General features: G+C 40.8%; 3 protein-coding genes, 1 long non-coding RNA gene and 1 pseudogene across 4 annotated transcripts in view; 3 read left to right on the forward strand and 2 right to left on the reverse strand.

Annotated features, from left to right (window-relative positions):
- The first annotated feature begins 449 nt into the window (after positions 1-449).
- On the forward strand, positions 450-6,994 carry LOC137595581 (RNA-binding protein 15 pseudogene; annotated as a pseudogene).
- A 5,621-nt stretch (positions 6,995-12,615) lies between these two features.
- On the reverse strand, positions 12,616-16,059 carry LOC137595862 (amphoterin-induced protein 1-like). The gene is made up of 2 exons (XM_068316216.1): positions 15,735-16,059; positions 12,616-14,663 (listed from the first exon to the last, which is right to left on the reverse strand). The coding sequence occupies exon 2, from the start codon at positions 14,608-14,610 to the stop codon at positions 13,087-13,089; it is 1,524 nt and encodes a 507-aa protein (XP_068172317.1). The 5' UTR covers positions 14,611-14,663; positions 15,735-16,059; the 3' UTR covers positions 12,616-13,086.
- Positions 16,060-33,835: 17,776 nt separating this feature from the next.
- On the forward strand, positions 33,836-38,058 carry LOC137595052 (G-protein coupled receptor 61-like). Its single transcript, XM_068314852.1, has 2 exons — positions 33,836-34,300; positions 36,442-38,058. Exon 2 carries the CDS (start codon positions 36,655-36,657, stop codon positions 38,056-38,058), a length of 1,404 nt encoding a protein of 467 aa, XP_068170953.1. The 5' UTR covers positions 33,836-34,300; positions 36,442-36,654.
- A 6,362-nt stretch (positions 38,059-44,420) lies between these two features.
- LOC137595051 (AMP deaminase 2-like) overlaps positions 44,421-72,089 on the forward strand; it is a 32,086-nt gene continuing 4,417 nt past the window's right edge. Inside the window, 18 exon segments of the mRNA XM_068314850.1 lie at positions 44,421-44,816; positions 45,172-45,232; positions 46,970-47,328; positions 47,330-47,514; positions 65,186-65,316; positions 65,829-65,959; positions 66,480-66,548; positions 68,224-68,335; positions 68,433-68,619; positions 69,521-69,662; positions 69,750-69,839; positions 69,941-70,070; positions 70,173-70,367; positions 70,454-70,585; positions 70,681-70,844; positions 71,027-71,153; positions 71,244-71,407; positions 71,504-71,624. Coding sequence (XP_068170951.1) covers positions 47,072-47,328; positions 47,330-47,514; positions 65,186-65,316; positions 65,829-65,959; positions 66,480-66,548; positions 68,224-68,335; positions 68,433-68,619; positions 69,521-69,662; positions 69,750-69,839; positions 69,941-70,070; positions 70,173-70,367; positions 70,454-70,585; positions 70,681-70,844; positions 71,027-71,153; positions 71,244-71,407; positions 71,504-71,624 — 2,337 coding nt within the window. The 5' untranslated portion in view covers positions 44,421-44,816; positions 45,172-45,232; positions 46,970-47,071.
- Positions 45,175-47,132, reverse strand: LOC137595053 (uncharacterized). Its single transcript, XR_011035382.1, has 3 exons — positions 47,001-47,132; positions 45,921-45,955; positions 45,175-45,799 (listed from the first exon to the last, which is right to left on the reverse strand). It is a non-coding gene; the product is annotated as an uncharacterized lncRNA (long non-coding RNA).

Here is a 72,089-nt window from a genome sequence, read left to right on the forward strand (position 1 = left end):
GGGTATGATGTTGAATTCAGGGGTGTCATGGGATGTTGCAGTCTGACTGCATTGTTTCATCTACGAAGAACCTCTCTGCCCCCTAGTGGAGAAACATGGTCAATCCTGAAAAATGACAGGTACAGTATTTCAACGCGACTTCATGTTGTGTTAAAAAAAAAAACAAGCAGAAAATATTTGTTACATTTGCTCATAAGAGCCTGTTGAATTTTTTAGTACAAATATTAACCAAAAATATTAAAGATTAAATTCACTTTACTGATGTCTCCTCATCGTGATGAGGAGGTGTCAAAATTTATTATGAAAGCTTTCGGCAGTTACACGGTGATCACGGCAAAAAGCAAGTGTATCAGTAAGTACAAAGAATAGGAATTTACTCTCTTCTTTTATACATGAGATTGAGGTGTTTTTCTGCAGAAAGCACATCAGAAAGAAGTGTGTTTTACCAATTCCCATAATTCTTTATCAAAGATATGTCTCAGCTGCATCCTTATCAAGCAGCTGGTGTGGCTCCTGTGTTCCTCCCCTCTTCCTGTGCTCAAGTGACTAATCAGGAGTTGTTTTGCTTAATACTATTCAAGCGGTGCCTCACTTTGTTAATACTTTTTCTACATCAAAGTCATCAAAAGGACACGATTAACACAATTCGGTCATAGAGGTTCTCATGAGTCTCAACGAGCTCTTATAGCTTCCGTAGTCAGTAACGCTCAGTAACGATCCTTGTCTTAGAAACAATTACGGAACATGCCTCCAGGAGTCTGACCCCAGAACAGAGTCGCAACCTTATTGCTGATAGGCTAATAGACTTCCGGTTTATATGAGTGACACGAGGAGAGGCCAATCAACTTCTTCTACAGAGAAGTAGGCGGGACATTCTTTAAAGTGTTGTAAATTCGTCTAGTAGTACAACATGGCGGCTGTGTAGCTTGAGTAAGAGTTGTGGAACAAGCCGATTAAACGTGTATATCTCGCTAGACTCCGGAAGACTGAAAGAGACGTATACAGATAGAACATCTCCGTTGGTTCGTGTCTGTGGACCGCAGTTACCGTTTATAGGAAATGAAGGGAAAAGACCGGTCGCCATTGAAGAAACGCTCTCGAGCGGCCGAAGACAGCAGAGACCGCGGCGGAAGCAACCCGAGTGTCAAGAAGACCGGAACCCTGTCCGTGGCTGGGAAAAACGTTGGCGACGGTTCCGCCCCGAGGAGAAGTATATACACCGAGAAAAGAGACATGAGGGATTCAGACGGACATTATACATCCAGTCGGGCCGGGAGCGGTTACGACTACGGAGCGAACAAGCCGTGTGTCAGCGCGGACATCACCGCCGAAGCGTCCCGGTCCGGTTCGCGCGGCGACGCGCGGCCTCCAGCGAACCCCGAAAGTGAGTACAGGACTCTGAAAATAAGTGACCTGGGCTCCCAGCTGAACGACGAGGAGATAGAAGATGGACTTTTTCACGAGTTTAAAAGATTTGGAGACGTCAGTGTGAAAATCGCCCGAGAGAGCGACGAGCGGGTGGCGTTCGTCAACTTCAGGAGGCCGGATGACGCCCGCGCGGCCAAGCACGCGCGCGGCAAGCTGGTGTTGTACGACCAGCCGCTGAAGATCGAGGCGGTCGCCTCCAACAGGCGCAGCAGCCGCTCCCCTGGTTCCAAGGACGGTTTCCCCGCGGGACAGAGGCACCTCCACGCACAGAGAGCTCTGTCTCCCACCGGTGGGGGATTCAGAGACTACCGGCTGCAGCAGATGACCACTGGCCGCCTGCCGCTCCATCCCCCACCACCACAACTAAGAGATCTGGAAAGAGAGTTTTCTATTTATGACACCAGAAATAGACCCCCATTTATACCTGAATGTGCTGTTTATCGTGACGAGGACCTGATAAGCCCCGAGAATGAACACAGGGCAAACAGGACGTTATTTCTTGGCAATCTGGACGTTGGTCTGACAGAAAGTGACCTGAGGAGGGCTTTTAATAGGTTTGGGTTGATAACAGAGGTGGACATAAAGCGGCCAGCGCGAGGCCAGACCAACACCTATGGTTTCATGAAGTTTGAGAATCTTGACATGGCTCATCGTGCCAAATTGGCGATGTCAGGGAAAATCATGGGTCACAGCCCAATTAAAATCGGCTATGGTAAACCCACACCTACGACCAGGCTGTGGGTGGGCGGCCTCGGACACTGGGTTTCCCTTGCTGCACTGGCCAAGGAGTTTGACCGCTTTGGCACCATCAGGACTATAGACTACAGGAAAGGTGAATCATGGGCTTATATACAGTATGAAAGTTTGGATGCTGCTCAAGCTGCATGTTCTCACATGAGAGGCTTTCCCCTTGGTGGTCCTGACAGGAGACTTAGGGTGGACTTTGCAGAAACAGAACACCGTTACCACCAGCAGCAGCCGTACATGCAGCTCCCTCTCCCTTTGCCACATTACGACTTGGTTCATGAACCCTTCGCCCATCGCCTTACTGATGCAGTGAGAGGGAGAGACAGGTCCCCACCTCTTCCTGCTCACTTCAGAGACAGGGACATGTACCCCGGTGTGGGATGGTCTGGTCTTGGTGTCCATGAGAGGATGCGAGGGGCAGCTTTCGATCCCATAGAGCGCCTGGAGAGGCCTTCTCGAGAGGCCTGGTCTGTCGAGCAGGAGTTACAAAGTCGGAATCTAAGTCGTAAAAGGAGACGTTTGGATGATGGCCACCCGCTCAATCACTCACCTGACATAAGTGACTATGGTCCACGGCGTCACGGCAACTCCTTAGAACGCAGCCCAGGGGGTTGCAGTCGGGATGGGGGACGCTACAGCGACCCTGAACGCATGCCTCGCTCTGATGGAAATTCTCCCATCAGAGCCACTGGCTTTGGAGACAAGAGAAGAAAAACACTCAGCCCGGCACGGCCGGAGTCCTCCTCTGAGAAAGACCACAAGCGCAAAGTCAGTGACTCCTCTAAAAGCCCAGTGAGAAAGGAGGAGCAGTTGGGGCGTGACTCCTCTGCTTCCTTGAAGTCTGGCCAGCCGTCTAAGGTGGTAGCTGGAGGTCAGAAGCTTAGTCAGGCCTGGCAGGGTGACCTCCTGCTGAAGAACTGCAGCTTTCCCACGTCACTGCACCTGCTGGAGGGGGACATGGCGGTGGCGACCAGCCTGTTGGTGAAGGGCAGCACAGGAGATCAGGTGACCCAGCTAAAGATCAACCAGCGCCTTCGTCTGGACAAGGCCATGCTGGATGAGGTGTCCCGGCGTATCAAGGCGGCTGGTTCCAGCGGATGCTCTATCCTCCTGGCTGTTCCTGGGAAGTCTGAAGCCGTCCAGGACACCAGCAACCCCAATGAAAGGCCACTGAAGAACCTGGTGTCCTATCTGAAGCAAAAGGAGGCGGCCGGCATCATCATCCTCCCAGTGGGGGGCAGCCGTGACAAGGACCACGGAGGAGTCCTTCACGCTTTCCCCCCATGTGAGTTCTCACAGCAGTTCTTGGATGCGTCTGCGAAAGCCTTTACCAAATCAGAGGATGACTACATGTTGATGGTCATCATTAGAGGAGCATCATGAAAAAAGAAAGAAAAAAAAAAAGAAAATTGTAAATGTCTGTTTTACACTCTTGAACTGTTCAAATGTGAGTTGTACAAACAAGAAGTAATGGTGACAAAGCAGAGTAGCAGCTAGCTTCATTCTCAAACTCTTGAAGGTTATTTAGTTATCAGATTAACATACATTGCTTGAAGAGTTCCCTTCCTTTATGTCCTTTTATTTGTTCCCTTTCTTCAAACAAAGTAGAATTTGAGAGCCCAAACAGCATTTATCAGGTCTGCATAGATTGAATTGTTCGATTTCAACATGTTTGCAGTTCTATGTTTATACAGTAAGTACAGTAAGAATTAGAGCCAGGTCATGTAAATAGAAATTTTCTCATGATAAAAGAAATGCGTCTATTTGCTCTAAGGCTCATTATTTGGCGCTTTTTAGACCTGCATCTGCATCACCAACGGCTGACCAGGTAACATTTTGAGTATTTCCCAATTCCGACTTTGCTTGTGACCACTTCTCTAACTTATCGGGTTTGGGAACTTAGAACTAACTGGCAAAATGGTTTCTTTTGTCCTATTATTTTTTGGAAATGTTAAGATACATGTAAGACGTAAGGGTACCATGAATTATATGTGTGTCAGTGCTGCCCTCTGAGCTGCATTTGAGTCTATGTCACATTACAATATGAAATGGATGCAGTTATTCCTTTTGTTTCACATCACTGGTACAGCATTTAGGAGTGGAGAGACCAGCGGCAAACTTTTATAATTTACTGGAATTATAATAGAGTTCAATGGTGAAACCTTCCAAAGCATTTATGTTGAAATGATGTGAGACTGAGAAGGTTTTCAAGTCCTTCTGTTTTCCAAGGTTAGGAATTGAACTGCTTCATCTTGTTTGCTAATTTTTATGTTTGATTATTTTCATCATTCATGATTCTACAATATTTTGTCAAATAATTTTTTGGTCTATAAAATTATAGAAAATAGTTAAACAGCATTTTTTTTCTATGTTAATGTTTTAATTTTCTTATGGTTCTTCAACAGTCACAAGCCAAAACATTTTCTGTCCTACATACGATACTAGACCCCTGAAAAGCAACAAATCTACGTATCTGAGAAGTTTTAACCATCAGTGTTATCTTTTCAGATGTAAATGTTGTTGCCAAGAGTTGAATAGTATCTGACAGGCTAAACCAGTGAAAAGTTAAATCCTCCGTTTTGAATGGTGTAATTTAATCCCGGTGTTCATCCTTTTTATGTGGTTTTTTTAATTGACATTGTGGTTGAGTGAGGGATTGTCACTTCTCTTCTGCTCCATTTCTTACCATAAGTACCTAAACAACTGGTCACATGTCAATAGGTTGAAAGTAACACTCTGCCATCAGTGGAATGTGACCGAATCCTCTAAATGTGTTGGAGGAGGGCCACTCCACTGTGGCCTTAGACACCTTTCAGGGACTGTTGTGTTTTTCATGCTTTGCTTTAAATTCTGTGTCAAATGGAGAAATTGACTTGAGACAGAAAGGGAAAACATCAGTGCTCATGGGCCTGAGACTTAGACCTGTCACAGAAGTGTGAAACACACTTGATTTTGTCTCAATAAAGATACTCTTTCGTGGGAAACACAAGTGCCTTGGAAGACAACTTTTGTGACCTTTTCTGTGCTTGGAATTGTCTATCAAACTCTAAAGGCTTTAGCGCTTTGACAGTAGGAGCATACCCAGCAGGAAGGAGAAGAGGAAGTGTGAATCAAGGGAAGCCATCCTCTCCTATCCGGTTTTGTTTTGCTGATCTTTTGTCAGATGATCTCTTTGAACTTCATTTAAATTGAAATTTGGCTTTACTAGAAAACTGCAGCTGGGACATGAGGCATACTCCTCGGTTGCCCCTGGTCTGTCAGGCTGGAGGCGTGGAGCATCAGCTGTGCTCGTCTATTTCATCACAAGTGGTCTTCTGAACTGCGGCAGGTTGTCAGCGGAGAAGCAGCGGCATTTGAAGGCTGCCCTGGTCATCTGTCTCATCTCACCCCAGCAGTACTGATTCAGCACCTGCAGCAGCTGGAGAAGGGGAGCAGCGTTTGCACACGTAGTCCCTTATTCTTCTTGCAATGGAGTCTTGATGGAGGTTTACTGTGCTAGGGTCAGACTTCTTTAGAACAGTTTCATCCTGTGTCGAAGAGATTGAGACAGCATCTGTTGGCTGTAAAATGGAAAGGAAACGCCAGAGGCAAGAAAAGCACCTGTGCCTAGAAGTTTTAGACTTGAAATCTGATTTATACACTTAAAGATGATTCTGTGAACCTGCCTATGATAGCAATCTGAAGAATTCCTGCTATCCAGTCAGAATCTGCTACACGATGTGTGTCATCAGGATGGTGTTGCTCTGAACCACGTGGACATTTGTGCCTTCCATTGACATCCAGAGGATACTGTCGGTGGGATTCAGGATTTCCCTTGAAGTGTAACGGCCTAACCCTGGATGCCCCTGGTCCTGGTCCACAGGTTAAGTATTGGGATGGTCAGGATGTAATGACTTTGAGATGTATTCAAATGTTTATGACCATACTGTACCAAATTTAAAATATGGTTAGAAAACTACACATACAGTATCCCAAAAGCATAAATTCAATTGTCTGGTCATCACTAGTTATTTAATAATGAAGTAGTAACACCTCTGGGAAAATGAAAGCAGCACAACAGATCAGTAACAGGATCAAATGTTGAATCAAGGCTGAGTGTTTTTGGATAGAACAAGAAAAGTTAGTGATGTGTGAGGAGGTTACTTGTGCTTTAGCCTTGGTTGAAGAAACTGCAGGTCTGTCGTGATCAGAGATAACAGGAAGTCAGGAAAATGTCACTTAAATGCTGATGCACCGGATTGTGTGACAGTGATGTGTAGATATGGTTCTCAAAAATACCTTTATTATCCTCCAGTATGGCATATTTTAAAAAACTACATTCATCCCTGACATAACTTGAAATCATCCGTTTATTACTGATAACACAGATGAGCATTAGACTGATAAGTTTTGGTTTTTCATAATTGTCAGTCAAGGACCAAAATTGGACAAAATGTGGAGACCATTTAAATATGGCAGCCTGATATGTGGGGCTAAACTAAGAACTGGTATGTAATGCTAACTGACCAATTTTCATTCCTAATTGTTTTTTTAAGTCTTACAGGGTCATAACTGTAATGTTGAGCTTTTCAGGTTTCCACACGAGGATCTCCGACCTGAGAGTGAGTACACTTCATCATCCTTTAGTATAATATTAGAGAGAACATGAGTTAAGTTAGGAGCGAGTTACCGAGGAGTTGGATTCAAGACGCTCACAGTCCAGAGAGGCTATGGCTTGGTGAGTACAACTTCACTTTTAACTTTTCATGTTTTTACTATTTTTTAGTGACGTAAATTGAATTTTATATGTTTTTAAATAAAGCTACTCTCCAAAAGTTTTGACATCGAGTCTTTTTTTTATTATTATATTCAGTCTGTTTCAGTGAATATGTGAGTACAGTACTTTGAAATGCTGGGCATGTGATGGCCCTGGATCTGATACTGTTAGTCCTGTAGGGGGCAGAGGTGGACAGAACCGTATTAACCTGCTCAGAGCAAAAGATGAGCTCAGGCAGAAACCATACAGTGTTTCTCGTGTGTGAGGAGATTATCTCATTGGAATATGATTTACAGGAGAAGAGTGAAAATAGAGCAAAGATAAATGAAATGTTGATTTTGAAACCTTGTCTCCTATTTTATATCAGTTTTGTGGATAAGCAACATGACACTGGAAAGATGATTAAATATTGTTTCATTGATGACCAACTGATCAGTGATGGAAAGTACCTAACTAACATTTCTGCGTGGAGTTTGCATGTTCCCCCCATGTCTACATGGATTCTCTCTGGGTTCTCTGGCTTCCTCCCACCACCAAAAACAGGCAGCTTGAGTTTAGGTAAATTGGTCATGTAGGTGTGGGTGTGATAATAATAATACAGCTTGTGCTTTGATCTATGGTCTTTGTTATGATTGCGTGAACTAACGGAGGGAGAAGCACAGTTACAATATAGAAGATAAAAACCCTAAAACTTGATGTTGCATCTTAACATGTGTGATCTCTTTGTGTAGCGACAGATCTTTGGCCTCATTAGAACAGAATATGTTTACCTGAGGTCAGCCCTGGGATCCTTGGAAAACTCCCATGAAACACACTATCCACAAAGACCACAATACAAACCAGGTCGAGCGCAGGCAAATATTGTATGTAGGTAACAGGGGCCGGCAGTGTAGGAGCCAACCCCCCCTCTGCAGGTCTAGTGCATGATAATCACAACCCCATGTTTTGTTTAATGCAAAAAGGGTGGTAGTTTAGTTTGAGAGAACCTGCAAATACATCAGGCCATCACACGACCTCAGGAATTAGGTGATCGATCCATGTCAACACAGAATTTTAGAGTTTGGAAGAAAACAGGAAGAATTTTGAGGTGTTTTCCGGGGATCAGATAATATAAGAATAACATTTTCAGATCATGAGTTTATAGTCTTTAAATGTTATATATCACACACAGACAGTTGAACTATGGACAAGTCCACTATTTATACCTGCCAAATTTGGCAAAGACGTTCAATGCTGACAGGAGGGAGACCCAAATGGGAGTTACTGTGTCAACAGCCTCCACATAGTTAGAATAAAACTCGATAGGCCTTTTTCAGACATTATGTAAGTAAGAAAAACAACACATTTTAGACCTTAGGGCCAAGTTATTGTTATTGTTTTAAAATGCCCTTGATTAGCCATTCCAGGTTGTAGCATCTACTGTATATAAGGGTTTCTCAGTATGGATCAGTGGTTCTGTCGCCACTAGATGGCGCAGGACCCGTTAAACTGCACATCCAGTCACTTTACCATTCATGTAATTCTACTGGTAGGGGCCTGAGGAGAGGATGAGTCATCGTACTTAGAATTCAGTCTCCAAACCACAGAAACAACTGCCAGTCATTCAGACAACAGGCGCCAGCTTACATTAGTGCCATCTGTGTGATGTTCAGTGATCTGAGATTTCCTTCAGGCTGCTACATTTGTTCTAAATATAATCTGTGATTTAATATCCAGTGGGGATGCATCATTCAGCTCTTCCATTTAAACATGTGCATCCACTCACAGATGAGCCATGAGAAACCCACCACACACTTCCTATGAACACACTGCACTGAACATTTTGATAAGGAGATTCTGTTTGACTCTGAATTCTACCCTGTTGTTGTATTTTCCAAATGGCGAATTTAGTCCCCTTCAATAGGTTGGTGTCGCATGTCATGTGGGTAAACATGGTAACATTATACAGTAGTTCGTGAAAAAGGGGGTATGAACATCCCTGCAGACCTCTTCAATCATTCATCCTGCAGCGGGGCTGCAGAGGGGCAGGTGAAGTTTCATACTGCAGTGTCTGTCACAAAAATAGACCGATTTCTGAACAAAAACCACCCCGTGAGATAATTTTGCACACATTTACCAAATTATCATATGAGAACGTGATGTAGCAGGTTCACGTAATGATTAATGTCATCGTTACTACTACACAACACGTGTAAGAACTCATCTTTAAAACCACTGTAGCACAAAAGTAGAGGGGAGTGAGTACAAACCAGAGTGCTCACTCTGCTGAGAGGTTGAGTAGTCAACAAGCCAAATAAGGGTGAAAGCAAAATCCTGCAACACCAAATGTTGGCAGAAGAAAGTAAGTGTGAGGAACAGGTGCAATAAATACAAATCGCTGGGTGAAAGATTGCTGCTCCACTCCAGTGACTGTGTGGTCCTTAATTTCACCCTCAAGTAAGCAAAGCTGTGTCATCAGTGTTCCACAGAAAATCCACCCAGCACAATTCCACAGTAGAGTTGGCTGAAGGCTGATTGCAGCATAAACAAATGTCAGGATCAGGTCATCATTACGTCAGCTAAGTCACAACTGCACCTCCGCAATCAAAAGTAAAATTTCAAGAAATGTCAGGAGTTTATCCTCTGTTCTTTCACATCTGTGTGTTAAATATCAATTCACTGATTGTGGTAGCTTAGCCTAAAGGTGGGATGGCTGTGCCAACAGATTCTGCCGGAAAACAGATGCGCTGTGGTTTTGCAGGAGTTTTCTGACTATATTTTATGAGCTGCTGTCATGTTGCCCAAAACAAACAAAGGAGATATAAACTTTTTGCGAGATTTAGAAGTGATGTATGGGAGTTTTCATGTGTTCTGACAGTCAGACTGTTTCCAGGCTTCATGCTACTATAAGCATATTGTAATCCTATAGTTATCATACAGACATTACAGTGGTATCAGGTAGCAACACAATATATTTCTAGAAAGTCAAATTGGTCATTTATCTTTATTTTTAAATGTAACTACAGATTCACTTTACAGGAATATAACAGACAACATTCAATCTGAGTCACCGTATTGGAAGGAGACGATAAGAAACAAGATGTGACACAGGGGCTAGGCAAACATAATAGGTCCTTATATAAGATTGCATATATTGAAAAGAAAGTTATAGCAGTTTTAAACACAAAAATATCAATGACAATATTATTTGTTCAATTAGCAGGTTATTTGTCATCATTTCATTCAGTATTTGTTATAATAAACCTCGACAAGACAAATGCGGAACGAGCTCAACATAAGTTTGCTCCTTTATTCACATGTAAGTCAACAACATTCAGAATGTGAGACATTTAATAAAGCTGTGCATCGCTACATCTGGAGCTGGCTTTTTCAGTTTAATTGTTCTTTGTGTTTTTTTTAAAAGAGAAACCTGAACAAAATGATTTTAAAGCTAAGAAAATTTAATTCATTACTATTATCTGTAATGGTGTCATCTCATGCCGTTCTGTGACAACCACTCCTTAAAGCCAAAACCTATGTGTGAATTTGTGAACACATCATCTGTATCTCCTGTTATGAATCTACATGTCTAGATCAGATACTGGTGACATAATTTGTGTTAAGATTTTGAGTCTCTAAAATAACTTTTGAAATATTTTAGCTAAATAACTAAAAAATTGGTTGTGTTTGAAAACTTCAACATTCACATGAACATTTCGGCTGTGCCAGACAACCTGTGTATCGGTTGCATTACAAGCTGCTATTTCTGACTGTGTTTACGCTGTTGGCCAGGCGGATGGCATTAGCTGCTCTGTTCAGGACCAGGCAGTGACATCAGTGGATGATGACTCTCAGTGTCCACTGGGTAATATTTCCCATATGATTTAAGTGACAGAATCATCTTCATGTTACTGGTTAGAATCATACATTTCACATCCTTATAGCTGTAAAAATAAATTAGGTCTATGGTTGGTTTAAAACTGTCATGCATTCTGTCTTAACTAGAAATGTTATTATAATGTACTTTCTGAACAATTGTGCTTTATGAAAAATTTAGACTGAAAAACTAATGCTGAGAGTCAATCTGTCAGCGGGGCATCTGATATCAGGAGACACAGCGGCAGAACTGAGAGAGGGCAGAGTGTTGGCATAAAATCACATTGTTTAGAGTTCAAGATGAATAAAACATAAAGAGCAAAAAGGAAGAAATGATCTGTATGAGTTTTATTAAATGAGATCAAAGAAAAGTAAAATGTCTGCAGAAAGGTCATATGCAAGGACAATGTCTCACCAAAAGTGACAAAGAGCGAAAATATCAGCATTGTTCTGTCAACCGTATGTTCTCTAACAGGGACATTATATACGCTGACAGAGCAGAAGATTTTACTAAGCATGTTTTTTCCCCAAAATAGATATTATATGCTGACACATAACAGAACAGACATCCTGTAGCCCATAGTTTGGGGTAGAACACAGTGATCATGTCAAGGTTTCATGACAAAGGAGTTCAGCTGCGGTCTGCCTGAGTCATTAAATGATTACATATAGTAAAACAGTTAGGAAAATAAAGTAGCAATAAAAATGATATGGTAGGTGGCATGTTGAGTTGTGGATGTTTGCTCGACATGTAAATGAGCTTCATCTCATTAACATGTTTAGTCTTTCAAATCAAAAACCATATCTCTGCAGATCCCACAGGTGATGTTGATGTACCAATAAAGTCCTGGTTGCAGTGGAGCAGCTGTCAGTAAATATCCCTGATGATGCTACATGATGCTCTTTAAAAAGACAAACAACAATAACAACAAAAACCTCCACTTCAAAAAGGCACAAATGCATATTAAATATGTTACAATCAAGGGGTAAATGGTTTTGATCTTTGAATTAGCATCTGAAGATACTGTACTAATATATCTCATTAGTATTAACATAATATGCATTGGTAAATGTTTTATTAATCATTTTAGATTTGTGTTGGTGTAAAGAACTAGATCTCAGTTTCACACAACAGCTGTGGTGTGTATGGTCAGTGTAATATGAATATCTGCCTCTGTCTGGTTTATATGAAATATTGATAGTTATCATCTTTTAAACTACACTGAATCCAAATACAGTAAATAGTAAACCGTAACAAGTAGTCCTGCATATAAGGTTTAAAGATATTTTAGCATAATAAATATTTACAAATTCCAAAATTATTGAGATTGAAATCACATTCAAAACTAAAGTAACATAAATTGATAAAATTGCATAAGAGTAATTTACACAGTATCATGTCCTGCACAGGTAGACCAAACCAAACAGGAATGTAAAACAGAGCACGTACATGAACATTTCTTGCAGTGATGATCAGTCAGCTCTGCAAGCTCTGCATAATAATTAGCTCTTATTAAAAGCATCAACTTATTTCCAGCATCTTTAGGGGACTACAGATGAAAACTAGCCTTCTGGCTAATTTTAGCTTTTTTAACCATGTGAATCAGGTGTTTTATGAAGTTGTATTGTCCCCTTTCAAATAAACTGAACTAATCTTTAAAATATCTGTACCATGTAGTTGTGTGATCCCCAACACAAAAACCTAAATATCTTTTATATATATATATATATATATATATATATATATATATATATATATATATATATATATATATATATATATATATATATATATATATAAATATATATATATATAATCTGTACTATTTTTCCCATGATATATTTTCAAGTTGTTGTTTTCTTACCTGCTTTGGTAAATTCTAGGAGGGCTTGCCAGTAATTTATGGTCTAAGAGACACCATTGAACATTTTCAGACCATTAAGAGAATACAATTCTAGTGAGAAATAATATAATATCATTCATGTAGGACACTTACAAAAATGCCTTTATCGATTTCGATATTTCAGGTCACAGATGATTTAAACACATTTCAATGTAATTACTAGAATCATTTGTGGGGTGTTTGTAGTTTTTTCTAACAAGACATTACACTGACTATTATTTTAGAGGATAGCTTCTACATCAGTAGCACCGGTGGTGTTAGCCAACAAAAGCTATATTTGGTTTGAAAAATGCTAATTTCTGAATATTACACACACTGACAGCAAGCAAACCTCCGTGGAGCAGTCAAACTGTTTGAGCCATCACGATCTTACCTTGTGTGCTGTGAGCCGAACCTTTACACCATCATGGGGGTATCAGAGCACACAGAGCTGACAGAACCCGTGTCAGACCTCCTTCTCTCCCCCTTGTCCCCATGCCACTCCTTGGCTTCGTTACCTATTTGATTCAGCCTCCCGTTCTGCTCCTGCTGGTCCTTGGGTTCCAGGAACGCCACATGTCTGTAGGGGAACCCTGTGCCTTCCACTCTTTCTGGTCCTGCTTCATCATGTGAGATACTAACAGTTGAAGAGTGAAGGCTGTCCCCAGGGTTGTCCTTTTCCTGACCTGGACAGCAAGCACAGCGGCAGGGTGTGAGATAGAGGTAGACAAGAACCATCACAATACTGACCACACACGCTACAAGGGTGGTGTAAGCTGTCTTCAGGTTATCCAGCCCACTACTCATGGTGGAATTAAACACCACTACAGTCGCATAAAGTGTTTCATTGAAAGAGTCGCTGGTGGCGTAGCATGTGTAGATTCCAGAGTCCTCGACCTTCAGTGGCCCGATCTGGAGGCTGCCGTCATGACGCATCACGGCGGTCTTGTGTGCTGGAGACAATGGGACTTCTCCCGGCAGCGACCAGCTCTTCATCATCCCATTCTGTCTGGTGTCACAGTCCAGGACCAGGAACTGTTCCAGATAGGCTTCCTCATCCATAATTCTGACCTCACTACAGTTCAGATAGACCTCGTTCAGATCAGTTATTGTGAGTTTGTGTTTTTGTGGTCCTGGTAACAGACAGGTGTGGCTGAGCCGAAAGTCAACGACAGAGCTGAGCTCCTTGAGGTGCCACCAGGCCACCACATTATACAGCTCACAGCTGCAGGGCAGCGGGTTGTTATGGAAGTACAGGCCATTCTTGATCCACGCTGGCAAAGCCTGAAGCTCATGGAGAGGCAGGCTTTTGATTCTGTTGGAAGACACATCCAGCAGTGTGAGGGTTTCCAAGCGACTCCTCTCCCTTACCAGCTCCAACGGGAAGCGTGAGATCTGGTTCTGACTCAGGTAGAGCCTCTGGAGGCTGAAGAGGCCGGAGAATGCAGAACGATCTATCTGAGAGATGTTGTTGTTGTAAAGCAGCAGCACCTCCAGGTGTTCCAATGGCTCAAAAATGTTCTCGTCGAGTTGACGGAGGCCGTTGGAGGAAAGGTCCAGGTAACGAATCCTCGTCACGTACACGAACGCTTCAGAGGAGAGGAAGTTGAGGCCGTTGTGGCTGAGCAGCAGGCTGTGGAGTCTACTGAGTTTGACTGGGGTCCACTCAGCACGTAGCCTGGTGATGGCGTTGTAGCTCAGGTCCAGGACAGCGGTATATTGAGGAAGAGCAGTTGGTACATTGGTCAGATTCATCCTGGAACAGCTGATGATGTTACTGGCACACACACAAGTCTTCTGGCAGTTCAGAGGGCTTCCCAGAAATTGTGAATTGACTCTAATTGCCTGAAGTAAAAAAGCCAGGGGTAGAACTGAGATGAAACAGCGTCTCCTGAACACGGCTCCACTGGCATGGGGGGACATCCACAGTGACCCCCTCATGGTGTCAGGATGACAAACCACAGCCGTCTGGATAACTTCTGAAGGTCACAGAGCTGTAAGGACAGCGATTAACAAATCAGTGCCTCTCACGCTGGATTCAAACAACAGCTGTGATGCTTTGTTTGAGGTAATGCAGATTATATCAAAGTGAACAGGACTTAATGTTTTGATGCATTAAAACTGGAAGGCTTCTGCAGAGGTATTTATAGACATGAAGCATCACGGGGATACAGTACCCCAATACTATAAATTGCCCTACTGGCACAAAGAGAGGCTATTTCATTATTACTGTCAATGCGACAGCGTACGATTATATTTATATATAATGTAAAAGCAAACTTCTCCTCAGCAGACACAAATAAAGCAACAATTTTTATTGATAGTTAAGGTTAACCAGTGATAGATATCCGTAGGGCAACATTGATACGTTTTATTTTTTAACTGACAGCCCTCTGATTATTAAGCAACAGCAGAGATTAAGGATATTCACTTTGCAGCTGCACGGTGTTAACAGTATGAAAGTCAATTCTGATTCATTTCCCACTAAAACACACACTAACACACACTAACACACACACACACACACACACACACACACACACACACACACACACACACACACACACACACACACACACACACACACACACACACACACACACACACAGACAAACGATGTGGAGCAGTGCTCAACTCAAACACACTGCAGTGTTTCACACATATGACGTTAAAGCTTGCGTCTCATAATTTGTGCTGTAGGAAAGCTGTTTTAACATATCACTGTGGATTGGGAAAAAAAAAGAAAGATTCCATTCTTTGTGATCTAAATGACTCCAGCACCAAACTGGAGTGTTTAGATTCGACTGGGACGCGTTAAATGCTCCAGTCACACCACTGCTTTACATGCTCAGAAAGTTATGGCTGGTCGATCAGAACACACTCAGCGAAGCATCTCCATTAATGTGGAATTAAAATAATTCCACGCATAGTTTTCTATTTAAAAACATTAAAAGACTGTTTGACATTGAATTCGCGTCCAGCGTCCAACTGCGCTCTTCGGAAACCTCCACAGTGTGCGTGATGTTGGTCCCGCTCCGCGTCCCGCCTGCTGGTTATTCCCTTACCTAGAGTGAAGGTCCGGACACAGACCGTGGGGACTGAACACGGGTCCGCGTCATCCTCCGTGGATTCTCCGTGGATCCCAGCAGCAGCAGCAGCAGCAGCAGCAGCAGAGGGGTGTCTGCGGTCCTGACCGGTGAGGAAACGCGACCATCTGATAGTTGATCGGAGAGGGGGGTGTCACACCTCCTCTCCACCCGCCCTCATCTCACTCCCCTTGTTTACATGACACACTGTAAACAACACAAATGTCCATTTTAGACATTAAAGTGTTGAATGTGAGTTTTTACGTTTTTCTCTCAGCTGATCATGGATTGCATTTAAAAAAAAAAATCTGACAGCTGTAAAATAAAGTCAGCTACAGCATTTGGATCTTATTCTTATGCAGTATGATAAATATGTATGGAAGTGTGACTAAAGTAAACTTTAACACCCCAACAGGACTGGTTTTTAGTTTCATCCCCTTTATATCACCCTCTCTTGATAGATTTTTTTTTTCCAAAGAGACAAAATGGTGGTGTAATTGTTTTTCTTTGAATGACTCACTCAGTGTGAGGATGACTCCAATGACGCAGGCCTTCCTCCTGGTTCAACTTGATCATTTGGTGAAGGACAGGACACACATTGTGTGTGTGTGTGTGTGTGTGTGTGTGTGTGTGTGTGTGTGTGTGTGTGTGTGTGTGTGTGTGTGTGTATGTGTGTGTGTGTGTGTGTGTGTGTGTGTGTGTGTTTGGGAACTGCAGCTGCAGCAATCTGTACCACAGGACGTGATGTGAATGTGGGATCAGTGTGGGGGGGTTCAGAGCAGCACACACATGGATATGGCTGGGTCCTGTTCTCTAAACTGGATTAAACCCTTTACTGTCTGTGTCTTTTAAGATGCTAAAGACACTTTCTCTATTGTTGTATGATTTAGTCATAAGGTGTTTTCATGTCTCACATTTATCTGCATTATGACGAGTGTCATCATTCACCGTTACTCTATTTAGATTTGCTTGAGTCAAGTCTTTACATTTTAGTTTTAGGGTTATAGATATAACAACTGGACCCATTTATTTACATTTTTTTCAAGGTCATATGTGGTTCTGGGTTTGTAACTTAATAAATTCACAGTTTTTTTAGGGAATGTGAAGAATATAGTTGAAACACAAGGCATCAAATCAAATATATTCTGCTATAGTAGTCAGGTCTCTGTTGCTACACAGTTGACCTTGTTATATATGAGAGAGAGATATCATAAACCAAACCTGTCAGGACAAGGACATAGAATTAATGGAATATATCTGCTGGTGAAGGAGAGTGTGTGAGGGCTCAGTGGATGGTGAGTCCCACCCCCACACAGGCCACCAGGCAGCTCATAGTACAGTCTTCAAAATCAGTTGAAGGAGGCTACTATCAGAAGGGCTACCACAACAACAACAACAACAACAACAACAACAACAAGGGAACACAACAACAAGCAGGTTGGAGAAAACAAGAGGGAAAATGATACCAAACCATCAATCACCCACATGACAAAATAGGGGACAAACTAAATAATCACAAAGCTCCAACGACAGCGAGAACCCTCAAGATCCTGGAGAGTGACACATGCAGAGGCCCCCAAAGAGAACCTACAAGTCGGGTAACATGAGGAACGGTTCCAAAGAAATGACCAACATCTATCTACCTAAAGATAAATATAGATAAATATAGATATAAATATAGATATACAAGAAATGTACAGTATATAGTACATGAAACGTTAATAAAAATGTTAACTGAAGCTGTTGGAGCTATTTTGTGCATGCATGTGTATGTGTGTGTGTGTGGGTGGGTGGGTGGTGGGTTTGTGTGTAAGATATTGTATATAAACACTGTTGTTGCTAGGTTACCTGCGTGTCTGGCCATAGGAGGTAATCACTGCCAGCAGCAGCTTTGATGGGGAGTCACAGGCGGACAGAGTCAAATCAGACCAGAGGAAGTCACAGTTTTTCAGCTGTGTTAATGTGAGCAGTCAGACTTAGGTGTGTGAATGTTTTAGGGTGCTGTTCTGTGTTTTATCATTTTTGAACACACCAGCTCAGGTTTAGACTATTGCATTACATTTATTATTTTGACGGGTGGTTTTTGAAGACTATTGTTAATGAAGGGTTAAACATAATTTGTGGTAGACATTACCTTTCAATAACCAAGATTCATTCTGTTTATGTAATGCATATATTTTATTTAACCATATATAACATTATTATCAAACAATAAATAGGTCTTGAGCATAAATCAACACACTCTCTGCTCTTGGTTCCTGTTTCAATAAAAACTATACATCTACATGATATCACTGCTGCATTAAAAACAGCCTTGTTTGATGTAGGTGAACCTTAAATAAAAATGTTCCATTTAGATGCACAGCTATGTTTGCAGGGAATGAGCTGTGTGCATGTGTTGATGCAATGCATCTGCAGCTTCCACTGTATAATACTGTACTGCAACATAGATGTCAGGAACAGTAATTACTATGAGCGAGTACACCACTATCTGTATCTGTAGCTGTTCAACCAACTAGAATATCTGTATCTGTACTCGGAATGGGCGGGGCTTAAACCGGAAGTTGGTGTGGTTTGACCAGAAATGGGTGGGGCTTAAATCGCTACATTATTTTAAGTCTAAAATTGATATGGATTGATAACAAGTTACTATATGTATTGTTTATTTTAAAACTATTTACTGAACAGCCTCCAAATTGAGATTCGATTCGATGTTTTTGATCACAAAAGTAAGAGAACTATTTACAGAATAAGTTTTTTATGGAACTGAGTCAGGACATGAATATTCTCAAGTCTATGAATGACTATTTACCGAAGAGCCTCAGAATTGAGATTCAACGCTTTTGATCACAATAGTAAAGGAACTATATGTAGAACGAGTAAACACAAAGTGCATTAATGAAGTGCATGCAATAGGAAATTATCAACTAGGAAGTATGCATGAACAAGAATTGTCATACAGTACTGTACTTAACAAAACTTTTTTTTCAGTTTAATTTTTTTTACAAAATAAAATTGTCTTTTATTCAATTATTTATTTTTAGCACCTACTGTTCTTGCCATTTTTTTTCTCATAAAGTTAAACAATGTTGATTGCGATGAGTGAGTGAGTGTGTGTGTGTGTGTGTGTGTGTGTGTGTGTGTGTGTGTGTGTGTGTGTGTGTGTGTGTGTGTGTGTGTGTGTGTGTATGCACGCTATTTCTCAGTATAGAAAGTATAGAATTATTAATTTGAACAGTTTAGAACAAACAGATTAAAAAAAGACGAGTGGCGGCGGTGGTTAAATGCACACGTACGTGCAACAAAAAAACAACAAGAAAGTTCACCAAACACCGAAAAAGAGGCAAGCTGAAGAAAACCTAAGAAGGACGTGAGCTGCGGTGAAGCCGTAGGGATGAGTCTGCGTGTGCCGGAGAGTGGGACAGGGAACCTCTAGCAGCAGTCTGTGGGGAGGGGCGGGAAGTATGTGTGACTGGCCAATCACAGAGCGAGAAAAGAGTCGGGATGATTTTCCTTCACGAGTATTAACAGGTTTATTCGTATCGTACTCGTCAAAAATGCGTTATCCGTACCGGATACTCGTATGAAACGACTATCCGGCTCAACCCTACTAATTACCATTCATTACCAGACTCTCTCCCTTTCTCTCTCTCACACACACAAGAGAAACAAGTACTGTAAGTTATGTTTCTTCTGCTGTACAGTATAACATTGTTCTGATCAAAAAATTTTTTTGACCACTTTCTGTTAGAAAACCATGGGTATGTTACCATTTAAACCACAGAAAGAGTCAATATGAAACAAATGCAGTATAATTTGACAGTAAATTTATCCTATGTCTGAGACATCTTATTGCTTTCTACTGCAGAGCGCTACTGTTATCTGAAATGACGACACATCGTTGATATAGTCATCTTTATATCAAATACAGATCCTGGAAGTTGAACAAAACTCACATACATTAAAAAAAAAGCTGTTGCCTAATTTGATTGCTTTTGAACCAATAGAACTAATGGGCTTTGGACTGAAATCAACAGACAGGCTGGGTAGCTGTGAATTACAAAAAGGCCAATTAATGTTATGCTGGCTTGGATCCTAAAAAAGATTAATATTTCTGCACAACAAACACAAAAATGATGCAACCTTTGCTTTATCAAAGTCCAAATGATTGATACTACAGGTGAATGGCTCTTACTGGATGTATTACACCCAATGACATCATTTAAATGACTGTCTTGACACGTGTGATTTTTGTAACACAACAAGTTATACATACGTGTTCCCTGTTGTCACAACAGGCCTTTAACAAGCAAGATTTAAGCAGATGTGCTTTCGATTGGGTGGTATCAGATAGCTGGGTAGGTTTAGACAGTAGCCTGGTGGATGGCTGTTCTGCTCTCTTTACAGTCCTCTAGTGAATTATGAATGAGCTACAGCTCTGGGACATTGACAGCAGATTAGTGTCAAACCCAACCATCTCATAGCACGCCATCAGGAAGAAAACATCAGTCTCTGTCTGACAAAAACACCTGCTTTGCTCCCAGCTAAGAAAATGTGATTTGTTTGTTGTATAAGAGCACGTGCTGAACATGAGTGTGTGTTGACAATGATCCATATTGACATCAATTAATCAATCAATCAATCAATCAATCAATCAATCAATCAATCAATCAATCAATCAATCAATCAATGTTCTGACTTCACAGAAAAATAGACACCAAACAAAATAAAACATCCAACAGTAAGAATAATATAACTAAATATTAAAATAATTGTATAAAAAGTGCAGAGTAAAGCGATGGTTAAAAAGGTGATGTAGTTGTGTGTCATCAACGTATGAACAATATTGACAAGGGGAGGCATATAGTTAGAAACCAGCACAGGGCCAAGGACAGCTCCCTGGGGTACACCACACTTTACGGCTGAGAAAACCAAAGTGATGTTCCTGTAAAGAACCCATTGAGTCCTATTATATAGATATGAATGACAGTAGGAAGGCCTCGTCCCCTGAATACCAATATGTCTGAACCATAACATTGAAGTATGCTATGGTCCAGACAGTGTCAAAGGTTGCACTCAAGTCGAGAAACAGTACCAGAGATGTTGAATTAGAATCTGCAGTAATTAATAGATTGGTGACTACCGGAGTTGGGTGGGTTTCAGTGGAACGACAAGATCAAAAGCCCTACTGAAATGTGACAAAGAGAGTATTGCTAGATAGACCGACAGTAAATTGGTTAGCAACAGCCCCTTCAAGGAGTTTCAACATGAAAAGAAGACTTGGGATTGGCATGTAGTTGTTTACGATTAGTGCGTCAGTGTCATGCTTCTTAACCAGTTGTTTGAAAAATAGCTGACTTGAATTCACAGCTTCCCCAGCCTGTCTGTTGAAGGCATTGATCCCATAGAATGTGACAATTTAATGGTATGAAGAATAGAACTAGTTAAGACTGGAAAAAATCTTTAAAGAGGTTAGAGGGCATGGGATCCAGAATGCATGTTGTCAGTTTAGAGGCAGTTAGCAGGTTGATTAGGAGACCAGATAAAGGAAACTCAAGCTCTGAGAGACTGCAGTTGATCTGAGCTCATTGTTAACAGCCTGAGGAGAAGGTGCACTTGTGAAATTATCTTGAATAGAGTCAGGCTTATTTGCGAAGAAGGTTAAAAAGTCATTAACAGTAAATTAAGAGACACTGGCAGAGGTATTCCGCATTAGTCTAGCAATACGATCAAATAGAAACTTGGAATTGTGTTTTTATTGTTAATCAGATGATAGAAATAAGTTATTGTAGCAGCAGAAAGTGCATGTTTTTTATTTCTAAAACTCTACACCTAAGCAGTTAATTTTATGCAACATCTGTACTCAAATTTTCTACAGATCTGTTTAAGAGCACAATTTTCATTTGAAAATCTTTGTTTTGATTTCAGCCGAGTGTGTTTCTAGTTTTAAGAGGAGCAATGGAGAATCTGAACAGTCATTTACATGCAAGTAGAAATCACATCATCTTTAACAAGCAACTGTAGGAATTGAGAGACTTCAGACTTAAAAAAAAAAAAATCAGGATTTTGCTTAGGCGGTCTGTAAATGGTTACTGCAAAAAAGTATTTTTCTAGTAACCACAGCTTAATATTCAAAGGTTGAGAAATTATCCAAAGCATAATTGGTGCTGTAAGCATGTTAGAATAAATTGATGCTAGTCCACCTCCTTTCTTGCCATGTCTGGCAGAAAAAAAAAGTTATATTCTGGAGGGGAAACCTCTATAAATGTTGCAGCTACAATGGATAATATCCAGCATTCAGTAAGAAATAAATGATTTTATTGAGAGATAATAATCATTAATGTAAAAGTGAAAAGTTTAGTTGCAGTGAGCAGGAGTTTTGGTCATCAGGATTTATTGCACAGTGAACATTTAAGAGATTCTTATGATGTGCATCAGTTCCTTTGGATGTAAACCTCCCGGTGTCTCTGTATGTGGTTCTCACAGGGCCGTCAAAATTACTCAGAACATTACATACATCTGCACAGGGCTCAGATGGCGTGCTGTTTGACTGTCAATAGCAAGAGAAGCCTTGGCGAGGTGCAAGGTCAACGTTTGTAGATAAAAAGCAGGACCCATCCTGGGAAGATGAGACCATCAGATTTAAAAATCCAAGGTCTATTTAAAATTGGCAAAATTGTCATTAAAGAGGATATTATTACTGCTGCAGGAGCCCTTAACCAAGAATAACTATAATAATAAAGAATTAAAGATAATTATTCTGCTTCAATGATGTTTTTATTTAATTCTTTAGAATTATTAAAGGAACAGATTAACATGAAAGATCATTTGGATGTCAGGGATAAATTACATGACCCCCAGGACTTGAAGTATCCATGTGTATTTCTAGTAGTGTTGTATCAGATCGGCATATTCCTTTAAAGCCATGGAGAGAAGAGGAACAATCCCAGAAATAATAGAACTGTCTTGTGTGTGAAAAGCACATACATTCTCTCTATTGGAGAAGAATACAAAATCTTAGTTACAGATTAGCAGTTGCAGTTTTGTGATGACCCATCCAATCTGCCTGTCTTTAGGCTGCCTGTGTGAATACATTTGTCTTCAAAGGTACCACGACTGTTGCTCACTTGTTGTTCTGCATTCAGAAACAGCCATATCATCCTCTCCATCTGACAGATGACAGAAAATCTCCCTGTTGCCTCTCTCTTCTTGGTACATTTGTGTCGTTCTTATGTTGCTATATTCAGTTGAGTGTTCCTATATAACTACAAGGAAAATAATGTAAAATTATTCAATACCAAATGACAGAAATACTGCTGCCACCTCTGTTCCGGTGGGTAAAGCAGGCGATTACAGTCACATCCACTACACAGTGGACACACTGCCACCATCTGGCACAGCCTGAATGTTCAGACCTGCTGTAAGAAGGTTTGCTGAGTTCTGTCTGGAGAACTTTACTGAGTAAAATTCAGAACCAAACCCAATAATCAACATGAGGGACACTAGACCTTATGTTCATTGTTTCAACAAGCAGACTACGGCTATGAAAAATGTTAATGGTTTGGGTAGAAAAATATATGTTTTTTGCAAAGCCTATATCAGTTATATAGATTTTCTTACACACATGTTTCTTGTTTTATTTGAATGCATTTCATGAAGAAACGGAAACTTTGAGAAATGGCATTTTATTTCTGAGCTTTAATTATTCAGTACATTAAGTCATGCATTGTTCATTGACTGACAGTGATCTAATCCCTGACATGTTGAACACAAAGTTGAATTGGGGGAAGTGTTCTTGATGATTTGATTAATGTAGCCACAAGAGGACACAAGCCAGTGTCTTATTGTGCTGGTCCCAAGCCAAGATAACAGTAGGTTGCGTCAGGAAGGGCATCAAGTGTAAAACTTTTGCCAAATCAAACATGCACATCAAACCTATGACATCCATACCGGATCGCTCGAGGCCCGGGTAAACAACGACCGCCATTAGTGCTGTTGACCTACAGGGTGCCAGTGGAAATTGGACTACTGTTCGTCGAAGAAAGAGAGGAGGAAAGTGTGATCGTAGGGAGAGAGAGAAGAGGAACACTAAGAGTATAGGACTGAGAGTAGGGACGTTGAATGTTGGAACTATGACAGGAAAAGGTAGAGAGTTGGTTGACATGATGCAGAAAAGGAAGGTAGACATACTGTGTGTTCAGGAGACCAAGTGGAAAGGTAGCAAGGCTAGACGTTTAGGAGCAGGGTTCAAGATGTTCTATCATGGTGTAGATAGGAAGAGAAATGGAGTAGGAGTTATCTTGAAGGAGGAGTTCGTTAGGAATGTCCTGGAGGTAAAATGAGTGTCAGATAGAGTGATGAGTCTGAAGCTAGAAATCGAAGGTGTGATGTTCAACGTTGTCAGTGGGTATGCTCCACAGGTAGGATGTGAGCTGGAGGAGAAGGAGAAATTCTGGTTGGACTTTGATGAAGTAATGCAGAGCACACCTAGAAGTGAGAGAGTTATCATTGGTGCAGACCTCAATGGACATGTTGGTGCAGGAAACAGAGGTGATGAGGAGGTGATGGGCAGGTTTGGTATCCAGGAGAGGAACGCAGAAGGACAGATGGTAGTTGACTTTGCAAAAAGGATGGAAATGGCTATAGTGAATATTTTCTTCCAGAAGAGGCAGGGACATAGGGTGACCTATAAGAGTGGTGGTAGCAGCACACATGTAGACTACATCTTGTGTAGACGGTGTAATCTGAAGGAGATCAGTGACTGCAAAGTAGTGGTAGGCGAGAGTGTAGCCAAACAGCATAGGATGGTGGTGTGTAGGATGACTCTGGTGGTGAGGAACATGAAGAGGGCAAAGGCAGAGCACAAGACGAAATGGTGGAAGCTGAAAAAGGAAGTGTTGCATGACTTTTAGGAGGGAGTTAAGACAGGTTCTGGGTGGTCAGGAGGTGCTTCCAGATGACTGGACAACTACAGCTAATGTGATCAGGGAGACAGGTAGGAGAGTACTTGGTGTGTCATCTGGAAGGAAAGTAGATAAGGAGACTTGGTGGTGGAATGAGGAGGTACAGGAGTGTATACAGAGAAAGAGGTTAGCTAAGAAGAAGTGGGACACTGAGAGGACTGAGGAGAGTAGACAGGAGTACAGGGAGATGCAGCGTAAGGTGAAGGTAGAGGTAGCAAAGGCCAAACAAGGGGCTTATGATGACTTGTATGCTAGGTTGGACAGTAAGGAGGGAGAGATTGATCTATACAGGTTGGCAAGACAGAGAGACAGATGGAAAGGATGTGCAGCAGGTTAGGGTGATTAAGGATAGGGACAGGAGTCTATTGACAGGTGCCAGTAGCGTGATGGGAAGATGGAACGTGGAAAATGAGAGAGAACAAAGTCTAGAAGAGGTGACTGCTGTGGACCAGGAAGTTGCAAAGATTAGTCAGGATGAAGTGAGGGGGCATTGAAGAGGATAAAGAGTGGAAAGGCAGTCAGTCCTGATGATATTCCTGTAGAGGTTTGGAAGTGTCTAGGAGAGGTGGCGGTAGAGTTTCCGACTGGGTTGTTCAAAAGGATCTTACGTCGTGAGAAGATGCCTGAGGAATGGAGAAGTGTGCTGGTGCCCATTTTTAAGAACAAGGGAGATGAGCAGAGTTGTGGTAACTACAGAGGAATAAAGCTGATGAGCCATATAATGAAGTTATGGGAAAGAGTAGTTGAAGCTACACTAAGGGCAGAAGTGAGCATTTGTGAGCAGCAGCATGGTTTCATGCCAAAAAAGAGTACTACAGATGCAACATTTGCTCTGAGGATGTTGATAGAGAAGTACAGAGAAGGTCAAACAGCTGCATTGTGTTTTTGTAGATCTGGAGAAAGCTTATGACAGGGTGCCCAGAGAGGAACTGGTATTGTATGAGGAAGTCTGGAGTGGCAGAGAAGTATGTTAGAGCGGTGCAGGACATGTATGAGGACTGTAAGACAGTGGTGAGGTGTGCTGTAGGTGTGACAGAAGAGTTCAAGGTGGAGGTGGGACTGCATCAGGGATCAGCTCTAAGCCCCTTCTTGTTCACTATGGTGATGGACAGGCTGAGAGACGAGGTTAGACAGGAATCTCCATGCACTATGATGTTTGCAGATGACATTGTGATCTGCAGTGAGAGCAGGGAACAGGTGGAGGAGAAGCTAGAGAGGTGGAGGTTTGTCCTGGAAAGGAGAGGAATGAAGGTTTGCTGCAATGTACATTCTCTGAGCGCTGTCATTAACTTGACATTTAGATTGCAGTTGTGCTGTGAAATTCACAAATCTTTTAGTCAGTCACATTGTACTGACGGGTAGTTAGCGTACATCACACACTAGAGGTCATCCTTCTCTGACCAACTGTCTAATTCAGTGTGTTCTCATTGTGGTGTTCACATAAAATGTGATTTCATTTGTGTACATTTTATGACGTTAAACAACACACAAATCTTCAGACTAATACTTTAAATGTTCACAACAAGCATGGCCCTGAATATTATGATATTATGCCCTGAATACACTTCGACACTTTGAATGAGTTGCTCCTGTTTGACTGCTGCAGTATGTAAACCTGCTACTGGAGTCTCCACAGCAACATTCATCAATTAATTCTTTATGTACAGTAACAATGCTCCTGCACATTTAAAATATCTGAACACATAACATGCCAGATTGTTCTTAATGTGCTGTGACAGACATTGTTTTACCTCACCTTGTGCTTTGCTATTAAACAACAGGTAAATGTGCTCCCATGTCTCTGTGCACTCAGTGCTTAATGTGCATTAGATTTTTAGCTACACAGTGTGGGTTGGCCTAATTATGTTTTGGTAAATGTAATGACAGAGTGTTATTCCTGAAAGCAGCTGATATTTGTGTGTCCATATCTATGCATAGTTATTATTGGCAACCAGGGCTCTGGGGTTACTGCAGCGTCTTTCGCTATTTCTGAGTGCGAATGTAGAGTCTATTTTCAAGGTTGCCATAGAAACCATTGTATTTGTGGTAGCAGCAATTGGTGCTGCCGACCGAGCAAGACTCTGCTATTTTTGTCATGAGTCAACACCTGATACACACACACACACACACGCACGCACGCGCATGCACACACACACACCCACGCACGCACACATATACATGCACACACACAGCGTATCTGCCTGCAGGAAGATGAAAAGATGGAGCGGTATTGCTATTTTAGTTTTGTTACTGTTACACAGGCATGTGTGTGTTTCCAATCTTTTCTTGGTGTCACCAGACATCCAGATACATATTCACCATGACAACAGTAGTCATCACTATCTCTCTTCACACCTGTAATGTATTTTGTTCTGGACAAGTTTCATTTCTGAAGCACTGAAGCAGTGACAGATGACATCAGCTCTATAAAGCAGTAAGGTTTAGGTAAGTTTCATATTGTGATTACAAACAGGGGTAAAGGCTTCTGTGATGCACAGCTCTGAGAAATAAAAGAGATTAAGCTTTAGACAGAACTGTTATTTTACACAATGTGATATACTGTAGTACTACAACTAATGTTGTGCTATCTTTAGTATCATTTCACATTTATTTGCATTTCATTTGCATGTCATCTTGATCAATCAATTGGTTGTTTTGTCAGAAACAGTTCAATTCTTGTCAATTTGCCCTTACCTAAAGAGGTAAAACCTCATACAGAGCATCTCAGTTCTGGGGGTGACATAGTCAGTGTCACTATTATATGAAGGCTGTTAGTGAATATGATCAATCTATCAGTTCTAGAGCAGTGTTACAAATTAAAACATGCTTTCTAAAGGTGGAAGAGGTGCTAGATGTAATTTCCATAAAATGCAAATCTTGTGTTATCATGGAGAACCTTACAAATGCAAATGAAATACACCCAGAACCTAGAAGCTCCATGCTTACTCCTTCACTAGAGTAGCCTTACTCACATTTGCCCAGATTTCATTGTCTTCCGTAGTGAGAGCAATGAGATGGACTGTATATGAAAAAGATCACCGTGGCAACAGGAGCCCCAGTTTGAGAAGCTGATATGGTAGAGGCTAAGGCCTGGCCTAATCAATGTCTCGCTGCCTCAGTAAATCTTGTACTGGAGGACACTTTAATCCATGAAATTACTACCTGAATGATTACTCAGACTAAAATAAATAAACTGGGAGAGAAGGATAAAATAATGGATTACACACAAGTATCAGGAATCCTTATACTCATTCCTATATTAAGAGCAAACATACAGTGGTCACTGAAGATTGAAATATTTGCCCTCATGCATGTATACAGTAAGACTAAATGCTAAAAGCCATGCTAATTTTTCTAAAATCTAAATAGCAGAAAATAATTTGGATGATTACAAAAAACAAAGAAACAAAAAACAAAAAACAGCTTTGCAAGATTCTCCATGTTATGGGGGCTAAAAACCACTTGGTCTAAATATCATTGCCACATCATACATTAAAAGAGAAGTTAAATTTAGCAGATTAATTGTCCCGTGGCAGCCCTATCAGGCTCTCACCAGCATGCAAAGCTGCTAAGATTAGCTGGCTTACATCACACTCCATACATTACATCACAAGATGCTGACACTGTAAAGCATTCAGTAAGATAATGTTTATAAAGTGCATTTGTGCTGCGTTCAAATGTCAACCCTCACATCACACTGATATGAAGAATTACACTTCCCTATATCCAACCTATTCTGCTCCTTATTGTGTAAGGTAAATTCTGAATATGCTGCATGGACACTAGGACCCTGTGGTGGAAGGAATGGTGGTCCTGTTCCTGCTGCCTCCTGCTCCATCTCTGCAGTCACTGTGTGTGAGTGGAGGAGAAAGTAGGGAGTGAGCTGGTGCCTTTACAAGCATTTACATCAGCATCGTCTCAGAAAAATGTTAGCTTCTGCTGCTGAAATCATCCAGGAAGAGAGACAGGACAAAGATCAGGGCTGAGGAGACAGACAGGCTTGTATAGGAAGTACATCAACATCTTTTGCAAGGTACAGTGATTGACGTCCACTGTATACATCAGCAGTGGGAGCTACACCAGGTTCTCTTCCTTAGAGACCAAAGCAGCAGACAGCTGCATCAGGAAACACTCTGATTCAGGTACATAATTCCCTCTGTCTTCTACTGTTTCTCTGATTCCTTCCCCTTTTGCTCTTTTATTCTCACCACATTTTCTTACTTGCTCTCATCATCTTCTTCTAATCTGCTGATGTGCAGCTGAGTGCACCGGCATATCTAATTCAGCTGTAGCATCATATGTAGAATGTGGTTCTTGCTTCATACAGTGGGTGTAATGCATTAATCATTAATATATAAATGAGTAGGTGGTAGGAATACTTGACTAGACCAGGCAGAAGGGAACTGACTTGGGAGAACCCCAATGTGTGGTTTAGAGATGTTTCTGACTGAGGGCAGTCATTCATAAGTGACGAGGGAGTTCAAAACTCATTCTTTACCTAATTCCTCATCACTGTAGACAGGAGACAGAACATCCCGTACTTTTGTCACAGTGGCTGCAACTGGATTTTCACGTTCTGACACATATATATATATATATATATATATATAGAAGCAGTCACTCATGTCTGTTTATTGTATGTGTTAGTTAGGCGTGTAAATGCAAAGACATCTTGTGTGACCAATGAATATCTTCCCATTTTCCCTTTTAAAAACACAAAATTACTCATGCTAAGTGCTCAGGGCTTCCACAGTGGCATATGTGTTGCTGTAGTACAGAAACACAAGCAACATCATAAAAGATCACATGTATGCTGGGATACAATTTAGCATTGACTGAAATAGAGTGTCCAAACCCAATCAATTTTGACACCGGGGAAACAAATCCACTGAGAGCTCTCACAGCAGGGGCAGATGTGATAGAGGTAACTATTACTTATTCTGTGATAGTATTAGTTTATGGGAATTAGTATGCATTTAGCTATTGTAGGATCTGTGCATAAAAAATATTTGTCTCTGACCTTTTTACTGCAATATCAGTAAAATAAGGGGAAGTAGGTCGTTCTTCTTCTACTTCTCCTTTAGGCTTTTCCCTTCAGGGGTCTCCACAGTGAATCAGTTGCCTCATCTAACCCTGTCTTCTACATCCTCTTCTCTCACACCAACTACCTTCATGTCCTCTTTCACTACATCCATTAACCTCCTCTTTGGTCTTCCTCTAGGCCTCCTGCCTGGCAGTTCAAAACTCGGCATCCTTCTACCAATACATTCACTATCTCTCCTCTGGACAGGTCCAAACCATCTCAGTCTGGCCTCTCTGACTTTATCTCCAAAACCTCTAACATGTGCTGTCCCTCTGATGTACTCATTCCTGATCCAGTCCATCCTGGTCACTCCCAAAGAGAACCTCAGCATCTTCATCTCTGCTACCTCCAGCTCTGCCTCCTGTCTTTCCCTCAGTGACACAGTCTCTAAACCAAACAACATCGCTGGTCTCACCACAGTTTTGTACACCTTTCCTTTCATTGTAGCTGAAACTCTTCTATCACACATCACACCTGACACTTTTCTCTACCCGTTCCATCCTGCCTGTACACGCTTCTTTACCTCTTTTCCACACTCTCCATTGCTCTGGACTGTTGACCCTAAGTACTTAAAATCCTCCACCTTCTTGATCTCTTCTCCCTGTGACCTCACTCTTCCACTTGGGTCCCTCTCATTCACACACATGTACTCCGTCTTACTGCAGCTAACCTTCATTCCTCTCCTTTCCAGGACAAACCCCCACCTCTCTAGCTTCTCCTCTACCTGTTCCCTGCTCTACTACAGATCACAATGTCGGAAGTAGGTTGTTCAAAAACCTTAATTTGTGGATTTGGAGGACCTGTCTGATCATACGAATGTGCTTTTGATATCATTTGCTAGCGTTTTGTGGTTTGTTCATTTAGCTCAACTCTTTTAAATGATGATTTATGATGGTTCACATCAGTTTAGTGAGCCAGATGCAAAAACGACTTCACAGAATAATGCACACCTAATTGGGCCGACTGGTTTAAGGGCTGGATGTATAACTGTCAGTAACATTACATTTTATGATATTATGCAGTTTTATCCGAGTTAATTTTTTCTTTATGGCTGCAGCAAAAAACAAAAACAAAAAACCCCCCACAAGATGCACAAACATCTTCATACGGGGATTCTTTCATTTAATCTTTAAAAATAAGAGGTCACATGCAAACACACACTCACAAAGTCTTTCATCTTTCTCTCTCTTTTGTTTTTAGGGTGGGTTGTAACTCATGACAATGTGAAAACTGTGTAAATGGATGGGAATCATAAAATCTGGAAACTCCTGGTGGTCACAGCAACATCCTCCACTACCAGGCATCTTCTGACCTCCTTTTCAAGACACTGTTTTCTGACCGTACTTCCTGGCTTTGAATGATGGGTGATGGGCCTGTGACTGATCCTGTTAGCCTACTTCATTTCTATCTTCAATGGAACCAATGTGGAACTCCTCCCACCCACCTTCACAGCTTATGTCCAACATGTCTGCCTCATCTCTGCCTGAGGGCTGGGCTCTGTCCCAGTCCATAGCCCTGCTGGCCATGCTGCTTATGGATCTGCTAGCTGTGGTTGGTAACGTCGCTGTCATGGCCGTCATTGCCAAATCCCCACAGTTACGCAAGTTTGCCTTCGTCTTCCACCTGTGTGTGGTGGACCTACTGGCAGCCCTGGTGCTGATGCCCCTCGGCATGCTCTCAAGCCGAGCCTTCTTTGGGGAGGCATTGTGCCGGAGCTACCTCTTTCTCAGTGTGTGCCTGGTTAGCGCTGCTATCCTCTCTATCTCTGTCATCAATGTGGAGCGGTATTACTACATCATACACCCCATGCGCTATGAAGTAAAGATGACTGTAGGCCTTGTGGCGTCTGTGTTGATGTGGCGTCTGTGTTAATAAAGTATATCTATTTCGTAAGTAGAGACGCGTTTTCCATGCAAATGCCCTAATCCATTCCAAGCCCCCCCAAATTCAGACATGAATGTTTTTGAAAGCATAAAAATGCATCAAAACATGTAACAAATACATGTTACAATTAGATTATTACACATAGGGATATATACACATTTAAAATATCTGAACACATAACATGCCAGATTGTTCTTAATGTGCTGTGACAGACATTGTTTTACCTCACCTTGTGCTTTGCTATTAAACAACAGGTAAATGTGCTCCCATGTCTCTGTGCACTCAGTGCTTAATGTGCATTAGATTTTTAGCTACACAGTGTGGGTTGGCCTAATTATGTTTTGGTAAATGTAATGACAGAGTGTTATTCCTGAAAGCAGCTGATATTTGTGTGTCCATATCTATGCATAGTTATTATTGGCAACCAGGGCTCTGGGGTTACTGCAGCGTCTTTCGCTATTTCTGAGTGCGAATGTAGAGTCTATTTTCAAGGTTGCCATAGAAACCATTGTATTTGTGGTAGCAGCAATTGGTGCTGCCGACCGAGCAAGACTCTGCTATTTTTGTCATGAGTCAACACCTGATACACACACACACACACACGCACGCACGCGCATGCACACACACACACCCACGCACGCACACATATACATGCACACACACAGCGTATCTGCCTGCAGGAAGATGAAAAGATGGAGCGGTATTGCTATTTTAGTTTTGTTACTGTTACACAGGCATGTGTGTGTTTCCAATCTTTTCTTGGTGTCACCAGACATCCAGATACATATTCACCATGACAACAGTAGTCATCACTATCTCTCTTCACACCTGTAATGTATTTTGTTCTGGACAAGTTTCATTTCTGAAGCACTGAAGCAGTGACAGATGACATCAGCTCTATAAAGCAGTAAGGTTTAGGTAAGTTTCATATTGTGATTACAAACAGGGGTAAAGGCTTCTGTGATGCACAGCTCTGAGAAATAAAAGAGATTAAGCTTTAGACAGAACTGTTATTTTACACAATGTGATATACTGTAGTACTACAACTAATGTTGTGCTATCTTTAGTATCATTTCACATTTATTTGCATTTCATTTGCATGTCATCTTGATCAATCAATTGGTTGTTTTGTCAGAAACAGTTCAATTCTTGTCAATTTGCCCTTACCTAAAGAGGTAAAACCTCATACAGAGCATCTCAGTTCTGGGGGTGACATAGTCAGTGTCACTATTATATGAAGGCTGTTAGTGAATATGATCAATCTATCAGTTCTAGAGCAGTGTTACAAATTAAAACATGCTTTCTAAAGGTGGAAGAGGTGCTAGATGTAATTTCCATAAAATGCAAATCTTGTGTTATCATGGAGAACCTTACAAATGCAAATGAAATACACCCAGAACCTAGAAGCTCCATGCTTACTCCTTCACTAGAGTAGCCTTACTCACATTTGCCCAGATTTCATTGTCTTCCGTAGTGAGAGCAATGAGATGGACTGTATATGAAAAAGATCACCGTGGCAACAGGAGCCCCAGTTTGAGAAGCTGATATGGTAGAGGCTAAGGCCTGGCCTAATCAATGTCTCGCTGCCTCAGTAAATCTTGTACTGGAGGACACTTTAATCCATGAAATTACTACCTGAATGATTACTCAGACTAAAATAAATAAACTGGGAGAGAAGGATAAAATAATGGATTACACACAAGTATCAGGAATCCTTATACTCATTCCTATATTAAGAGCAAACATACAGTGGTCACTGAAGATTGAAATATTTGCCCTCATGCATGTATACAGTAAGACTAAATGCTAAAAGCCATGCTAATTTTTCTAAAATCTAAATAGCAGAAAATAATTTGGATGATTACAAAAAACAAAGAAACAAAAAACAAAAAACAGCTTTGCAAGATTCTCCATGTTATGGGGGCTAAAAACCACTTGGTCTAAATATCATTGCCACATCATACATTAAAAGAGAAGTTAAATTTAGCAGATTAATTGTCCCGTGGCAGCCCTATCAGGCTCTCACCAGCATGCAAAGCTGCTAAGATTAGCTGGCTTACATCACACTCCATACATTACATCACAAGATGCTGACACTGTAAAGCATTCAGTAAGATAATGTTTATAAAGTGCATTTGTGCTGCGTTCAAATGTCAACCCTCACATCACACTGATATGAAGAATTACACTTCCCTATATCCAACCTATTCTGCTCCTTATTGTGTAAGGTAAATTCTGAATATGCTGCATGGACACTAGGACCCTGTGGTGGAAGGAATGGTGGTCCTGTTCCTGCTGCCTCCTGCTCCATCTCTGCAGTCACTGTGTGTGAGTGGAGGAGAAAGTAGGGAGTGAGCTGGTGCCTTTACAAGCATTTACATCAGCATCGTCTCAGAAAAATGTTAGCTTCTGCTGCTGAAATCATCCAGGAAGAGAGACAGGACAAAGATCAGGGCTGAGGAGACAGACAGGCTTGTATAGGAAGTACATCAACATCTTTTGCAAGGTACAGTGATTGACGTCCACTGTATACATCAGCAGTGGGAGCTACACCAGGTTCTCTTCCTTAGAGACCAAAGCAGCAGACAGCTGCATCAGGAAACACTCTGATTCAGGTACATAATTCCCTCTGTCTTCTACTGTTTCTCTGATTCCTTCCCCTTTTGCTCTTTTATTCTCACCACATTTTCTTACTTGCTCTCATCATCTTCTTCTAATCTGCTGATGTGCAGCTGAGTGCACCGGCATATCTAATTCAGCTGTAGCATCATATGTAGAATGTGGTTCTTGCTTCATACAGTGGGTGTAATGCATTAATCATTAATATATAAATGAGTAGGTGGTAGGAATACTTGACTAGACCAGGCAGAAGGGAACTGACTTGGGAGAACCCCAATGTGTGGTTTAGAGATGTTTCTGACTGAGGGCAGTCATTCATAAGTGACGAGGGAGTTCAAAACTCATTCTTTACCTAATTCCTCATCACTGTAGACAGGAGACAGAACATCCCGTACTTTTGTCACAGTGGCTGCAACTGGATTTTCACGTTCTGACACATATATATATATATATATATATATATAGAAGCAGTCACTCATGTCTGTTTATTGTATGTGTTAGTTAGGCGTGTAAATGCAAAGACATCTTGTGTGACCAATGAATATCTTCCCATTTTCCCTTTTAAAAACACAAAATTACTCATGCTAAGTGCTCAGGGCTTCCACAGTGGCATATGTGTTGCTGTAGTACAGAAACACAAGCAACATCATAAAAGATCACATGTATGCTGGGATACAATTTAGCATTGACTGAAATAGAGTGTCCAAACCCAATCAATTTTGACACCGGGGAAACAAATCCACTGAGAGCTCTCACAGCAGGGGCAGATGTGATAGAGGTAACTATTACTTATTCTGTGATAGTATTAGTTTATGGGAATTAGTATGCATTTAGCTATTGTAGGATCTGTGCATAAAAAATATTTGTCTCTGACCTTTTTACTGCAATATCAGTAAAATAAGGGGAAGTAGGTCGTTCTTCTTCTACTTCTCCTTTAGGCTTTTCCCTTCAGGGGTCTCCACAGTGAATCAGTTGCCTCATCTAACCCTGTCTTCTACATCCTCTTCTCTCACACCAACTACCTTCATGTCCTCTTTCACTACATCCATTAACCTCCTCTTTGGTCTTCCTCTAGGCCTCCTGCCTGGCAGTTCAAAACTCGGCATCCTTCTACCAATACATTCACTATCTCTCCTCTGGACAGGTCCAAACCATCTCAGTCTGGCCTCTCTGACTTTATCTCCAAAACCTCTAACATGTGCTGTCCCTCTGATGTACTCATTCCTGATCCAGTCCATCCTGGTCACTCCCAAAGAGAACCTCAGCATCTTCATCTCTGCTACCTCCAGCTCTGCCTCCTGTCTTTCCCTCAGTGACACAGTCTCTAAACCAAACAACATCGCTGGTCTCACCACAGTTTTGTACACCTTTCCTTTCATTGTAGCTGAAACTCTTCTATCACACATCACACCTGACACTTTTCTCTACCCGTTCCATCCTGCCTGTACACGCTTCTTTACCTCTTTTCCACACTCTCCATTGCTCTGGACTGTTGACCCTAAGTACTTAAAATCCTCCACCTTCTTGATCTCTTCTCCCTGTGACCTCACTCTTCCACTTGGGTCCCTCTCATTCACACACATGTACTCCGTCTTACTGCAGCTAACCTTCATTCCTCTCCTTTCCAGGACAAACCCCCACCTCTCTAGCTTCTCCTCTACCTGTTCCCTGCTCTACTACAGATCACAATGTCGGAAGTAGGTTGTTCAAAAACCTTAATTTGTGGATTTGGAGGACCTGTCTGATCATACGAATGTGCTTTTGATATCATTTGCTAGCGTTTTGTGGTTTGTTCATTTAGCTCAACTCTTTTAAATGATGATTTATGATGGTTCACATCAGTTTAGTGAGCCAGATGCAAAAACGACTTCACAGAATAATGCACACCTAATTGGGCCGACTGGTTTAAGGGCTGGATGTATAACTGTCAGTAACATTACATTTTATGATATTATGCAGTTTTATCCGAGTTAATTTTTTCTTTATGGCTGCAGCAAAAAACAAAAACAAAAAACCCCCCACAAGATGCACAAACATCTTCATACGGGGATTCTTTCATTTAATCTTTAAAAATAAGAGGTCACATGCAAACACACACTCACAAAGTCTTTCATCTTTCTCTCTCTTTTGTTTTTAGGGTGGGTTGTAACTCATGACAATGTGAAAACTGTGTAAATGGATGGGAATCATAAAATCTGGAAACTCCTGGTGGTCACAGCAACATCCTCCACTACCAGGCATCTTCTGACCTCCTTTTCAAGACACTGTTTTCTGACCGTACTTCCTGGCTTTGAATGATGGGTGATGGGCCTGTGACTGATCCTGTTAGCCTACTTCATTTCTATCTTCAATGGAACCAATGTGGAACTCCTCCCACCCACCTTCACAGCTTATGTCCAACATGTCTGCCTCATCTCTGCCTGAGGGCTGGGCTCTGTCCCAGTCCATAGCCCTGCTGGCCATGCTGCTTATGGATCTGCTAGCTGTGGTTGGTAACGTCGCTGTCATGGCCGTCATTGCCAAATCCCCACAGTTACGCAAGTTTGCCTTCGTCTTCCACCTGTGTGTGGTGGACCTACTGGCAGCCCTGGTGCTGATGCCCCTCGGCATGCTCTCAAGCCGAGCCTTCTTTGGGGAGGCATTGTGCCGGAGCTACCTCTTTCTCAGTGTGTGCCTGGTTAGCGCTGCTATCCTCTCTATCTCTGTCATCAATGTGGAGCGGTATTACTACATCATACACCCCATGCGCTATGAAGTAAAGATGACTGTAGGCCTTGTGGCGTCTGTGTTGATAGGGATATGGGTTAAAGCCTTGGCCATGTCTGCTCTGCCACTGCTTGCTTGGTTCCTTCAAAGTGGAAGAACTCCTTTTCTAGAAAGTTCTGAGGTTGGGGGACCAGAAGGCGGGTCAGTCTCTTCTCCCCCTCCTCAGGGTCACAGGCGATGCTCTCTTCACTGGACAGGGGGAGGCTCAAACCGTTTGGCCTTCATGATCCTGTTCACTCTGGTGTATTTCCTGTGTCCACTCCTGGTAATTCTTGTCGTGTACTGCAATATGTTCAAAGTTGCTCGTGTAGCAGCAATGCACCATGGGCCTTTGCCTACCTGGATGGACACGCCTCGTCGCCAGCGATCAGAATCACTCAGCAGCCGTTCCACAATGGTTACCAGCTCCGGAACGGGAACTGGGACAGGCAGAGCCACCCCACAGCGCCCCTCTGGAGGAGGAAAGGCTGCAGCCGTATTGGCAGCAGTAGGCGGGCAGTTCCTTTGTTGTTGGCTGCCCTACTTTTCATTCCACCTGTATTCTGCACTGGCTGCCAGTCCCCCAGCCACATTAGCCTCTCTGGAGGAGGTGGTCACCTGGATTGGCTACTTTTGCTTCACCTCCAATCCCTTCTTCTATGGCTGTCTCAACAGACAGATCCGGGAGGAGTTGGGGAAGCATCTGCCTTGTCTGTTTCTTAGAGCAGGGGTTGATGTGGAGGACAGACTACCCAGCCGTGAAGGATCCATCGAGGAGAATTTCCTTCAGTTTCTTCAGGGAACTGGCTGCAACTTAGATCCTCAAATCTCTCACAGCACCTCCAGTCCCAAAGGGGCGGCCTGTTGCCCAGTGGCTCAGTCCTCACCACCGGAGCCAGTGGAGCCCATGCCAATTGATTTCCGTATCCCTGGACAAATTGCAGAGGAGACTCCAGAGTTTATCGAGAGTGAAAATGCAAAAAACAACCACATACATACAGACAATTAATTTTTAGCAGCGATATTTTCTAAAAATAAGTCTGATGCTGATCATCCAGATGTACACTTCCAGGAGTTATTTCAGTGAAAACACGTTTCTCTGTTTTTACTGAAGTCATTCCAGCAGTTGATTGAAGTGACTTGTGTCTTTGAATCATTGCACTGGCCTCATAAGATTTCATCCACAGACAGTCTCAATGATAACATTACATGTAGTTGTCTGAGATTTCAAGCCGTTGTTTCAGAACAGGGAAATTACTGCTAGATTTTAAAACATTCCACACAACCTCTCAGCCCTGTACAGATAATGACTCAGTGAATTAATATTGATGTGACTTGTTAAAGCCTCTTTCAAATGCAAATAATAAGGCTCACAAGAACATTAATTCCATGTTTTGCTCAATAAGATAAGTAAAATAAATTTCAGCATTAATTTTTTTTGTCTTTTGATATTAAATTAGGGAACATTTTTCTGAAATTTCTTTGACTTCCCCTAGTAATTTACTTCATTATTGTGAAGTTTAGTTCTGTTATTGGTCAAATTGCCTTTGGTGTAAAGAAATTAAGGACAAACAGTTTCACATACCAAATAACAATGCATTTTCAATTTCCAAATCACTTTTGAGATTCTGGTGAATTATTTTTGAATAGAATTTTGTAAATTACTGCAATTCATGTGAAACAAGACAGCAATAAAATGAATTATGAGTCTTTGAGGATTCTTTGAAGGAAAAGCACTACTGTCACTTTTGTAGTTGAGCTTTCATCATTGATAATGTCACACACTGATGGTAGTGTGATAATAATAGGTCTATAATTTATTCATTTATTCTGTCAGGACTCAGTTTAGGTTGACTTTACAACTCATCTCCAGAGGTCATCCAGACCATCTTTCTTCCAGGTGATGTTTTTAATCAGTGTTGAATATATAGATCTAAAAAATCAGTATTTCTCTTGATGTTCTGCTTTGGCATCGATGATTCTGTTACATTTGTTCAATGTGCTAAACTGTATGTTTATTTGTATTTATCTTTATATGTTAAGTTTCTAGTATAACTGTATATGTTGGGGGTTGTGTATAGCTCTCAACTCACCCGTTTTATTTTCAGTACTTTATTAAATTTTTTTTTTTTTTACAAGGAGGCTCAAGTGTTTTGACAGGTATGCAGGAACTGCCTTTTGTGTCTCAAGATGTTTTTATCCTAACGGGCGAATGCATTTTGATCGTCTGATCAGTCTGCTCTTCATAGGTTTTCACCTCATGCAGGAACCAACAACACACACAACTACACAGGTCAAGAATAATTCCTCCCTAGTCCAATGTAAGAAAACTAAAACAGGTGTGATTTAGTTCAGAAACGTGGGGAGAGACCTTAAAAAAATATCATCTTGACAATGATGACATGATGTAATGTTTTATAGCAAACAGCTCAGAATAAGTAATATAAACTGTGTGTGGACAAATTATTTCCACATAATGTGATTACAGGGTTTTTAAGATAGTTTTTTCAAAGGCTGTTTCTGACTGATGATGCCAATCCAAATCAAAAAGCTTGTGGAGTTTGATATCTTATTTTCATCACATCTAAATATCTCAAACTGTGAATGGTGTTGAATGTTTGTTAGGAAAACTCTTGTTCAGAGATTGTTTTTTAAAGCTGTGAGTAAAATAAACTATTGACTTCCACTGTACAGCAATGATATGAATGTGCTTAGAAAGCAACATGGCTAGAGATTAAGTGTGAGATACTGTTTGAATAAAGAGTTTCTATGTTTGTATTTTGTGTACATTCTTGTAATTCTACCTTCTGAGTGTGGATGATGTCACAGTGCAGACAAGTGTATGGAAAACCACAACATCCCTCGCTCTACTGTTGATAATATATTAAAAAAATGGGACTGATGAAGGCATTAAAATAGTTGGTTCTGTATCTAAGATAACTGCTGATTTTTCCACAGCTAATTGAAAATGTTCAATCGTCAAAGTTCTATATATTCAAATACAAAGACACTGGATGTACATGGCTTCACACATTTCCCAAATATACACACATTAAAAAAATACATGTACTGTATATTCATATGAAGCCTAATTCAAAGAAAGACAGTATTTATACTGTTCTTAACAATTAAATTACATTTATATATTCATAAATTACATTACAAAATTGTAGGGCATGACTAATCAATAGAATGCACCAAGAAGAGAAGATTTGAAATCCACATTTTTATTGGTTAAGTATGCTTTATAAATGAAATTCAAAAGAAAAAAGGTCAAACACATCAGCAAACCAATTAGGCCAGGTGCATTTCTCAAAATTGCAATACAAATACAGTTAAATAAATTTCAGAAATAAATTAAGGCTGAGTCTCAAATAGGCACATAAGCAGACTCTCAATCAAGATGAATACTAAAGCTGACTCAATACAGCAATTCAAAATGAATGGTATAAAATACCTCTAAATAAGGCAGCATCAGTAGCAAAATGTCAACAGGCTTTTCCTTTATAAGGGTAAGCTAACGTTCAACTCTGTGTCCTTGACTTGTTTTGCATTTAAATATGTTAGGCTGGAGCTGCTTCGGTGATATGAAAATTCTCTTTTACAAAAGGTACAAATAATAATAATAGTAATAATGGATTAGATTTATATAGCACTTTTCTGGACCCTCAAAGACGCTTTACATCGGATCGATTATTCATTCACTCCTCATTGATACTTGGTGATGGTAACTATGTGTGTAGCTGCAGCTGCCCTGGGGCAGACTGACGGAGGCGTCTACAGCGCAGATTGGCAGCGCAGAATCACCGCATTTTTGTTAATAGTCCCGTCTTTGTTCTTTTTAGAAATAAATTTCCGCCCAAAGGTCCGAGTGGGCTTGCCTCGCTTTCCTGCGTCGCGTCCATCTCTGTTGTCAGTCACTCAGCTTTTGACGTCTGGCGCAGGTACGAAGTGACGTCACTGCAGCTTACGGGTCACTCAATGGGACAAATTTTACATGCTTCCGCATTGAATTGCCACTCGCAATTAATTGCATTAATTGTTATAGCGTGTTAATTCGCACCGTAATTAATTTAATTAACGCGTTAGTTAATTAAATTACAGCCCTAATTTTATATATATATATATATATATATATATATATATATATATATATATACACACTGTATATGATTGTGCTTGTATGTTTCGTTGAATAATTACAATATGGGATATCACAAGAAAGTTTTTCTCATTATTGTGTACTGGAAATTTAATTTTTAAGAAAAGTATAAATACTCTATTAAAAAAAAATAAATAAATATATATATATATATATATATATATATATATATATATTATAGACAGTGCCTCGCGAAAGTATTGCCCCCCTCAAGAACTTTTTGACATTTTGCCACATTTCAGGCTTCAAACTTAAAGATAACAAATTGAAATTTTTTTTTAGGAATCAACAACATGTGAGACACAATCATGAGGTGGAATCAACTTTATTCAACATTTTATGTTGTGTTTACAAATACAAAACTGAAAAGTAGGACATGCGAAAGTATTGGCCCCCTTTGACTAAATACTTTGTATAACCTCCTTTTGCTGCGATCACAGCCGCAAGTCTTTTTGGGTATGTCTCTATGAGGTTTGCACATCTTGAGACAGAAATATTTGCCCGTTCCTTCTTACAAAACAGCTCCAGTTTCTGAAGGTTTGATGGAGATTGTTTGTGCACAACAATTTTCAGATTTTTCCACAGATGCTCTATTGGATTGAGGTCTGGACTTTGGCTTGGCCGTTCTAACACCTTTATATGGTTGGTTTTAAACCAACCATAGTTTAGTGTATGTCTTGTGGTATGTCCTTTGGTGTCGGTATTTCTTTTTTTATCCAGTATTTATTCATTATGTAATGCCTGAGCAGTGAATATGTGCAATTTTGTCCGGGATTAATAAAGTATATCTATTTCGTAAGTAGAGACGCGTTTTCCATGCAAATGCCCTAATCCATTCCAAGCCCCCCCAAATTCAGACATGAATGTTTTTGAAAGCATAAAAATGCATCAAAACATGTAACAAATACATGTTACAATTAGATTATTACACAATAAATGAGAGTTGTGCATAACGTAAAAAACAAAGAATAAAAATGATGGTCATTTACCTTTTAACTGCTGTCCTCATTGTTTTTTGCCCTCTTTGGTTCATACCCTCTTGCCTCACCATGCCAAACAACAGAGGGAATTCCAGTCCTCCTTTTGAACTTCTCCAACCACCCACTCGATGCCTTAAACTTCTTAAACTTCCTTTTGTTTTAATAACTTGTCGATTGTAGATGCATTACGACCATATTGCTTGACAAGATCAACCAAACGCATCCCTTTTTCACGCTTTTATATTATCTCTTGCTTTGTTTGTATGGACAAAAACTATTTTCTTCGTCTTTTCTTTTCCCCTTTTCTCCGTCAATTTCTCAGGGTCCATAGCGAATACTCCAAAAGTTAATATATTTACGTAAAACTATCAGAACACGTCATGGGTTGAGGATCGAATGACGAGGACGCTGCATAGACACCTATGCAGCCTGTGCATAGACACCTATGCAGCATCCTTAGCCAATGAGGGACCTCCTCATTGGCTAAGAGGAGGTCCCTCTTAGCCAATGGGATGCCAGGGTGCTAGGTAATAGCCAATGGCAGAGCAGCTACAAGAATGAAGCTTTGGGAGCTGCGAGTAGCTGCCCATACTGTATTTTTACCTTTCGTAACTCGAAATTTCTTTCATAACTGGAGGCAATATTTTCCTGTTGAGGCGTTTCGTAAGTAGAAAATTTCGTAAGTAGAGACATTCGTAAGTAGAGGTACCACTGTATATATACATTATGTATATATACAGTGTATATATACATGTATAAATACAGTACCGATGTACTGTATTTCTTCTGTATTTTGCTTCTCAAAATGATAATTCCTTTCGTCCACAGACAATCGGACATTACCTGTCTCATGGAAATCCTCCGTCGTACTGAGGATTTCCCATCATCCTTCGCTAACACGAAGCAGGCATGATGCAGGCATGTACAACAGTAGATGGCGTAGTTTCCCCATTTTAACTACAACTTATTCAACTATTTTACATATACTGTATATATATACGTGTATATATATGGTATATATGTGTGCATATATATGTGTGTATATATATATATATATATATATATATATATATATATATATACATACACACACACACACACACACACATATATATATACACACACACACACACACACACACACACACACATATATATATATATACACACACACACACACACACACACACATATATATGTATACATACAAATATATAGAATACACACACACACACACATATATATATATATATATATACACAGTATATCAGTGGTTCTTAACCTGGGTTCGATTGAACCCTCGGTGTACGGTGAGTCGGTTTCAGGGGGTTCGGTGGAGACCGAGGTCAAGACAAAACACCCGACACAATGTGTATATATATTTATAAAACAAGCACACCAAAGAGCATTTCAGGTCAGTATTATCTTATGAATTGAGTCAGCAGTCTCAGTGAGTACATTTATTCAACATGGATCAACATAGATAAATTTACCTAAGGTTGTTGACAAATGTAGCGTTGTCAGTATGTTAATATTTATTGGTTAATACTTACCTTAGAACAGAAGAAACATCACACTAGAGAAACACCATATTATCTTGTGTTGATGTAAACCACAATGCTGGCACTGAGTTGGTTTATTTATAACTGCTGGGCAGTTCTAAATAAAATAATATGATGTAATCTAATCTTATTATAAAATGAGTTTGTACATAAAACATAAATCAATAATCGTACTGTATGCATAGGTAAAATGTGTCTACCAACATCTCTGAATACATCAATACAAAATTTAGCAACATGTCACCCATGCCTTGTAGGGTAGTGTAGCTCTTAACTGGATTTCTGCTTTTGACAACATTTGAATTTTAGTTCATTTTTCATGAGGGAACGACCTGTTCACACCAACACAAGCTCAGTTTGTCCTGGTTTGGATCAATCTGCACAAAAATTTCTCAACTTGTTCCAGAATAACCGTAATCTTATTTCAGGGTCTATTTACTGATGTTATTTGAGTTAGATTTTTTGAAATAGCAATTCTCCGTTCTTTGCACATCACCACCTTTGGAAACAAACAAATACAATAAATGTGCTTAACATGTTCACACAGTATGCATTGCCTTTTCTTTATTGAATGACTTTTTGGTACATCTTGTCTAATGTGACAATTACCTGTAAAAGTGCAACTCAAGGAGAGCAAACACATACAAAATAGGCACAGCTGATGAAAATGTTGCATTATAAATGTGAGAATGACTAAGCAATATCAGTCTAACAGTAGTTAGACTAATATCAATACCTAACAGTAGTTAGATGTTCCAGATTTAAATACATTAGTTGTTCTTACCATTTTAAAGGCCTGGGCTGACTATTTCAGTAACACCTGACTCTAACAGGCCTACCTTGACACGTGGATACCTTAACGGAGGGTGTCTTTGATGTGTTCACCGTTGAACCGCCGCTCAAAGGCAGGAGGGCGGGTCTCTCAGACTACCAGGAGTGAAACGGAGTGTGAGTTAACTCCTGCTTCCCTCCGCGACCCGACGCTACTACGCTGCCATTCCTCAGGTGTAACGTTCACGGCCGTTCCTGGACGATAAGTACGCGACATTACAGTGAGACTACAGGTCAGTGAACGAACCGCTACTTCTGGACCGGAACTCCGACCGGAAACAACGGTCCGCGTGGTCCGCCATCTGCTCCAAGCTTCCACTTCAGTAACGACAATACGGTCACGTTAAGTAATGTAGCTGGACAGACGTGTCCAGAGAATACGGTGTGTTTTGTTATTGTTATTATTTATGTATAAAATTATTATTATTATTTATGTATAAAATGAAAAGTCAGCGTCCGTTAGACACGCATGACTTTACTTCTCAGTTCATTTGTGTACACGGTCACACTTTGGCGGGTGACCCACAGGTGGGTGTCACCCGTGGGTCACCCGTTTATCTGTGCCGAACCACCTGTGTCTCCTCTCAGGTCACTTCCTGGTTCCGCTGCAGTGGTTCTGCTCTCAGGTGGTCCTCCACGATGTCATCCAGTAAGTCAGACACCCAATCACAAATTGGTAATCAATCACAACTACTTCAACTACTACTATTTCAGTCAATATCGATATGGAACGCTCAGAAAACATAACTACATGTTAATCTAAATAGTCAACTGGACCCCCCCTTCCCCCCCTTTGGGGAAGTAGTACTAGCTATGACGTCACAAAAGTACAACATGTATTTTTCCAATGAGGTGTGGGGTTATTGTTGGAGGTTACATACTACATACAGCTGGATGTTAAGTCAACCCACGTTTAATAAACTCATAGCCAAACTGTATAATATTCAGCATTTAATATTTATCAGCCATTACCGAATTGGGCAGTAATCGTTTAAATTACTGCATAATTCGACACAGAATACTGATGTTATTGACTGGTATATCAGAACATTATTCAACTATCCAGATCAGGATAGGTGAGGAGAAAAGAGTAAATATTTGCAAATTTTTTGTTAAAACACATGAATTGTAGCTTGTTTTTGTAGATTGGTGAAGTTAATTTCATGTTGAGCCCTAGAAACTCTGGCCAAGCTTCCAAATACACAAAACTGCTGACCTAGAAGAACAAGAACAGATGGCTGTTAGGTATCTGTATTATTTGGTTAATTGTGAACAGATAAAACAGGTGACAGGATCATTATTATGTAAGGGGTACCCTCAAATGGTCGGTGACTCACAAGCAATGGTGAAGTTCCCCACTTCATGAAACATACTGTAGTAAAAAGAAGGACACCTCTAATTTGTGGTTTCACTTTTCATTTAAATTCAAGGTTGTGATTACGTTTAGATGACATAAAATCAGGGTTCCTAAAATGCAATGGTGTTCTTGTTCAGGTAAAACATGTTTTTGTCTTAGTGTCTGAAACTTTTACACCACTAGATGGAGATCTTCACCTTTTATAACTCTGGCTGCAGCAGAAGACAGCTTTAGGCCCGTATTGTCTTGGTTCATTTGTACAATAAACAGGTGTTATGTACTTCTTATAATGATGAAATGTGATGTGAAAACTCCTCAAATGAAGTAATTTTAATGCAGCTGATGGTAAAACGCTTTATCACTTTATGTAACACACTGTAGTTTTTAAAAAAGAATGACTTTCAAAACTGATAAGCATTTGTTATCTGTAGTTTTTCATTCAAACTCTATGCATGTGATCACATAATGCAGTACGATCACATGCATAAAAATTTATTGTGTATAGTGTTTACTGTAGGTGTAAGGATTAAGCTAAAATTACAAGATATCCAGTAAGTCAGCCCTCCTAATAATTGTAATTCCAATTATTTCATTATAATATTTCATTATTATTATTATTATCATTATTATTGTTGTTGTTATTTTATAATAATAATAATAAAAATATGTACCGTCCTTGGCATTTGTCCTCAGGTAGTTTTCTAGTTTCATGGCTCTGAGCAGTCAGTTGTTCATGGACTCGTCACAGGCATACTTGGCTCTCACAGACCATTGGTCGCCACTATTTATAATACTTCATGTCAGGCGGGCTTGTGCTGTGTGTGTTTAAGCTTTCTGTCTTCCTTCAGAATTCTCCAGCAGTGAAGGTTGTGAGTATGTTAATCACACAGAGAGGTTTCTGTACTCCTCTACTGTGATATAGCAATCTGCTTTCTTTTACTTTTTTGTCACCTGCTGTCATGTGGATCTATTTTTCCTGCTTGGATTCTTTTTGTTTTCTACATCTAGTGTATGTGGTGTTATTTTCAGACAAGTGGAAAAACTTTTGTCCTTCACTCACCTCGGCACTCAGCTGGCGGGTTGTACTCTGGGCTTGCTAGCAGTCATGCTAGTTACACACTTCGATCTGCAATGCCCTCCTCGGTGGCTGGTTCCCTCTGCATCAGTTACAGGAAGTTCATTCCCTGGTTGCTAGGGCAACCAAGGAGAATGGCCCATCTGAGCAGGGGACCTCTCAGATTGCCTTTCCACTCGTTCTTGTGCAGCTTGCCTGCTGCTGGGCTCGGGGCTGGGAGGAGGAGCCAGCTCTGCAGAGGAACTTGTCCTGGCTCCGTATGGGTCCCGCTGCCTCGCTGCCCCACCATGACATGCGGCTCCAGCATCACAGCTCCTCTCTCTCTCCTGGCCACTGCAGAGCCCTGACTCACTCTGCTCCAGATGTAACACAGGCACAGGCAGCAAGATGTCATCCTCTTCCTCCTCTTCATTCTCCTCTAACAACGATGGACAGGGGAAACCTAAACCTAAATCCCAATTTCATAAGAGAGGGAGCCTGCAGAGCACCACCAGCCCCGGTGAGTGTGGCAACAGGGGGTCCCGTATCAAGAATGAATGAACTATCAGCTGCTGCGTTAACATGGAGATGAAATTATGCAGATTCTTGGGCAGCAGCATATGCTGCACCCTAGGAATAGGGAGAACCACAGCTGTAGTTGGTCGCTGTTTTTTGTTGTCGTTTTTGTGTTTGGTGTAATTTATTTGATCCTTTGAATGATACTACATGGTTAGCATTCCTCTTTCATGCTGCTTTGCCTGTAATTTAAGTTGAATGAAATACCACTACTATTATTACTCTGGACCAAAGAAAAGACAAGTCGAGAGCGAGTGTCAAGTGTTTCTAAAGGAATGAACAACTAAATACTTTTTCACTGAGGCCTGGCTAAAGACTGCATGTTTTATTTGCCTAAAGTCCATTGTGGTTTATTATGCAGGACAGTGGCACGCCGCTTGGAGCTGATTGACGTAGTCTAAGCTAGCAAGTTAAACGCGTAGAGTCATTTAGATTTTTTTCCTTTGTGTTGGACAAAAGTAATGACATAAAGAACGCCAGTCGCTTTTAACTCTGATCAGAGCAATTAACTACAATTTTGAGATGATAAAATCAAGATAAAGAGTTTTTAGCTATAGAATGCCTAAAGGATTTCTCCTTTGCGGGGAGTGGTCTTGTATGACAGCGGGTAGGGGGTCATCAAGAGGTGCAAGCTATCTTGGGGTATAGTCACCAATGTTACTACAGGTGGATAATCAAATCTGATTGGATAAAATATTCAAAGGAATCCAGGAGAGGGTAAAAGACGACGACTTTGAAAGGAATTAATTTTCTTACACCAAGAAGTACTGTGTCAATCGTTTTTGCAGCTTCACTGCAATGACGCCAGTTGTAAAACTCTTTATTTGACAGAGGGGTCTTCAGCATCCTCAGTTTATTAAGTTTCATGAAGAAACTGATGCTAATCATTAAGACGTGCATTATCACTCCATTGTCCACAGGTTAAGATTGCGGAAAGTATGCCCGCAAGAGATTAAATTCATTTTTAGAGGTGCTTAAGAAAACAGATTTCCTTAGCTGAGGACATGGATTGGTTTTGTGATGTAGCTTTTTGGCCTCTGACCCAAAAAGTTTGCCCACCCCTGCTCTAAATGATTGTTATTTGCTCAGTAACAGACACTGAAAGTAAAATATTTTTGTTTACAAATTAAGTCTATAAGTTCATTAATGTGATAAATTCATTTTTAGCATAGCCATCATTTCAAGCCATGGGTCTGACTCTCACATTGTGCGTGCTGATGAAACTCTCTACAGCATACTAGGAACCACCAGATAAACAGTGATCTTTGAACATGAGGATTTTGTGGGTTATGTGGTAGAAATGCACTCTAACAGGAGCGTCCCTGAATTACCCTTGTCTCCACCCTCTGTAGCAGTAATAGCTAACTGACAGACTGGGTAAGGCCTCTCCTAATCTTACTTTTTTGGGTTTGGCAGCTGTGAGATCTCCTTTTCATGCAGCGGCTCCGTCTCTGTTATCAGGAGCTTTTCAAACTGTTTGGTTTCGATCACATTATTTTTGGTAAGAACGGCAAACGGAAACGGCACATAGAGATCATTTGTAAATACAGACTGCTGCATTTCATCTTTCCTTTAAAGTTCAATTGTATTCCTCCTTTAACTCTCCAGATAGTCTAACTTTGTAATGAAATGTCTTGAGTACATTTTCAGCTTTATTTGACCTAAATATTTCAATCAAAGATAGATGGATTGTAAACAATCTCAAATTGTTTTCTGTTAATGAATTTGGTGATACTGACATTATAATAGGCCTGTCACAGACACATGGTGAGTTGACGTAGGGGTTTCATTAGTTTTAGTATGGTCGTCTGCGGGCCCAAGATCATTTATTGCTAATTATCATTGGAACCAACGCTCATTGGTCTCCAACTGGAGGACCTAAACCAGCAAATTATCTGTAGAACAATTAAATGTGTATGAGCTAACGCCCTCTGGGTGCCGTAGCACAGCACTGAGTGTTTGGAGTGATGCAGGAATGAACTCCAGCAGTAATTCATGTTGTCACACACTGAGCTGTATTTGCTGAGGAAGCTTGTCTTTGCTGCAGTAATAAATAACTTAGAGGTCCCTCTCCATCCATGCATTCATATAAGTCCTCTTACTCCCAGTCTATTATAAGAGCCACAAGCTGGTTACCACTATAGTGCCTCCATCTGAACATGCCAGTCTGTTGACATTCTTCATGTCCAATTACTGCCACAGAAAAATCAAGTGTTGCTGCAGCATGAGCAGTTGGCGTTATTATCGATGTCATGAAAAGAGTTCTTGTTTGTGTAGCAACACAGCAGATAGCACTGCTATCTGTATTTCATTTAAAGTCTCTAAGAAGTTGAGTATGCAATCAAATATATTATTATACATGTCTTCCATCTCTCTTATGTAAGTGTTGGTGTTTTAATGCTGGTGGGAACATTGACTATTCAGTCACTTTTCTCAACTGCAGGGATCTGTCTCTTGCTGCAGGCTGTTCCCACCCACTAGACATTGATTGCCTCACATGAAATAGAATATGTAATGTCCTACCTATACAGCCTTGGCTGCATGATGTGATGGATAATGGCTATTCAAACATCCTCTGGAGGCGTGGAGGGAATTCCTCTTTCCAGCTCATTTTGCTGTGATTTGATTAGATTTGACTTGATTTGATTTGATTTGAGGTAGGGTTAGCCAAAGAGCAATCTATCAGATTTTTTTGGTGATCTGGCGTGCAGAATAGAGTTAATTATGAGATCTACCACATGTCAAAGTGTGATCTGGATCCAAGTAGTATTCTCGATCTTGTATTTTGTTTATCAGCCTCATGTAAAATTGCTGTGCTGAGAAAATGAATAATAAACCTACAGACTTACAGATGAGCTTAAACTGATTTGAATGATTTAGGCATCAAATATGACATCCCTTCAGAGGTTATTGAGCCTAAATCTTTCAAACTAATACTCTTACAGAGGTCAAACTATCATACAACTATTGATTTTAGGTGCAATGACACAGTGTGGAAATCAAGCAACTGAGGTCTGTGCTTGCTGTGGGTTACCAAGTTATTACACAGATTATTTGTCCTATTATACAACGTCTGTTGGACGTCTCTCTTTATCTCTTAACCTGCTGAGCCATCATTGAAGTGTTTTCCTCTTCAGCACATGCATATGTTGCCCTATGGACTTCAACCTCCAACCCCAGCGCCTGCCCACCTCTATCTACAACCACTCCCTGGCCCTGGAGTGGACAGACATACGACACGCAAACACTGGGAGTTGTGGGTGTTACTGTACCTATTCCTACTGTACAGTTGTCAGTGGTAGTTCTTCTTTGTGCTCCTGAGAGACAAAGCATACCTGCCCCGTTTAACACTTTATTTATTTTGATAAAGTGTGACGCTCTGAACACACCCAGGACTAAGAGCAACCACAAGGTATGGCAAGAATGACTTTTGCGTCATGAAACGTTTAACTGTGTCCTCAGCTTAGGTCTATGGAGACTTTAATTGTGATGAATATATGAAAATACGGAACATTTTCTGATGGAATACTTTTCTCTGAACACATTCGACAGTTTTCATTCTCACCACTAGAGGGAGTTTCAAACAAGTAATTTATAGTTAGACCAGCAGTTTTAAACAAATGTCTGGAGTCTTATGCCTTTGTGGGCTCATGATGGATGACCGGTACGTTCTGTGCTTGTGAGGAACATTCAAGGACTTTCATCTGCTATGAATAGCTCAGTTTCTTCCCAAAGAGAGGAAGTGTGTCAGTTCTGGAAAAATGGATTTTGGGCTTGAAATCTGTGATACTGAGAGGTGGGCCTTGCATTTATGGGGTCCTAGAGATAACCACCAGAGCCACAGTACGTTCTCCTGTAATCGTCCTCATCACATGAATACACACTGACACAATATCACACCGTATCTCAGGGAGGTGATTTGCAGGCAGACAGATGGAGCGCATTGTTATAATGGGTAGTATTTCACCGCAGCGGCACAGTTAAGCTTTGGTCTTTCTCTTATCCTGCCTCTTCATAAAGATATATTTTGCAGTGGCAGCTGATGTTTAGTCCCTGCCTGACTTCCAGTGTTATTTGACCTCAGTGAGCCTGTGTATTGTCTACCCACTTCTTCCTGTTAACCTCAGGATTCCCACTCATCATGCATTCTGGTTCTTATGAGAGGGTTCTGAGTATGACCAACACTGTTGTTGAGGAGCAGCTGTTTGGGTGATCAGTTGAGCCTTCCAGTCATTACTTTTTCATTTAGAAATGCTGATCAGACACTATGTCCAGCTGTTCAGATATCAGGATTTTCTGCTTCAATATACTGTACATAAAATATCTTGGGGTCTTAAATTGGTTGATCAAGACACTAGATTGTATATAAAGATGCATATAATGTTGACTAAAATGTAATCAATTGATATAATATTGAAATAGCTGCATAGTGAATGGTAAATAGTGACTTAAAGCACAAACATTGAGGCATTGTGGTCCAATAAAACCAATAAGACCCTCATTAAAACAAAAATGGTAGGTCTCAACTGATATTCCAAAAATAGTCACAGAGATTGAGTCGTAAGTGTAGTTTTGAGTCCATATCCAGATTCCTAGAAAGACAATGGGTTTTTATCCTCACTTAGCAAGTGAAGGAAAGCTATTTCCAATGCCTCTGTCTTTGAACCTTGATACACCCCTAAGTCTCTGGAAAGGGATATTACCTCCCCAGTGTCCAGGAAGTGCTCACTGTAGTGTGCTGCATGTTGTCAGTATCAAGTGACTCACTGGTCCTCTTTCTATTTTCAGATATGATGAAAGCAAACAAAGAGGTGGCAAGAGGTTTTGTGATTTGACTGTGTTCCTGATAATCACGGAGGATTAGAGTGTTTGACTACAGTTTGTCTGGTGTGCCTATGGATATATTAGGCTCTAATGTGTTTGTGTATTTGTATGTGATGAGATGCAGGTGGGATTTATTATTTTTAGAACTTTCCTGACAGAGACACATATTATCATTCTGAATTCTTGGAAGCCATTAGTTTTTTTTTTTTTGAATGTCTGTCCTGGCTGTCTGTCACACAGGAATTTGTGCGCAGGGTTAGGTTCAGGTTTTACTCATCAAGAGCCTTAACAATAGCACACTTTTTTTTCCCCATTCTTTGCTCCTCTCCTGCGTTTATGATCAGTTTCTCGAGAGAAAGATCTGTGGAACAGAACAGAGACAGTAGAAGAGTTCAAGTTGAGGTCAAATCTAACAACAAGATTCAGAATACTTTTGAAAAATGAGAAAATATAAAGTGATGCATGGTCTAAATTGAAATGGACTCGGTAGATCTCTCAGTCTGCTTTAATGGTATTGCAAAACAAATTCAGCTAAAACTATGTTAAGACATACTGTATACTCATTTTTAGTTTGGCTTTTACAGTTAGCATATAGTTATCATTCAGGACAGTCAAAGTCCGTCGTTATCATCTTATCATCATTACCTTGTAAGATTCAATTTTAACCCAGTTTAGAGAACTGTTCACGTTTAACTAATCTCTAAAAAACTAATATAGAAAAATGTATACTTATTTTACTATCACATCAACAAAAAAAGTTTGTTTCGCCTGTGTATCTCCAAGTGATCATTTCCATCCTATTCAAAGGTCCAGTGTTTTGTTTCTGTGCTTCGCCTTCAGTTCTGCATTTTACATGTGTATACGTTCCATGCTTTTAGTATGTTATGTTTATGTTCATTTATTTGACATGGACATAACAATCACATTGCTCATTGCACAGTTGCACAACTCGTAGATGCATCATTTACAGTGTGTTAGCATGAGTACTATTTTTCACCACTTGTCCATGGGAGACTTTTCTAAAAAACAGAGTACAAATAGAAAAACAGTATCACTATAGTTAAAAAGAAACACCCAATCAAGTACAAAAAATAAAATACATTCTGGTAATATTTAGAGCAACGTTTCAGTACATTACATAACCTTCAGTACAAAAGTAAACATAATTTAGTAACCAGTCAGAGGCTATACATGTGAGCACAGTTGATTTGATTTCAACCAGTTTGTCCTATACTATAATGTATGTTCCATACCTTTCATACTTTTTAGTATAGAACATACTAAAAGTATGGAACATATATACATCTAAAATGCAGAACTGAAGGGGAAGCACAGAAATTGTAGAAGGAAACACTGTAGAAGAAAAAATTGCTGACAGCAAACTGAACAGCTGGAATCAACTGTGAAAGGGACAGTAAACTCATTTTTAAAGTAATATATATTTTGTTTAGCATTATAAAAAAAATTTAAATTAAAAAATTTCCAGATGTCTGGCATTATCCCTGGTGAAAGAAAACTTTAAAATCTGCCCTGCAGCAGCTCCGTCACGTGGGGTCATGCGTCAGGTGACACCTGTCGCTTCATCAGTCAGGGCAGCCATTAGAACACAATACGATCAATGAAGCAATACATCTTCATTTGAGATGATTTCTTGATAAACAAGTGTGATAATGTTGGATTGTTATGTTGTCGCTTGCCGTATATTTATAGAATGGCGCTGATACGGATTCACCCCAATGTCTACGATTGTGTCACTCCTGTGTGGGAGTGCATCTTAACTTAGGAAATATCTTGTTTTTCCCTGGTCCCCATTGATCATAAAAAAATAATAATGCCACCAAAACGTTTAATCATGTACTTCAAATAATACCCTGGGTTCATTTTGACTTTCTTTGTCCTTTTAATAACTTGTCTCTGTTGTTCCTTTTTCTCTAACTCAAACTGAACAGTTAAGGTTGCCCTGGAGAATTCATGTAACTGTAATTGGCTCTCTCCCACCACAGCTCATGATTTTGAAACTAACCTGATTTTCTAAAGTTGGATCAACCTAAACTGCAAAAGTCAACCAGGGACACTATAGTGAATCTTTTTATAACAATTCCACAGGCAATAATGATGTTGGGGATCTGGTTGAACGAGTTAAACCTGAACCCTTCCTTTTGAATCTGTTTCGAACATTCTGTCATATAAGTCAGATTAGCATGAGCTGTATAATGTGCTGTGTTTGTCTGACATTCAAATTTTGTGGAATATCTTCACATTACTTTTACATTACTTTTTCTCAGTAATACCTCTGAATTCTTCTGCTACATACAGTATATTTAATGTTCTCTTCAAGTCTTATTTCAGTGTCCCTGAAGATAGTTTGATAAACTCTGTGGAAATTAGGGACAAGAATCCTACAGTTACAGTGCATTGTGAAAGTATTGCCCCCCCCAAGCCTTTTTGACATTTTGCCACATTTCAGGCTTCAAACTCAAAGATAACAAACTCAAAATATTTTTCAAGAATCAGCAACATGTAAGACACAATCGTGCAGTGGAACCAAACTTATTCAACATTTTATACTGTTTTTACAAATCAAAAAATGAAAAGTAGGATGTGCAAATTTGAGACCAAATGATACACAGGTGGACTCTGTCATTGTTAGTCATTTAGGTCAAGATTGGATCATTCAGAAGTCATCAGGGAACTTCTGGAGTCGGTTAGCTGGGCTGAGAGAACAGGGGGCCGATATTTTTGCACATCCTACTTTTCAGTTTTGTATTTGTAAACACAATATAAAACGTTGAATAAATTTGGTTCCACTTCACGATTGTGTCTCACATGTTGTTGATTCTTGAAAAATATTATCAGTTTTTTATATTTAAGTTTGAAGCCTGAAATGTGGCAAAATGTCAAAAAGTTCTTGGGGGTGGGGGGGGGGCAATACTTTCGCAAGGCACTGTAAGAGATTGGTAGTCATTGAGTTGCAGTTATCAGTTATTCCTCTGATTCCTGGATTTTTTGCATTGATGCCTTGACGTCAGTTTCAGCTCTGTCATGGTAACACACAAAAATGAGGATGAGTCCAGAATTCGGTACCTGGGAGACTTTGTGTCTGCCTTTTGTGTGTCTTTCACACTGATGTTTTTGTGGGTTTCTGTGTGTCATCTGGAAATTTCCATGAGCATCTTTTCCCTGTTTGTTGATTTTAAAATCCGCTAAAAATGGAAGATAAATAGAGGCCTAGTAGATTTATTTTTTTACTGTGAAATATAGCAAACAGGCCTTCCTTGTGCTGTAAAGCAGTCATGTGGAAGAGGAAGGAAGTAACCTCCCCCGTCATGTGATGAGTAGAGAAAATAACATGAAAAGCAGTAAGTAAATGAGCTGATTTGGCAATGCAGTCAAACCAATATGCAGTCAGGCACGTGAACATTGACCTCACTAACACATATAATCAGATTTCAGACATTAAATGTAAACATCAAATGAGGGAGTAAAAGTCTTTGTTTAGTGTTGATTTTCCAGATCACAAAACTGACGAGGAAGCATCGATTAAGCACATAAACACATAAACACACCCTCGCCAGCACCTCGCACATTAATAGCCTTTAATTAAAAACACTACAATATGATATCAGTAATAACTATGATATTACCCCAGTAATTAATAATAACACTTGACAGAAACTGAATACAAGGCAAAGACTTTCATAGAGAAAAAAATTCTAATGGATTTTCAAAAAAATCCTGTTTAATTAAACCACAACATATTTCCACAGTTTGCACAGCGACCAGGAGGTGAATGAGGCAGAGCGGTCCTGAATAAGAGGAGGAGTGTGGAGATGAAGTGGGAGGGGCCAAAGATGCAGGGCCTCTTCCATTTTACTGCACAATAGAGGCTGAAGTGGATCTGTGCAGCCCCTCCTCTGTTTTGCCACGTGGTATGCTCCAACTCGGTATTTAAATCCGGGAGCTTGAAGCTATGCTGTTTATGGACAGAAACCCAGTGCAATCCAGGAAGCAGCTGAGAGATAGCGGCAGGGAGACTGAGAATCCGTTGGAAAAAAAGGAACAAACTGCTTGACGGTCACTGTAGAGGAGGTGACAGTTCCAACAGGAGAACCAAAGGAAGGAGGAGGAGAGTGTGTGATCCTGACATTAGAGCAGCTTGTGTTCTGGAGAGAGCAGATCTCCTCTCTCATCTGTCTTTACTGCCGTTCTCTCTCTTCCACTGTGCTGGCGGGGGAGGGTGTATTGGCTGTCCCAGGCCTAGTTACATGTCCCAGCATCCCATAGGAGCTCAGACAAGGCCACTGCGACCGTAACGGAGACTGAGAGAACAGGACAAGGCAGGGGGATAGAGGTACTGTAACCCCTGCAGCACCATGTACACTTTACAGCCCACTAGTCTCAAGACTATGCTACTAGAAGTTTCAGCAGTTCTTTGTATTGCATGGTACTTATTACTTCAAAAATAATGCATGAACAAGCTGATTGTGACAGATGAGGTACTATTAAACAGTTATTGGGTGCAGGAATAAGTCTACAAGTTATTAGAAGGCAGTTGGAGAAGTGTGATGCAGCAATAATACCAACTGGATTCATCACATAGAACAATATATACGGCACAGTAAATCAGAAAATTGACACTGAAGCTGGAGGTAAAGGCAAATTTTCATAGAATTGCATCTTTTTTTGTGCACTCAGGTTAACTGTTCAGGTCTTTGTTGTAAGGTAAAGTGAACTTGTTTACCCTCCTGGTGTTCATGACAGTGGGCTGTGTGTGAAAAGCCATGTTTTTGTCTCTTGTGTTTGGGAAGTTTTCTTCAAGACCTTTTCCAGGATGTTACGGAAAGTTGTGGCAGAGCAAACGCAAAGATACGTTTCTATACTCAGAAGAGAAATGTTTATTTTTAATGTAAGCAATGAAATATATTTTTTCTTCTGCACTGGGACTTCATTGAATTTTTTTTAATCTAATGATTCCTCAGCTATTTACAAAGTACTTTTACATTTAGTAATTCTTTGATTAAATATTTTTAATATTTAGATTTTACCTCCCATTCTTTTATCCCCTCCACCCTGCCAAGACCTGATGTAGTCTCATCTGTTGTTGCTAAGGAACATCTGAAGTGTGCATTGTCGCTCTGCCTCTCAGGGAATAAAGTGAATTCTTTATGGAAAAAGCAAAAGTGTCAAAACACTGGAGCCACGATCCCAGTAAACAACATCCACACACGTCTTTGCACCAGCGGAGTCATTCCATCAACATTTCCTCCTATGCTAAGTTGCTGATCGACTGACATCCCTGGCTGCATGTGGACTGTTTCTGTTTGTACTATTTAATATCACTCAAAAATAAGCATCCGTTCTTTATTAAACAGACTTTTGCCTGTTCTTGTCATGCAGTAATGATACACACAAACTGATAGTGTTTGGGTTTACTTGTCTGAATAATGCATTTACAAACATAACCTCAGCTGTATATCAAGAAATGGCACAAGCAAGTAATTCTATTAAGTCTATTGAGACAATTTGAACATTGGCTCAGCGGTTAAGCGGGCGGCAGAGCGGGTCGTCCAATGTTCTGTGATCGGCGGCTCGATTCCTGCTCCCGCCCAAAAATCACACCCGGAGGTGAGCTGACAGTGGGAGGTGTCAGCTCACCCCCGGAGCACTGCCGAGGCGCCCTTGAGCAAGGCGCCGTCCCCCCTCACAACAAAAAGGGGCTGCCCGCCACTCTACCTCCCTTGCATGCCTACAGGCCCCCTTGTGTGTGGTTGTGTGAATTACAGGGGCCTGTACACACTAATATTCATGTGATTGATAAGACTAACAAAAAACTAGAGTGTGCATTCTTAATTTCCCTTCTGGGATTATAACAGTATATAAGATTTATAAAATTAAATTTAAAATTTTTTAAAATTATATGTTAAATTGTAATGCTTTTTCCACAAGTTCAGAAAACGTTTCTTTAAGTAGTTATATTTGACTTCTGAAACTCCCTCGGCTCCTGGTCAGCTCGGACCCTCCCAGACAGAGGCCACCGAACTGTTTGGCAGAATGATGTGTGGCTGCCTCAGCTGCAGAAAAAAACTCTTATGTTATGAAATGAATCATTATCTTCTTTGACTTATATGTGGTTGGATTTAATTTAGAACAGTAAACAAGCATTGATTAGCACCAATGCTCTGATATTCACAGTTGCATCTAAATGTGACTGATTTTCTGGGTATCACAGCATCCATCTTCACAACAAAGTGCTGGTACACTACAGTAGCTCTCCGTATGTGAACTAGAATGGCATTGCACTCAAGTCACAGGGATGTGAGAGAAAGCTGAGATGAGAGCTTTGTCAATATTACTCACCAGTCAGATATGAACTCACAATGACTGCATGAAGGGCATGTCATTCTAAAAAAAGACGACCCACACTGGCACACGTGTTGGAGGGGAAGCTGGATTTATTTCTCTCTCCTTCCTGTAAAACATATTCTTCACATATTAACTACCCCCAAGAAGGAAGTGGGTTGTTTGTCTCATATTGATCCACATTCATTTTCGCAGATGCGGGCTGAAGCGCCCCCCACTGTAACCATGATATCACTGAGATAAATAGAGTTTGGGCTGCTGGATTAAGAGTGGACCGTGGTGGAAATGCCAAAGGATTACATTGCCTCTGTTGTTTGTGAGCCTTTTCTTCTTGAAGTCATCTGTTTGTGTAAAATGAGGTCGTTCTCATAGTCACACACGCGTGATTTCATTTGTTAAACTGATTGGGCAGATATAATAAAATTATGCTCATATTTGTTTAAGACCTTAATAAACTTGTCATAATTTATGATGTTTTGTAGATAGTACTATCAAGAACTAACATATATTTAATGCAATCCTTAGTTATTTTTTAAATGTTTTTTTTTTGTTTATGTATAGAATTTATTAAATAACTCTTCATTTGTGGTATTTTCCAGTCTAACCTCATGTGATTTGTCATTTGTCAGACGTTGTCATGTCCCTCATGAGGATCACGGCGCTTCTCTGACTCCTGTCAGGTTAAACTTATGTGAATTATTGAGATGCTTTATGGCATCCTGCAGTGTTTTTATACAGAGGAGTTTCATCCTCTGGCCAGTTCTTAATCAGACCGGCGATGCTAGAGAATAACTGTCGCAGGCCAGACAGCAAATATAGAAGACAAACAACACCACTCCCAAAGCCATGAGCTAATTCTGAAGGACTGAATTACTGTGTGTTCTCCGAACTGTGGTACTGTTTAAATTACAGTTCACTTTCACTTAAATATGTGGCTGGTTTAGGCAGTAAACAAGAGTCTGCAGATCTGTCATTTCTCTGTGTGGTTCTTCAACAAGAATTTTTTTTGTCTGTGAAGTTTGCCTCCATCATGGTAGGTTTATTGTGAGATTACTTCCATCATCTGTTTCCAGCAGGTCTGCAGTAGGGAAGCTCCTCTGTGTCATTGTCAGGTGTGTGAACAGTGTGTGTGAAGTGGTGCATTCACAATGCTGTGTTTCCCTGAAGCCGGGCTCTGTGAAATGTGTGTGTGTGATTGTCTGATACCATCTGTACTGACGTCTTCATTGTACGTAGAGGATGAGTGGGCTGTTGTCTTGTGTCTGAAGGAGGGAGGTCCTTACTCCACCCAGATACCCCTCAGTCCAGACAACACAGTTTTAATTCATTGTCTGTGTTTGGTTTGGGGCATTGAGGTCAGTTCTGGTATGGTTTTTAGTCAACTGATTATTCAGATTTACTGTTTGAATTTAGAGTTCTCCTTCTTTTTCTTCTTTTTTTTTTTTACATGTTTTTTTGGTGCTTACATTAATTTCAAGGCTGGCAGTCTAGACAGCCACAAGGAGGTGTAAATCAGAGCTAAACCTCTGGCCACCAAAATTATGCTTTTCTTCATTCAAACCACCATGTCACAACCTTCTGTAAGCCAAACACAAATTATAGTTTACCAGTGCCGTGCATGTTCTAAATGTGATTCAATACGACAGTAATGTCATATATACAGTGTAGCAGTGCTATACTGTGTCTGTGTTGTTTCCACTGCTTCTTGATTGTAATTCCAGCATCATTGCTTTCCAGTAAAATACAGACTCTTTGAAATGTGAAAACTCATCCAGGTAGTTTTCCTCCCATCAGGAATAGTGGAGAAAAAAACATTCTGTGGACACACTCACATGACCACTGTATTTCTAAATACATAATGAATTTATTTTACATAGGCATATGCTGACAACAATGTGAGTGCTTTAATAGCAAACATTATTTATTACCGGCAAACTTGGACAATTGTTGACTCCAGGTGAGAGAAGAGTATTTTGGCTGTAGATGATCCAGATTTCAGGAACAAAAGCTGCAGTCGTTGGTTCTGATGTTAGTAATACCCAGCAGCAAATGTGACGGCCCTTTTATTTTTCATTTATGCACAAAAAGAAAGATATCAAACGGTGTTGAATTGAAACATCAAATGCATCATCAGCAGTGAATGTAGTGACAGGATGAAGTGTCCAATGAATACAAAGCAGCAAAAAAAAGAAGTAATGTTGTACACTCTGGTTTATCATTCATTCATTCATTGGTGCTTATACTGTAATTGCATGTTTGTTTGTCTGCTTTCTTTATTTGTCTGACTCTGCTTTAGGCTTTAAAGGTCTGTTAGTCCAGGAAGGAATCATGTTTGGCATCAGAATGACTGAGTAGCAACTAAACATCAACATTTTAAAGCTTTACACTGGACGTGATGCCATCTGTGATTTTCTTCTTTTCGTTTTGGCTTTTCCCTTCAGGGGTTGCCACAGCGAATCCGTTGCCTCCATCTAACCCTGTCTTCTGCATCCTCTTCTCTCACACCAACTACCTTCATGTCCTCTTTCACTACATTCATTAACCTCCTCTTTGGTCTTCCTCTAAGCCTCCTGCCTGGCAGTTCAAAACTCAGCATCCTTCTACCAATATATTCCCTATCTCTCCTCTGGACATGTCCAAACCATCTCAGTCTGGCCTCTCTGATTGTATCTCCAAAACCTCTAACATGTTCTGTCCCTTTGATGTACTCATTCCTGGTCCTATCTATCCTGGTCACTCCCAGAGAGAACCTCAGCATCTTCATCTCTGCTACCTCCAGCTCTGTCTCCTGTCTTTTCCTCAGTGACACTGTCTCTAGGCCAAACAACATCGCTGGTCTCACCACAGTTTTGTACACTTTTCCTTTCATTTTAGCTGAAACTCTTCTATCACACATCATACCTGACACTTTCCTCCACCCGTACCTGCCTGTACACACTTCTTCACCTCTTTTCCACACTTGCTATTGCTCTGTACTGTTGACCTTAAGTACTTAAAATCCTCCACCTTCTTGATCTCTTCTCCCTGTAACCTCACTCTTCCACTTGGGTCCCTCTCATTCATACACATGTACTCTGTCTCACTGCAGCTAACCTTCATTCCTCTTCTTTCCAGGACAAACCTCCACCTCTCTAGCTTCTCCTCCACCTGTTCCCTGCTCTCACTACAGATCACAATGTCATCTGAAACATCATAGTCCATGAAGATTCCTGTCTAACCTCGTCTGTCAGCCTGTCCATCACCATAGCGAACAGAGCTGATCCCTGATTCAGTCCCCACGTCCACCTTGAACTCCTCTGTCTCACCTACAGCACACCTCACCACTGTCTTACAGTCCTCATACATATCCTGCACTGCTCTAACATACTTCTCTGCCACTCCAGACTTCCTCATACAATACCACAGTTCCTCTCTGGGCACCCTGTCATAAGCTTTCTCCAGATCTACAAAAACACAATGCAGCTCCGTTTGGCCTTCTCTGTACTTCTCTATCAACGCCCTCAAAGCAAATACTGCATCTGTAGTACTCTTTTTTGGCATGAAACCATACTGCTGCTCACAAATGCTCACTGCGGCCCTTAGTCTAGTTTCCACTACTCTTTCCCATCTTTCCCATTGTATGGCTCATCAGCTTTATTCCTCTGTAGTTGCCACAACTCTGCACATCTCCCTTGTTCTTAATGGGCACCAGCACACTTCTCCATTCCTCAGGCATCTTCTCACTATCTAAGATCCTGTTAAACAACCCAGTCAGAAACTCTACTGCCACCTCTCCTAGGCACTTTCATGCCTCCACAGGTATATCATCAGGACTGACTGCCTTTCCACTCTTCATCCTCTTCAATGCCCTCCTCACTTCATCCCGACTACTTCCTGGTCCACAACAGTCACCTCTTCTAGTCTTTGTTCTCTCTCATTTTCCACGTTCATCAACTCTTCAAAGTGTTCTTTATATCTTCCCATCTCACTACTGGCACCTGTGAATAGACTTCCATCCCTATCCTTAATCGCCCTAACCTGCTGCACGTCCTTTCCATCTCTGTCTCTCTGTCTTGCCAACCTGTATAGATCAGTCTCTCCCTCCTTACTGTCCAACCTAGCATACAAATCATCATAAGCCCCTTGTTTGGCCTTTGCTACCTCTACCTTCACCTTAGGCTGCATCTCCCTGTACTCCTGTCTACTCTCCTCAGTCCTCTCAGTGTCCCACTTCTTCTTAGCTAACCTCTTTCTCTGTATACACTCCTGTACCTCCTCATTCCACCACCAAGTCTCCTTATCTACTTTCCTTCCAGATGACACACCAAGTACTCTCCTACCTGTCTGCCTGATCACATTAGTTGTAGTTGTCCAGTCATCTGGCAGCACCTCCTGACCACCCAGAGCCTGTCTTAACTCCTTCCTAAAAGTCATGCAACACTCCTTCAGGTTACACCGTCTACACAAGATGTAGTCTACCTGTGTGCTCCTACCACCACTCTCATAGGTCACCCTATGTTCCTGCCTCTTCTGGAAGAAAGTATTCACTACAGCCATTTCTGTCCTTTTTGCAAAGTAAACTACCATCTGTCCTCCTGCATTCCTCTCCTGGATACAAACCTGCCCATCAGCTCCTCATAACCTTTGTTTCCTGCACCAACATGTCCATTAAAGTCTGCACCAATGACAACTCTCTCACTTCTAGGTATGCTCTGCATCACCTCGTCAAAGTCCAACCAGAATTTCTCCTCCTCCTCCAGCTCACATCCTACCTGTGGAACATACCCACTAACAACATTGACCATCACACCTTCGATTTCTAGCTTCAGAGTCATCACTCTATCTGACACTCATTTTACCTCCAGGACATTCCTAACAAACTCCTCCTTCAAGATAACTCCTACTCCATTTCTTTTCCTATCTACACCATGATAGAACAACTTGAACCCTGCTCCTAAGCTTCTAGCCTTGCTATCTTTCCAACTGGTTTCCTGGACACACAGTATGTCTACCTTCCTTCCTCAACCAACTCTCTACCTTAGAGGAACCGTAGTTCCAACATTCAACGTCCCTACTGTCAGTCCTGTACTCTTGGCGTTCCTCTACTCTGTCTTCCTCCTCTCCTTCTTCGACCAACAGTAGTCCAATTTCCACCAGCACCCTGTAGGTCAACAGCACCGATGGTGGTCGTTGTTAAACGGGGCCTCGACCGATCCGGTATGGAAGTCATAGGTTTGATTCGCATGTTTGGTTTGGCATAAGTTTTACGCCGGATGCCCTTCCTGAGCAACCCTCTGTATTTATCCGGGCTTGGGACCGACACAATAAGATACTGGCTTGTGTCCTCTTACGGGTACATTATGCCATCTCTGATCTAAATGATATACAGTAAATGAATTCTTAAGCACGCACAACACAAACATTTAGCCCTGAATTCACCTTATAAAATGCTTGACTGTTTATTGCAGAAATGGAAATACTTTTAGAATTTTACTTGAGCAAATATTTGTTTGATTTACTAGCGCAAAAGAAAAGATAGAACTTTTCATACTCAACAAGTGACTTGCTTGATATGGTCTCTTCTGTGGTAATACAGGTAACTTCATTGTGTAGTAATCTATAATAACATTACTCTAACTGTACATTAGACAGTGTAAAGTATTTTATTCTGCAGAAGGCTTAGAAAATGAGTGTATTTCATGTTCCGTCTGTCGAAGAGTCACCTCTGGTTTCAGGACCTCAGAAACAGTTTGTTTTAAAATTTTGTTCGCAGATCAATCGTAAGACAAACTAGTGACTCGCCATGAAGAAATTTCTGTTCTATCTATTTGTTTTTCACTTCCTTGGGTGAAAGTTGGATTTAAGCTCATTCTCTACTGAAGAAGGGTTGTTGCTGTTAAAAATGTAAAAGGATTAAAGTTCCTTTTTTTCCCCATGGTCATAAATTGGAGTTCGACTTATCCTGTTAGTGGGATTTGTCTCAGATGAGGGTTTCTGGAACATAACTCGAAAACTGTTTCACAAGCAGGGGTATTTATTTATTACAAACAAATAATGTTATTTTTGACACACAATATGAAAAATGCATCTTGGGTGGTGATTTGTGAATTCATACTTGTTCTTTATGTTGATTACCTGTGGACATGTCTTTACATGATGATACACTAGTAAGGACAGTATAGCAGAATACTAGTCAACTTTATGTGAGAGGGTGCAGTCACAATCGATCATCTGTGTCTCAACAGCCTCAGCAAATGATGCTGAAAATAATTTTTTTAACACAACATCTTAAATGTTTAACAGCTTTCAGGCATTTCAGCCTTTCACTGGTCTGTTTCTTCTTAATTGTAACCCGTTTTGTCTTCTTCACTGGACTCTAAAAATAAACTTTTATGTTGATACCATGTTTATGTTACCCCCTCCCCCATAACTCTGTCTGTGTCTCCTTCCAGATCTGTTTAGTACATCTGGGTCCAAACCCCTCAAGCCCCAGAGATCCCTCCCAGGGACGCCTGTTTCTGCCACCCACTACCCGATCGATCTGCGTACATCCATGGAGGAGAAGTACAAGGAGATCGCTGAGGTAAAAAGTCAAGATTGACAGATGATGATGCCACTCAGCAACCAGAAGCGTTCAGCTGTTAGAGGCATTTGTTTGACTCTGGATTTTGCTCGTAAGAAAAGCGCTTAATGGCAAATTAAACAAGGCAACATCTCGTTTTTACATCCCATTGAAGTGGGATGTAAAAAATATTCAGAAGTTAACCAAATAACATCTTTAAACAGCTTCAGTGGTCTCTTTCTGGATGACCATTTCCAGGAGCCACTAGGTTTCCTAAATTTTCGAAAAATTAGTTTTAAGATTTTATTTTTTGTAATGCATTGAATAAAGTACATAAAACCTGGAATATCTACACTAAAGCTTTAAATCATTTACTCCATAACTTGAATCACAGCACTTTTGCTTGCACCTGCATCATTTGCTTGAAAATAATACTAAAAGTATATTATTATTTTTATTGTTGTGTGTGTAAGTACGTGGAAACAGACCTGTTAGCCTTTTATGACACTACAAATGTACTGTGTTTGTCCCAGGAGCTGTTCACTCGCAGCATGGCAGAAAGCGAAATGCGAAGCGCTCCTTATGAGTTCCCAGAGAACAGTCCCATCGAACAGCTGGAGGAGCGACGGCATCGCCTCGAAAGACAAATCAGCCAGGACATCAAGTGAGCAAATTCAAACAACACAATCACAACTCCAGTTGGGAGACCTTGGCAAAACCGCAGACAGCGACACTCCCCTGCCTCCACCTCTTAAACATCACCCACACAGCTCATTAGTGCCCAACATGACTCACCCCTGTAAACGGTCTGGCTGGCCAGTGGGAGCTAGTCTGACCAGCTGTTGGCACCTGTTGAAGTGTTCAGCCTTCATAGGGATGTATGTGTGCACGAGTTACCAGGATTGATGCTCTCTGCAGCACTAAACCAATCAATAACCTGGTTATTCATCTCCCGTGAGCCTGTGTTGACCAATCAGGGTGCACCGCTACTAATTTGGGATACGATTCTGTTTTTATCAAACTTCTTGATCTGTGAATGCCTGAAATGTCTTGTCTGTGTGTTTCTTTGGGAAATTGTGTTTGCGCATATACAGTATTTGTGTGCTAAATTTCTTGTCACCCCTTCTGATTCCTGTTGCCCCCCCCTGCCTTGCCCACACTGTGCTGCTGCTCATCACCCAAAGGCTTGAGCCAGAGATTTTGCTCCGTGCCAAACAGGACTTCATGAAAATCGACAGCACCCCAGACTTGGAGTGAGTGAGAACTGTTCTGGTTTGTATGTGAGGGTATGTGTGGGGATTTTCTCTTTGGATGTTGTTCTTCATTTCATCTTTATTTGGCTTGTTCCCACTTCACTACTAACCTCAGTATGTATATTTATCAAGGCTATATACTTATCAATGTTCTGTTTGCTGTATTCGGGAACTCTAGACAGTAAAATAAGCACCTGTGTTCAAAACCATTTGTCCAGAGATCAGTATGTATAGAAGGAGGACATCTCCCCCCTACTGGTGACCTGAGGAACAATGCACTTACCCAGACGGATACGTTCATCTCTTCATTTTAGCCTCTCTATTAACAACAGCTTTGTTTGAGTATTTTTGAATTCCACTTGGAGAAATTATTTTTCAGATTTCTTTCTGTAACAGAAATACCATATCGTAATGTTAACAAAAGCTTTAGTATTCTCTGATAAATTCAATATATAGTGGTACCTCTACCTACAAAATTAATTGGCTCTGGAAGAAATTAAGTAAGTAGAAAATTACGTAAGTAGAGACGCGTTTTCCATGCAAATGCCCTAATCCGTTCCAAGCCCACAAAAATTCCGACATAAATGTTTCATAAAGCATAAAAATGCATCAAAACATGTAACAAATACATGTTACGATTACATTATTACACAAAAAATGATAGTTGTGCATAACGTGAAAAACAAAGAATAGAGTAAAGAATAATAATGACGGTCATTTACCTTTTAACAGCTGTCCCCATTATTTTATGCCTTCTTTGGTTCATGTGCGCTTTTATCTCACGATGCCGAACAAGAGTGAATTCTAGTCCTCCTTTTGAACTTCTCCAACCTCCCACGCAATGCCTTAAGTGGCATCCCTCTTAGCCAATAGGATGACAGGAAGAGCATCCCATTGTCTAACAGCCAATGGCAGAGCAGCTATGAGAATGTTGCGTTCAGGAACCTGTGGGAGATTCAAGTATCAGCCGATACCGTGTTTTTATTCGAGTATCAGCCGATACTGTGTTTTTACATTAAGTAAGTGGAAATTTCTTTCGTAAGTAGAGGTAATATTTTCCTGCTGAGAAATTTCGTAAGTAGAACATTTCGTAAGTAGAGACATTCGTAAGTAGAGGTATCTCACTGTACTGTAGTTCTGTAATGTAGTCATGGCGTGACCTATATATGGATGGTCTGACATCAAATTAACAGCTAGACTAGCTGTCTAGCTAGTCTAGCTGTTGCCAGCTAGTGCAGGGACGTCTTACTTGTTCCCATTTTGTCCAATTTTTCCCAAATTTGAATGTAAAATTACTTTTGTGATGAACACCATTAACAGTGTTATTAAATCGATAGTTCACACAGAATTATCTTACATACAGTAGATGTTTTCCCAGATGCTTTGAAATCGTATTGCCAGTTGAATTTGGTTGCCTTCTCCTGAAAACATTGTAAAGAACGAAAAGGTTTTTTGTGTAAAGAAACAATATGTAAAGAAATTAAAAGAATTTTTGACAAAGTGTTGCTATTTAAAACACTAAGGGTCTCTAATCTATAATAATATAACAAGGCTTTAAAGCCCAGAGCTTCTGAAATCCCCTTAGTTTATTTCTTGTCTGTACCCACATATCTGTGTGACATCCACAACCCAACCTCCACTCTCCTCATTTGCCTTCCAATCTTTACCCTTTAAGGATAATTAATGTTGCAAGTGTGGACACAGTTGATGATGGATTTAAGGAGAGGGAATTGCCAATGGACAAGGAGTACCAGCGAGTCTCAATATCTGGGGAGGAAAAGTGTGGGGTGAGTGAGAACATTTAATGTTTTCAGCAGATATTTGACCTTAAATTCCAGTCAGTTAATTTGGATTCACATCCGTTTTATGTCGATATCTTCTCAGGTCCCCTTTACTGACTTGGTAGATGCTGCTAAATGTGTGGTGAAGGCATTATTCATCCGGGAGAAGTACATCAATCGATCTCTGCAGAATTTTTGTAAGACGACAACTCATGCCCTGCAGGATCTCGGGATGTCGTGTCTGGATCTTAATGCTTATGATGACATACCAGAGACACCTGTAGATGCCGGTACGACACACATGTATTCTATTATGCTGTAGCTGAGAAGGCAATGTGATGTTAGTATAAGTGAGCCGTTTTCAAGCAAGAACAATGGCGACTTCTTCAGTCTCAGTTTCTCAAATGAAACAATTTTCTGCTTTGTTTCACATCGTAGGAGAGGAATATCTTTGCTTGATGTACTTATAGACAAAATGTGTAATTAAGATTGTGATCAACATCTTTTACTATTTTATTAGTTTACTGAGTTGAAAATCATGAGGTTTCTTATGATTGTTTTCAGAAAACACATTATAAGTGATGCCAACCTTTTCAGCCAGATTGAAAAGGTTGTGTGTACACAGATAATGAGAAAGAGTTACTGTACATTTAGCATAAAGCAGCTTGCCAAAATTAATTCTAAATCAAACAAGAACCAATGCAGTCACAGACTGCAACATCCCGCAACACCCCTGAATTCAAAATTTTACCCTGACCCACTTGCATAGGTCAAAGATCAAAGCTAGGGCTCTGACCTACTGTCACTGATCAAAGCAGTAGCTTTGGTCTTACACTGGCCTTCTCCCTTGTCGTTCTATTTTATCCGGTTTCTGAGTGTACAAAAGTTGAAATTTGACCTTGACCTATTTTTTTAAGGTCAAGGTCAACATCTCATTTTCATCCCCTTTGCTGCCCGAGTAATGTGCTTTTTGTTTCATCTTTCTACCTGCAACGATTGTGGAGATATTTGGTGGACGAACTAATGGCCGAACGAATGGACGAACACACGAACACTGACAATTACAATACATCACCGCTTTGAAGTGGGATGTAATAATATAAGGATGCCCTCCAGTCTCAACAGTAATTTTAGCAGTTGTGTTGTTAATTGATGATAACATTTAGCTAATACACAGCTCATCTTTCCCAGACGCGCCCGTCCATCCTCCAGTTTCGGAAACGCACCCGTATGACAATCAGGACCCCAAGAACATGCCGGCAGACACAGGGTACGGCTGCAAGATGGTGGATGGAGTCATCCATGTCTACACCAAGAAGACCAACATGGATAAGTACGTTCTGACACCTGTAGAAGGCCATGTCACTCTAAACAGGTGTTAAGGCCATTTGTGTAACTTTGATGCCGCTCTCTTCTTCAGAAGCACAGAACTGGACCTGTCCTATCCTGACCTGAAGGAGTACATTGCAGATATGAATGTAATGATGGCACTTATAATCAATGGACCAGTGTGAGTATTTCTTGCCACCTTTCTAAAAATACCACTGCTTTGTAGCCCAGTTGTTATTCTAAATGAAATCCGCCTGTACGTGCTGTGGATGGTGTTTACAGGAAGTCTTTCTGCTACCGCCGTCTGCAGTATCTCAGCTCTAAGTTCCAGATGCACATCCTGCTGAATGAGATGAAGGAGCTGGCAGCTCAGAAGAAAGTTCCACACAGGGACTTCTACAACATACGAAAGGCGAGACACCACGTGTGATGGAAATGTTTAAGCCATACGTTCTGTGGTGATGACAGCTAACTGAACTGCACTGTCACGTGTTCTCCTCCATCCAAACACCAGGTGGACACACACATACATGCCTCGTCCTGCATGAATCAGAAGCACCTGCTGAGGTTCATCAAGAAAGCCATGAAGAAATACCCAGGGGAAATCGTTCACGTGGAGAACGGTCGTGGTCAGACCCTCAAGGAGGTATTTGAGAGCATGAACCTGACGGCGTTCGACCTGAGCGTAGACACTCTGGACATGCATGCGGTGAGAAACAAGAGCAGCAGAAGATTCTACTTATTACATTTAGTTTATGTGCAAATTAGATTTGACTATTTGCATTTACTCTTCAGGACCGTAACACTTTTCATCGCTTTGACAAGTTCAATGCCAAATACAACCCGATTGGAGAATCCATCCTCAGAGAGATCTTCATCAAGACTGACAATCACATCGAAGGAAAATACTTCGGGCATATTATCAAGGTGTGAAATCACTCATGTGTGTATGTGGTGCCTCATCCAAACTGTTTACCTATACAATCACTAATTCAATCAATCTCCTGCTGCTCTGTGACCAGGAGGTGATGGAAGACTTGGAGGAAAGTAAGTACCAGAACTCGGAGCTCCGTCTGTCCATTTACGGTCGGTCTCGGGATGAATGGGATAAGCTGGCTCAGTGGGCTGTGGAGCATCGAGTGTACTCTGATAATGTCCGCTGGCTGGTGCAGGTGCCCCGTCTCTTGTGAGTAATTCCAACTCAAGACAACAGAGAACAAAAAAATTCATTATTTATTAAAAAAAAATTTTTTTCATGAGATATCCTGGCACCTAGATAGCATGTGGTTCCTACGAGCAGACCTACAATCTGAGTGAAATCATAAAACATGAACAATTAATAAAAGTGGTTTGGTTGCTCCCCTCCAGTGACGTGTACCACATAAAGAAGCAGTTTGCTAATTTCCAGGAGATGTTGGAGAACATCTTCATGCCTCTCTTTGAAGTCACCATCAATCCCCAAAGTCATCCTGAGCTGCATCTCTTCCTGGAACACGTGAGCATCACGACACCAGAAAGCCGAGCTGTCACTGTGATTCATTCTGAATCATGTCTGATCGCTGCTCTGGGTGTTTACTGTTGCTAGGTGGTTGGTTTCGACAGCGTGGACGACGAGTCTAAACCGGAGCACCACATTTTCAATCTTGACAGTCCTCTTCCAGCTAACTGGACAGAGGAAGACAACCCCCCCTACTCCTACTACCTCTACTACACTTATGCCAACATGACTGTGCTGAATCACCTGCGGAGGTAAAGGCTTGCTGGAGGAATTCAGAATCTATGACCATGACTTCAATTAACACAAAATCCATGAGGGCTGTTGGGTAAATGGGTTTTTCCTCACAGGCGCCGAGGCTTCCACACTTTTGTGCTGCGACCTCACTGTGGGGAGGCGGGGCCAATCCACCACCTGGTGTCAGGTTACATGCTGTCAGAGAACATCTCCCACGGGCTGCTGCTCAGGAAGGTAAAGGCAGGGGCTGCTTCACTGTTTCCAGGAGACTGTCTGCTGTGGTGTTGAAATCATGTTCTGATGAAATGTTGCATGACATAAAAACCCCAGTAGTGTATGAATGGATGAGTTGTATGTTACCAAAATAATGAAAAATATGAAAAGCAGATGAAAATGTTTGTGGACACTTATTCTCACCATACTGTATATTGAGACTGTGTTAGAGAGCAGTAGATCAGACTCCATGGTAATTTTTAGAATAATGGATATTTGATTGATTGCATTTAAAACTTAAAAGGCGGAACAGGGTACATGCTGTTACGCAGAACAAATGTCATCATTCATTATAACAAAAATAAACATGGTCCAACCCAACCAACACTGATTACTGCAACTCAGGAAAGATATGCTCACAAAGGACATAGTAAATTAAAACAACATAAATTAATTTACACATTGAAATTAAATGTAGTCAATGGG

This window comes from Antennarius striatus, chromosome 5 (assembly GCF_040054535.1).
Source record: "Antennarius striatus isolate MH-2024 chromosome 5, ASM4005453v1, whole genome shotgun sequence".
Taxonomy (NCBI): Eukaryota; Metazoa; Chordata; class Actinopteri; order Lophiiformes; family Antennariidae; genus Antennarius; species Antennarius striatus.

Excerpts from the sequence above, each read along its gene's own strand:
- LOC137595862 (XM_068316216.1), bottom strand. The coding sequence starts at position 14,610 with ATGAGGGGGTCACTGTGGATGTCCCCCCATGCCAGTGGAGCCGTGTTC.
- LOC137595052 (XM_068314852.1), top strand. The coding sequence starts at position 36,655 with ATGGAACCAATGTGGAACTCCTCCCACCCACCTTCACAGCTTATGTCC.